The following is a 72,089-nucleotide window of genomic DNA, read 5'->3' as shown; positions in this document are numbered from 1 at the left end:
TTGTGCATTCATTGACTTGTACACATTTGGCTTCTCGACCATCATGCATTGTGATGCTTGGTTGGTGGCCCAAGAGTTGAGTACCATACTCCTTTGAGCTTGAGATATGATAAGGAGTGTGATGGTACACACATTTCCTTGCAAATACACTACCATGCCTCTATTTGTGCTCTGTTGCAGCAAAAGGAAAAATTGCAGGAAGCAGTGGCCGACCGGCCATCAAAACTGCCGACCGGTCACCAAGGCTGCCAATCGGCTATCAGAAGTGGCCGATGGCCATCATCTCTGGCCGATCATCCCTCAGCATGTTCCTGAGATAGGTCAGAATCAACCTGGAAGTTGGCACAATTTTCAGAGGTCTAAAGATGTGCAAACAGAGGCATCTTGAGGCAAGGTAGTGGATTTCCGAGAGGACGCAACCGAACATGCATGCATCCCTCGCCCTCGAGGCCTTTTAACTGATTTGCTTAGCTAATTAATTCATTGGTTCTGTACTTAATTAGTTAACGTGCTTAGCTAATAGATCTATGTAGTAATTTGTAGTAGTTAGCTTAATTAGCGTAGTTAGCTTAGCTAATTTATTCGGACCCTCCGTCGAGAGGACACAATTTTGTAATAAAGGTGCGTGTGTGTGTGCATGTCTTCCAACTCCACGTCTTTCTCCCTTTTATTTACCAGCTTTTGATGGTTAGTTTTAGGGCATGTTTCAATTAACATACTTATGCTTTGCATGCGTACATCATTTATTCGTATTGCATGCACCGGGCTTGGCGCATCATTCAAACTGCATTGTATTTCAATTCTTATTTGAATACATGTATCAAGTGTAGCATTCATATGCCATCTTAGATAGCCGAGCCTATTTTAGTTGCATTTTTGCATGCGTTGCATTAGGCATCTTATATAGTTAGGATCATGCATGATTTTTAATTAGCTTCTTTTTTGGCTCGGAGTACACTGTAAGTGTTTATACTTTAGCATCCTTGTATGTGTGTAAGTGACTGCCATGATAGCATGCTTGCCATGAGGCTAATTGCTTAATTGATTAACTGCATGAGTGTCTGTGGATGAAGGCTTCATTGCTTGAATTGGAACAATTCATCAAAATGTGCGTTTTAAGCCCACTTTACGGAGTGGCAAAATCATGTTGTTTTCTAAACCCACTTGAGGGTGGCAAATCCGTGTCTTAGCCTACTTGCGAGTAACACTTTCAAACCATTTTCGAAAAACAAACATGAGATATTTTGTTCCAATTCTTGCGATTGAGTCTATACTTGTATGCTGTGCGCATCAAATAGTAAGTTAGCCAATAAACCGGAATAAGAACGCATGTGTTTTCAAAAACAACATATCATGTTAGTAGAGGCCGATCTTTGATCAGGCGAGCGGGGGTGCTCATTTCAGGACCTTCCCCTCCCGTACCTAAGTTCCCGAGCCGAGACAACTTTGGTGATGACGGACACGTGGCCTTAGGCACGAGTCAGGGTTTCCTAAATTTTTCAAAATAAAATATTCAGGTGGTGACTCTGTAATCTGGCAAAGCAGTCCATGTTTGGCACTTTTTGATTAAAATCAATTTTTCAAAACGATTTGTTGGATTTGGACTCTTTGGTGATTTATCAATCTTACATTTCACTTTGTGAGATTAGATTCAGAACCGTAACAGGAGTCCGAACTGTAGTAGCTAGAACACAATTCGCACCCTCTCCGAAAGAGGGGCACGTAGAGCGAGTTCGGGGCGGTCTACAGGATGTAAAAGGAGACGCAGAGAAGGGGTTGATTAAAAAAAAAAAAAAACGAAGTACATGGAGTGTGCTTACTAAAAAGCACAAAATAAGAATTTTTGAAGGAGTCTGGAAAAATAAACTATCTGCAATAATCTCCTAAATTGTGTTATATTTATCTTCATTACTCTCAGGACCTCAAACTTTATTTATTTATTTATTTATTTCTTCACCTTTACCCTTACATTATAACCAAATAATAGTCCTATTCGATCTTAGGAATGGTATGGTTTGGATATGGACATGATGGATAGTTAATAATGTGTGAATTTTAATTCTCAGTATTTGGCATTCCTTCCATGAGACTATTTATTTACTCTTTCTTATGAGCATTTCTCAACTAGTTTAATTTGCGAGAAATTTTGCTTTTGGTTTACATTATTCTGCTCGCATATATTGAGAATGATATTTACACCATATTCTGAGTGATTCAATTGTTGAAAGTAAAATCCGGTGAGATTGGAGTCAAAGCATGTTTCAGATAGACAATTGAGTAACATTTTACCTTGAGGCTAAGAATGTGTTTATGTTGGCTAAGATTATTCGCACACTCTGAATTTTGGATATGTTGGGATATCTTTACTTGTTGCTAGTACTTTAAATTTTGATTGATTCTTTTGTTAGTATACTGAAATTCACGACTTTGTTCTTGAACTTGGTGCATGTGAATAAGGAGACTTTGATGTTAAATTTTTGGATGTTTGTGGGTATCATCTTTGAAAACCCTCATGAGACTATAACTCGTCCACTATGGGTAACCTAGAGGTTTAAAGGCTTATTGCATATGCTAAATGCAATCGCGTTTTCTTGCGAAAATGGTTTACATATTTTTGTTAAGAACTATATTTTTGTAATCGCCTTAATTGCTAGGGACTAGCAATAAGCTGGTTGGGGGGTGTGATGAATGGTTAAAAATGTATAATTATTTTATTATTTTCAATCATTAAGGAACCTTTATTAAATTAATTCCCCCATTTTATTTTTAATTGTGAATTAATGATATAATTTTACTTTATGTAGGATAATTCACAATAAGGATAAGAATTGGGTAAAATAAGGAAAAGAATAGGACAAATTGAAGTCAAACTCAATTCTCAACAGAAAACATGATGAGGCCAACGGAAAGGTGCTTTGTTAAATCAACACAACCAATAGAAAGATCTCACGTGAATCAAGGCTCAATTGTATGAATGAAGCAATAAAGAAATCCTATTGGATGGATAATGCTGGAACTGCTAGGAACTTGCCTCAATTTACGCCTCAGCAATCACTATAAATACATGTTAATCTGTTGAGGAGGGGGGAATTAATTTCGGGAAAAAAAACACCTTTTAATACATATTATTTTCCTTTTGCTTTGATGTTGTTCTAAATTTTCTTTGTTAAGATTAGGGGTGAAACCCTAATGTTTTCTTTATAAACATTTTATGATTCAATCATGGTTTCAATGTCATATTATTTTAATTGATTGATTTATTTATTTGGGAAAAATTTTTTATTCTGTATAATATCTTGTTCTATTGTAGACTCCGGGCACGATAGAAGCTTGATATTCCTTGCGAATCAAATAACTAGATTTTTATGGTGTAATTAATCAGTGAAAGTAATTAATTTTTTTTATTAATTTTTATATGGAATAATCGTTTTTATCTTCCAATTGAAAATACTTTTTGTGTATGTTTCTATTGAGTTATATAGATTGAATCCAAAATATTTTAAAGAAAGTATTAATGGAACATCCTTGATGCCTTAGCACTCTTTTTATAATCACCTTATTTTATCTTTCAATTAATTATTTTTCTCCAATTATTCAATTATTTCAAAAATTCAAAACCATATTTTTCTTTACTTTGTTTGAGTGATCGATAATTATTTTGAACAAACAGGTCCTTATGGATTCGGCCTCGGACTCACCGAGTTATATTATTTCGCGACATCCTGCATTTGGGATTGCAATATAAAAGTAGCAGCAATTAGTGGGATGGATGATTTTTCTCTTTTACCCTCATTTCGTAGTCACATTTTTGTCACATGATTGAATTTTGTTAAAGATTTAAAAATGAAGTAACAAAATATGGACATTGACACTTGTATAGGTATCAAAGTGGGATTTGAATAAAAGTATAGGAGTTGATTATCACGATTTCATGTGTAGTGACCAAAATGAGATTTGATTAAAAGCGTTAGGGGTTGATTGTCATGATTTTATGTGTAAGGATCATAATAAAATTTGATATAAAATGCGGAAGTGCAAAATGTAATTTACCCTTAAAATTGTAAACAGGGTGCATTTACACTGGTATTTTTTCTATTAAATAAAGTCTACACTTAAATTGTTATAAATTTGTCATTCATTTCAGTTTTTCCAAAATACTTTGATAGTTGATTAGATCAAATTTTGTAACTTCTGACCTAATGTAACTACCCAGATTAAACTCACATCAAATTTAATGTAAGGGAAATGCTACCCATTGAAAGGTGTATATCAGATGCATCATATTATATATTTTTGTGGTATATGATATATATTTTTGTGATAAATATTATATATTTTTTTGGTAAAATTATGGCAATTTACAATTTAAAAATGAAGTTAAGCATTTTATGGTCATGTTATGCATTTTTACGATAATATAATATTTTTTTTTATCTAAATATTTTTTAACAAAAAAATGTGCAACTTCATATTTCTTACGAACATTCAATTGTTATGTATATTTAAATTAAGTAGATCTATATATATATATATATATATATATTAAAAAATGCAATAAAAATATTTAAAAAAAACTAATTAAAAATCTCAAAAACTAATTTTAAAATGCTCAAAACCAAACACATGGTTGATATTATTATCTTTGTGAGATTTTTTATCAACTCGGCCCACTATTAAGGATGTAAATTTAGCTCGGCCACACTCAATCGGGTCTGAACTTGGGTTAGCCAAATGTCGAGGCGCGTAGGTTCATGTCAAAATTCAAGCCTGGTCAGCCCACATGTCAAAAAAATTAGGCATAGGCTCAGGAGGTATTCGAGCTTTCGCCAGACTAGCGGGCTGGACTGGGTTGGGCCTGACTATTTTTTTTAAAAAAATTCTTCCATTTTTTTACCAAAAATAACACTTGACTTCTATTAAGCTGATGGGCTAGGCTTTGAGCTGCGCCGAGCTTGAAAATAAATGGCCCAAACTCAAGCTCAAGCTTAAGCCTAAAATCTGAGACTGGACTGGAACTTGAACGAGCCTAGCTAACCCTGGCTGCACCGGACTGCGGGCAGATTTCAGATGGACTGCGAACCGGTGAGCTAAATTTACACACCTAAGCACTATGAGTCAAAAGCCCGTTGGGCTATTCAGATAGTGATAACCATATATTACCGCAGTCCGGATACAACCCCACTCCTGGTGCGGATATCAAAACAGTGAAACGAAACAGCTGGGTCCATCGTACGGCAACCGAATCAAAACACAACCGCTCACACACTCCACTGCCGTCACACACACACACACAGCTTGGTACAAAAATCCTCTCTTTATTCTCTGCATTCAATTCTATTCCCAATCGAAACACCAAAGTGAAAAAGAGCTTATCAGACTTTCCTTTCCTTTCTAGAGATAGAGAGTTTGGAGAGAGAAACAGATGGTGAGGATAATTCCCATGGCGTCCTCCATTCGACCTTCTCTCTCTTCCTTGAGGTTTTCTCCTTTTTGTACTATTACCTCCTCTCGCTTCGCTGTTTCTATCTCCTCCTGTAACCCCTCTCGGAGGCTCAACTTCTTTCATCTTGGCAGCGGTAATGCTTTCTTCTTCAAACCCTAGAATTTCATTGTTTTCTTTGTGCTTTTTAAATTTTTATAGGATTACTTATTTCGAGGTTTGCGCTTAGTTGCATTTGGATTTCAAAAGTAAACGATTTAGTAATAATTATTAAAGGAGAATCCTAGCTCAAATTTAGATTTTTTTTAGTTTATATTTGTTTAAATTTCAATTTTTGAATTTGAGAGATTTATCATGATGGATTTGGAATAACAAATGTAAAAATAGTTATTTGAAATCTTCATGCCAAGGATTCTATATATATATATATTTAACTTTACTCTATGTTGCCCTTTAGTTTCTCAATGTAACTATAATAGCCAACTCTCCTTCTGTAAAATTTAATCTCAAACCCCTTCTTTTGAAATCCGTATATCCAAACGGAGCCTGTGTGTGTGTGTGTATATTTACACTAGCGGTGTGTGTAAATGCAATGAGTTTGATGAATGAAGAAGATAAGTTGAATTTGAAAACTGTTAGTAGTTATTAGCAGTCGAGGGCATTCTTGGAAGAAAAAAAAAAAGTGACAAAGCTTCAAAGCTATTCTGAGCTGTGTGCTTTATATAAAACAATATATATATATATATATATGGTGTGTTTTTCAATGTTGTTGCTGATAGAGAAATTAGGGCCTTGTTTGGTTTGGCTTTGGAAAAAGATTTTGGAGAAAATTTTTGAAAATTTTGTTTGGTTTGTAATTTTTTTCAAAAAAATTTCAAAATCACTATCTCTTTCTAGAGATCAATCAATCACTATCTCTTTCTACAGATCAATCAATCAATCATTTTTTCTCTCTACTCTCTCATTTTCAATCACTTTTTCTCTTACATACATCTACTCAATTATAAAAAAATATCAAATCATCCCAAACTCCAAAATTATTTTCAAAATATACAACCAAACAAATTACAAAAATTTCTAAACTCTCTTCCCAAAATATTTTTTGAAAACTTATCTCCCAAAGTCAAACCAAACAAGGCCTAGTTGTTGCTGATTCCTTTCTTGTTTGCTTGAAAGTTGTACTTTGTCGAAGCTTGTTTGATGACTATTATATGACGGGTGGATTATTTGCTGAAGTTATTTATCATGTTTATTTGATTATGAGTCACAAAATAATTGGTCAGGATTATCTATTGTTTAAATTGTTTGAATAGTGGTAGAGGCCAATGTGTTCTGAATCTAACTATGCTATTTAATAGTGTTCTGCAACTTAAGTAATACAACAACTTAACAAATTCTCTAAAGAAAACAATTTAAGAAAGGTTGAAAAAATATAAATATATTATTGTGTAAAGAATTACAAGAGGTTTATGACTGCTGTTTGGGTGGTTTGTTGAGCATTCAGCTTTCCCGCTAAAGAAGATGAAAATGGGAAGTATTGTGGTATTGGAATCCCATTCTTTTTTTCTTTTTTATAAATCTATAGTAGTTTTATCACGCCCATTTTGTGATTTTGCAATTCAAGTGTTGGAGTTCTTGGGCCTTTTGGCCAAATCTTATTCTTAGGTAAAATGATCAAATTTAGTTTGCTTTTGATTAAAGTTGACTCCACCAAAGCTACACTAAGTAAGCTTGAAGAGGGCTTATTGAGCCTGAGCCAAGCTTGAGTTTAATCAATGAAAATTCCAGTGCTCTATGCCTGGTACCTTCTTCTTTTTTCTTTTTTTCTTTTTTTTCAATTCTAAAACAAATGGATTAAAGTTTTTAGAGTTCTTAGATTCAGACACTTAGCCATGATTCTCAAAGCATATAGAGTCTGAGCTTAGCTTTTGATTAAAGTTGACTCCACCAAAGCTACGCTAAGTAAGCTTGAAGAGGGCTTATTGAGCCTAAGCCAAGCTTGAGTTTAATCAATGAAAATTCTAGTGCTCTATGCCTGGTACCTTCTTCTTCTTCTTCTTCTTCTTTTCTTTTTTTTTTCAATTCTAAAACAAATGGATTAAAGTTTTTAGAGTTCTTAGATTCAGACACTCAGCCATGATTCTCAAAGCATATCAAAGCATATTGCTTATACTTCATGTATTTGGATGGCTTGGGGCACCTTCTTTGTGCCAAAACATTTTATATTCTGGTGGATTCATATGATGAGTTCTACTTATGATTTTATTGCACACTTACTTGTTCTGAACATTTTCCAGCGGTTCCACAGTCACAGTTTTTCAGTCTAAATGCTTCTAAGTTGTTAAGAGCAGAGGGAAACAAAATGGCAGTTCGCTCAACTGGAAATATGGCACAAGCAAGCACTTCTATTACCCAAGAAGATGCCCTAGAGTGGGTCAAAAAGGACAAGAGAAGAATGCTCCATGTCGTTTATCGTGTTGGGGATTTAGACAGGACAATAAAGTACATTTCTTCAATATAACATGACCTGCTTGGCGGTCTTGTAATTTGTTATTCTTCTCAACAGTGATGATGTTTTGGTCAAACTCTAATGGTGGCTGCAGATTCTACACTGAATGCTTGGGGATGAAGCTGTTGCGAAAACGTGACATACCTGAGGAGAGATACACAAATGCCTTTCTTGGATATGGCCCAGAAGATTCTCACTTTGTTATAGAACTCACATACAGTAAACCAGCTGAAAACTCCTTAATTTGTTTACAATTTTCTATAATATGGAACTTTTATGAACCCTCTGTAGTCAATAAGTGTTGTACTCTGTCTTGCTTGTGAGCTTAGTGTAAACATCTGCTGGTTAAAGTGACATGTGATTTGTTCTGTGTTAATGTTGCTTCCAGATTACGGAGTTGACAATTATGACATTGGAACTGGTTTTGGTCATTTTGGTATTGCAGTTGAAGATGTAAGTTTCTGTTGAAATTTTTGTGCTGGCACGTATTCTTTAACTGTAGTTTAAATACAATGCAATGCATCTTGTTTTATGTCGATACTCACAAGCTCCTTATCTCTATTTTCAGTCACATATGCTTAAACATGCCTCACAATGTCAAATATATGTATTGCTTGATGATGGAATCATTTTAAGGTCTTCTGCTTCTGAACTAACAGTGGTCATAGAGTAGAATACTGGAGTTTATCATTAATAATTTCGCCTTTGTCATTTATTTCAAGATCTCCTGTTTTTTTAATTTTCCTGGACCCAATTATCTTTTATATTTGTGCATTTCCCTTATCTACATTCACATCACATGGATTGATTTAAATACTGGAAAAATCTTTGTCTTTGCTATGTGGCTATTTCTTATTGACATTGGCATAACACTTGTGTTATATGACACTTCTGCCCTCCACTTAAAATTCATGAATGCTTGACAAGCAATGCTGCAAGAATATTGGATAGTGAATGTTCTTTTGCAAAATGTGTTCTCTACCATTATTTATGAACCCATCAGATTATGTTGAAGCACTCATAGTGATGTTGATATGAATAGGTTGCCAAAACAGTGGATCTCATAAAGGCTAAGGGTGGAAAAGTTACCAGGGAACCTGGTCCTGTCAAAGGTGGCAGCACAGTAATTGCGTTCATTGAAGATCCTGATGGTTATAAGTTTGAACTTCTTGAGAGGGGGCCTACACCTGAGCCGCTCTGCCAAGTGATGCTTCGAGTTGGTGATCTTGATCGTTCCATAAATTTTTATGAGAAGGTAGGAGTTGTTCCTTGAAATTGAGAGTGTTAAATTTTCGTTAGCAACATAGTCTTCAGTCCTTGTTTCCATAGCTTTCATAAATTGTTTGTAATAATTGCTTGTTAGTTCTTTACTTTTGGCTACACTGGTTTTAGTTCTGTATAAAGTTCTGGATTTACACTTCTCTTCTTCTGTTTAGGCGTTTGGCATGGAGCTTCTTCGGAAACGAGATAACCCTGAGCACAAGGTAATTTGAAAAATTCTCCATTGAACAATGAAATTTCATATCTATGTTACATGGACTGAGGTATTTGTGTCGAGCATGGTAAGTGGTGATAGGAGAACTGAAAATTTTGTTGAAACAAAGTTGGGCACAGTAGGAAAATAGTATTCGACTAAATTTCTTGATAGCTAGTAAGTGTTGATGCTATCATTACATGGTACTAGCTTATCGATTGGTTGCTGCTGTTGGTGGCCTCGGGCCTGGTGGGGTAAGCTTGCTTTTTTCTTCTGGCATCTTATATGTCTTTGTGAGGGTTCTGAGGGATTTCTTTATAAGAATTCAGACAGGGTTCTCGATTAGGTGAAAGAGTCCTTTTGATGAACTTCTCCCTTGTAGCCTATATAATAAAGAACAAAGTTCCCCCTGTTGACATGTGTTGAGTTGCTTAGACATTAATATGTTCACACTCAACTGTGCTAACTACTGACTGTTGCTTCCTTGAGTTGTACAGCTGTGATTCTGAAACTAAGCTGCTAGCAGCCTGCTACAGAGGAAGTCATGTTGATTCTGTCTTTTTTTTCTCTCTAAATTGCTATCAAGAGCTTGTTGAAATACATCACTTCATATGTACATATTTGTACATATATACATCACTTCATATGTACATATTTGTACATATGGATGCGTGGTAAAAAAAAAATGTCAGAATCTCAAATGGGAGATACCTTGAATTGCCTTAAATTACTATCCAGGTCTTAACCCTCTTTCTTATTTTGGGGTCCAGTTAGTTGTTGCCTGCTAGGGTTTAGTACTCATTTTAACTAGCCATTATATCCCATTTTCTTTCTTTAAGCTAACTGGGTGGGTGAGTCCGTGTGGATATTACCTATATTCAAGTTCTCTCGGGCTATTATTACATATGAAAAAAAGAAAAATAGAGAGTTCTTTTGGGATATTATTGGCTTTTCAATCAACTTCTTTTAGTTGCAGAAAGAATGAAGTTGGTATATAGGGAGTGAAGTGCTTATATTTCATGCAAATTTCTTGATGAATATTATTGTGACCAAATTTTTGAAGGTAGTGGTTGATATCAATGTGACAGATTAATAATCGATATTTTCTGCCGACAAATTTTTTACAACTATATTGTCGTTCCTGACTTGAGTTTATGGTTCGAAGTTCAATTATTTGCAAACCACCGAAGGTTGCATATTATTTTCTGATTGTTCATTGTTTTCTTCCCAAGTTCTTTATTTTTTTTCTATATTTTTATTGTTAGAATTAGTTTCATGATGAATAAGGTATATTGCGATTAAATTTCTAGTTTTGCCTGCCGTATGTATATGTGACTGTACGGTACACATGGTGTTTCTAGTATGGTGAGTTCTACATATATACATGACATTTGTTGTGTGTTTCCACGTAAGAGGTGAAACAAAACTATGAAAATTCATCAGGTGATACATAGCAGCCGTCATCGAGGTTAGTTTTGCTGATTGGACATCATACACTATGCATGTGCCTCAGAATTATCAGAAGGAGAAAACTTTATAAAAATGGAAGATAACAAGAGCATGATGGATACAAGAAACAAATGGAAATACACGATTAAATGCATTTAATAACATTGTGTAAGAAGTCAATGCATGTGCTCTACACTAGTTTACTATCATATGATTGTTGGATAACTAATATAGAATAAATGCCAAACTACATGCTTGGACATTCCAACATCACAGCTGCCTGTTTGTACATAATCAACCTCAAAAAATAAAAATTAACCGTTTTTTTTTTTTTTGTTGAAGAAAAATGGCCCAAATGTCTTGAACACTCGAAAGTTATTTTTCTAAGGTATGCTTCAATTAGTGATTTTTGTTGTCCGTTTGGTAGCACTTAATTTCAGCTTAAATCAGCTTTTGGCTTAAAATAAGCCATTTTGGAGTGTTTGGTTGAGCTTATGAGAGATAGATTATAGCTTAAATTAATTGATTTTGAGCTAAAAGTTGTAAGTTGGGTTTGAGGTGGTTTTTTTTTTTTCAGCTTATGCGCGCAGTTGGTTGTGAAAGGGCGAAAATGACTTAAATGCACCTCCAAAACTTCAAAAATTACCAAAATACTGATATATAAACCTGACAATCAAACATTGTTCACATCCGGAGAGAGAGAGAGGCGATTTCCGGTGACGATTTCCGACTACGATTTCGAGCTGTTCTCTCTCTATCTCTCTCGGTCTCTCTCTCTGTGCCTCCGTCGTTGTCTCCCATACCCCATCGCTATCGGCCGTGCGAGGCGATCACAAACCCTAGCGCCACCATGTCGCCGCTATGCCTACCGGAGCTAGGGTTTTCAGTGTTATTTTAATAAAAAATAAAAATAAAAATAAAAAAAAAATAATAATAATAATAATAATAATTAAGCATTTTAGCCATTAATGAAATAAATAGGAGGATAAATTGATACTAATTAATAATTTTAGTATTAATTAATGCTAATTAAGCCATTAATTAACACTAATTAATTTATAATGAAAAAATAAAATAATTTTATACTAATTGATACTATTAATGAAAATAATAATTTTTGTAATACTAATTATATTAACTTTTATTAATGAAATAATTTTTTTTAAATTAAAACTGAAAAAAATGACAAAATAATCATTTTTATATCATATAAGGGCAAAAAGGACAATTACACAGCAACAAATTATTTTACAGCTTATCAACCAAACACTACTCTGCTGCTTAAATCCATAATCCCACAGTTGCACCAAACAGGTTAACAACTTATGTTCACAGGTATAATATATAATTTGTTAAGCTATAATCTATAATCAATTTTCCACAACTCTACCAAACGGGGCCTTGATACCATAAAATGATTAGAGAGCTAGAGTAGCTTTTGTGTGTTATGGTGTCTTTGACAGGGAAGAGTGAGAGAATGGGTGGGGACAATAGTAGTCATTTGTCATCTGCTTTAGTGCATATTTTGAAAGCTGCTACCTATGATTCATGTGTCAGTTGTGAATTACGATACATGGCATTTGACCAAGACGACTTGCAAGTCAAGTATAGACTGCACTTCCATTAGTAAGTGTTGTGATATCATATCAGTTTGCCCCCTTAGATGACATGGTTGAGTGAACTCAGATGCAGCCAATTCTTTAAGCCTTGTTCAGTTTTTGCTTATTTGGATCATTGAAGTTTTTGTTTATATGAACAACTTTTGGTAGTTGCTTGGCATACATATGCAGCTGTTGGGGTAATGTAAACTTCTGGTCCCTTTTTCAGTATACGATAGCAATGATGGGATATGGCCCTGAGGATAAAAGTGCGGTGCTGGAGTTGACTTACAACTATGGGGTCACTGAATATGAGAAAGGCAATGGTTATGCTCAGGTAGAAATGCTTCTTCATCCCTCCCTTTTACGTTGTTGAATTGTCTCTTTACAATGCAGAACTATTAATTTATTTTGTTCTGTGATGGACCCATCTTAAGGAACCAAATAAGGTTACTGATGGTTTGGTATCTTTGCAGATAGCAATAGGCACAGATGATGTGTACAAAACTGCAGAAGTGATTAGACTCAGTGATGGGAAGGTTACCCGAGAACCTGGACCATTACCTGGTATCAGCACCAAGATTACGGCGTGCCTGGATCCTGATGGTTGGAAGACGGTATAGTGCTTTATGTCTTTTATATACCTTCATGGTTGATTTGGATAACTTCTTTTTATCATAATGCTTGTAGAATAAAAATACTTTCTTCGAATGACTTGAATTGGCTTTTAACAGACCTCAGGTATTTGATACATCTGCTTGAACTTTTGATTCTGGATTTTAATGTTTTAATCTCTGTATAAGCATGTGTCTCATAATGTTTATAAAAAGCTAAAATGGCTCTGCAAAAAAGTTTTTCACATTTCTGGGGTAACTGTGGCTTGTGGTTTAGTGTATATATCAGAGTGAAATAGATATGACTTTATACTCTGCATATTAATTATTAGTTTATTATGAAAAACTGTAGTGTTGAACTAGTGTATTGAAGTTCATTTTTTGGTTTTACAAGATATAAATAGCTGTTTATATATGTATAGGAGAGCATGTCTTGAGGTAACTATTTGCAATGGTGTGTAAGAAGACTCATAGTAGGAAATGCATGCATGAAAATTGAAAACCGGTGTTCACATTCTTTAGGACTTAAAAATCTAGAGAAATGTTTCCTCATTTTAATATACTTCAACTAATTTAGTTTAAGAATGGAAAGAGAGGGAGTTAGAAGACAGATTTTTTTTATCAGCGAAAGTGTTTGGTCAGTGAAAGTCAGCTTTTAGTAGTTAAATTAGCTCCTGGGGGAGTTGAACCCCAACCTCTCCCTTGCTATGCTGCCTCCATGCCACTAGGTTACAAGGCCATTGGCATATTGACTAACCAGAGGTAAGTATGCTTGACTGTGAAATTTATGGAAATGTCATGGATTTTATCGAGTCTTATTTAACTAGTGAAATATGTCAACTTTTAGAGGGAGGAGGTGGTTGTTAAAAGCATTTTTACACTTCATGGGATTTTGAATAAAAAAAAAAAGGGTTAAAAAAATAAAAATCCATTTTGTGAAATGGGGGCTGTGTTACATGGACTCGCCACTTTGGGGCGAAGTACCCGTGTCGACACGACACGACACGGGTGCGGGTGTGAGATCTGTGTCGGATTCGCCTGTTCTCATTCGGACACGGCTCTTCACAGACACAGACAGCAAAAGAAATGAAGGAGGAGAGAGCAAGAACCTGGTTGAAGCTCGAAGACCTCCAGTCGAAGCTCTATCCGGTCGATCCAGTTGAAGATCGAAACTCCATCAGTCGATCGAAGCTCCATCCGGTCTCTCTCTCTCGCCTTCTCTCTCTCCCTAGCGATCGCGATCGCGATCGCTTCCCTTTTTCTCCCTCTCCCTCTCTTTGTCGTTTTCCCTGGCTTTGTCTTCCTTCTCCCTTTTCCCCTTTTCTTCTTCCTTCTCCCTGACTCTGTCTAATCTATCTATTATTATAACTATAATAATAAATAATAAACTATTAATAGTTAATAACTATAATAATAAATATTATTATAACTATAATAATAAATATTATTATTATATATCATATACTAATTATTATATAACATATAATATATTTATTAGATAATATATTTATTATAATAACTATAATAATAATAATAATAATAATAATAGTTAATAACTATAATAATAACTATTATTATTATATATTAAATAATAATTGTTATATAATATATTTATAAGATAATATATACTTGTATATATTAATAAATAAAAAAAACACATGTATGTAAAATAAAATAAAAAAATTAATTAGAACACATTGTTTAAAAAATATAATAAATAAATTAAATAATTAATGTATATTAAAATAAAAATATATATATATATAATATAACTCATCTCCATAGATTTTTATTTGTTATTTATATAATATAACTCATCTTCATATAATAAATATATATTTTAAAAAAAAAATTATTTAACGTATCCCCGTACCCGTATCCAAATTTGGATACATATCCACGTACCCTTAATTTTTAATTTTGAAGTGTCTGACCCCTAGATACGCACCCGCACCCGATACCCGTACCCGAGTCCGTGTAACCTAGAATGGGGGAATTGCAAAAAAATGAGAAATAATTTTTAAAAAAATGGAGAATAAAACAAATTACAGTGGGGATGGGAAGTTAAAAAGGACTACAAAAACATGGTGGAAGTTTTACTCTTTTGCCTCTCCCACTTTTACCCTCAGCTGCTCTGTCTTCCCTTCCTCTCCTCTCTCTTCCTCTTCCCTTCCCCACCCTCTCCAGCCCCCGGCCATCCCTCCCTGACCCTTCCCAGCCCCTCCCTCAACCCCCTTCTCAGCCGCCATCACAGGCAGCCCAAGCCCCAGCCCTCCCCCAACCCCCTCCTCCACCCATCCCCAGCCCCTCCCCCACCCTTTGAAACTATCTAATAAGAAACATCAACCTTCATTGTTTATTTCTATTGCCTTTACGTCATGATCAATGTGGTTTGATATTCTTGTTTTTAAATCCTGCAGGTATTTGTTGATAATATTGATTTTCTCAAGGAATTGGAGTTACTTTGAGGAATTTCATTGTACCAAAGCTTGCAACTGTGGACCTTTGCCGAGACTGGTTACACAGTTAAATCAATTAAAGCTTCAACTCTTGTGAAACCCACGCCTTCAAGAAGTATTCCCATCAGAGAATGTATTAAAATCCCTGTTTTGTAGATAAAATTACTGTGATTCTCGCAGTAATTAGTTTACTAAAGCACAGTGTAGAAACTCTGAGATACGAAAATTGTTTTTTCCTGTTTTGTTTATTTATTTTTGGCTGCACATATTGAAAACATTTTTGAGTGAAAACAAGCAATGCGAAAGAAAAGAAAGGGTAAAAGTTGCTGTGGAATTTTCCACATTGTAACATCCTCAGTTCAACTTTTATAGACTTGGGCCTATTAAACAAAGAGCATTAGATATGCTCTACTTGGTAGTCATTTACTAGATTTAACTCTTGTTTTGCTTTTGCTTTGCTATATGAATGGAATGATAGACATTATTGCCTTGATTTGTGTTGCTTGTGGCTTTTCCTTTTCTTTTTTAAAAATTTATGTTAGAATGTTTGACACGACAAAAGTAGTTAAATCATCAGCTTTTGATTTCTGTTTTCTAACTAAATTGAATGGTTAGGGGTTGCTTTGGAAACCTTGAAGATTAATTGCATAAATTTGTTCCTTTTTTTTCTGTTTTTTTTAATTATGAATAGTTTTGTGACTTTGTTGAAGATGAGTTAGGTAATTATGCCTCTTATTTGGCTGGCAATGACATTGTTGGGTCATTTTATTTCCACATACTATTTTTGCTTAGTCCACACATTATTTTTGATTCAGATACGAACTATTGAATAAAAATTACACAATTGGCAAATCAATTTTCAAATGGAAATTTAAAATTCTGATATTAACTTCAGAACCGAAAGTATAGCCATTAGCCATATTATAATGTTTATCTCGAAGTTGATTTTTTGAGAGATCATTTGAGAATTAACTATTTTAATTGATTTTTAAATTTTTTTATAAAAGAAGTAAAAAAGTATAGAGAAGAGTTGACCTTTTAATAATGATTTTTTTAGCTATATTAATGACTCCCCAAATGGCCTCATGTAATTTTGGTTGGTAATTAATATCCAAAACCAAAAATCTGAATGAAAAAGAAATGCCATATGAAAATATAACACTATAAAATGAAGTATAAATAAAAATATAATGATTTCGACCTAATTGTATATTTTCAAGGATGATAGAGGATGCTTTTGTTTGATTATGACAGTATTTCACGTTCCTTAATTTAGAGTGAATATTTGGCGAACTTATAACAATATTCCAGTGATAAATTAAGTTGGGGCACTGTATGGTTTGCCCAAGAGTAAATAATTTCTCCTTAATTTGAGAGTTTTTTTTTTTGGGGGGGGGGGGGGAATTTCCCTCTTTGTGCCGTTTTGAACATTTTAGTCCCATTTTAGGGTGTATTTTTATCTTTATTCCCAAAATAGGGTAAAACGGATTTTGTAATGTCGTTTTTCAAAAAACGGTTTTTGAAAAACCGTATTCATCGATTAAAATAATAATAAAATTTGAAAATAGAAACCGACTTTTCTAAAGCCGTTTTTAATTAATTTTTAATTATTCTGAATTAATTAAAAACGGTTTTCGTAAAACCGTTTCCCCATTAATTTTTTTTTAATTTATATTTACAACATAAATATTTTTTGTTCAAAAATTTTTTTTAATGAAAACCGGTTTTAGAAAAGCCGTTTTTCAACATTAATTTTTTTTTTTAATTTATATTTTCAACATAAATATTTTTTGTTCAAAATTTTTTTTTAATGAAAACCGGTTTTAGGAAAGCCGTTTTTCAACATTAATTTTTTTTAAATAAATATTTTCAACATAAATTTTTTTTGTTCAAAAATTTTTTTTAATAAAAACCGGTTTTAGAAAAGCCGTTTTTACATTAATTTTTTTTAAATAAATATGTTATGACCAAAAATATTTTTTAATAAAAAACGGTTTTAGAAAAATTATTTTAGAAAAACCGGTTTTACATTAATTTTTAATTTTTAAAAATTTATATTTTCAACTTAAATATGAAAACTACCAAAAAATATTTTTAATAAAAAGTGGTTTTAAAATATAAAGTTTTTACATTAATTTTTTTAAATTTATATTTTCAACATAAATATTTTTTGACGACAACTATTTTTAATAAAAAATGGTTTTAGAATTTTTTTTTTTTTAATTATGGTTTCTCACGTGGGAAGGTTGGACTTGGGAATGAAAAGATGAGTAAGAGAGTCGCAATTTCAATGCATTCAAAGATGGGTTTCTTTAGAAAATTACAGCACAAATAAAAATAAAAATTAAAACGTAATGCTTACTTTGAGTTTTCTAAAACATTTTTTAGAAAATTCTATTTTCTTATTTTTCATATTTTTTTGTTTTTGTTGAATTTTTTAATATTTTAAGTTTTTAAACATACCTAGCCTAAATACACTAAATGCCAAAAATACAAACAAACAGAAAAAATGAATTTTTGTAGTTCAAATTTTTTGAAAAAAAAATTCCAAAATCACTTTTAAAAAATTTTCAAAATTTCAAAGTGTTTACAAAGCCCACCCTGGAGTGGGAATAAAAATTTTATGTTTTAAATATTTATTTATTTTTTTAATGTGCACTATATTTCGGGGCTTTTCCATATTAAGCCAAATTATCATCTTAATTCCCAAACTAGGCCTAGTTTGGACGGAATTTCCAAACTAGGTTAAAGCGCTATTACAAAACACGCTTTCACTGTTTGGGGCCGAAAATTTGATGAACATTGAAAGCTTAATACAAATAAAAGTGTATTTCTCCACAAATAAATTTTGTCAACATTTTTGTAATAAAACTTAATACATAATATAAGAAGTCACTAATTTATTAAATATTCATACATGCGTGAAAACAACATAACTGAAGTTGCAAATCTAACAGTTTTCAGTTACATAGGTAGTACAGACATAAGTCTCCCACAAAAATACATTCTGGACACCATGAACTGAACACACAATACATATATCCTAGACACCATGAACTGAACACACAATACATAAACATAATAGTTAGACAGACAAATATTAGGTAGACAATCTGACAACTCATTACGAAAACACTTAGTCTAACACAGACATTACATATTAATGTAAGTTGTTATATTGCCGAAGTGTAGACATTAACACCTAATTCGCGCTTAAATCGGCAGGTGGCTCAGAGTCTGAACAATCCGAAAGCTCAGCGTCAGAGACAAGTTCAGGATCCTCCATGATACCCTTGATAGCCGCAACATTTGGTTCTGTTCTGTTCTTCTGGGCATCCTTCTTAACTATGTGTAGCTGCATATCACGGGCTAACCTACGGCCCATTTAAGAAATCTCACGTTGTAGTCTTTCACATAGTCGATCAACATTATCAGGATCTTCCTTTTGGATCTCAACAGAACGTGCTTTTGGCACCTTCAGTCGATTTTCCCGACATAATCTTTCCATTTGCACTCGCTCTATAAATAGTGCGGGCTACTTCAAAAGTCTAGCGTTTGCTAAACCATATCCTGTTTGATTATCTGATGGATCCTCCACCAAACCACATGGATCTCGATAGTACTTGGGCATGACAAAATGTCGCTTCCCAAACCTATCATGATAAGCACAAGAGGCATCTAACAAAGCAAATGGTGTTTCATCTTCAGCATCGTCACTTTCCCTTCCCCCTCCTCGTCGTGAACTGTCACCCTTTTGCAAGTTCCTACCACCTCTGCGACTCCCACTCCCTCCCACGAACCATGTAGCCATGCTAATTTTTTAAAACAAATGAATGATAATTTCGTAGGGCGAAATAAGTTGTAAGGTTGTGTCTTCACCTTTAGTTGTTTATATAGTTGGTTATGAACGGCTTTAGGAAGATGCCTCTGCATGACAGTCCCACATATACGAACAATGTATGAGTTGTCACTAGAATGGAAAAACAGAGTAAAGCAAATATTGTGTGCCAAGTCATGTGACTTGACAATGCATCTGCATATACTGACAAAGTAAGGGCATGCTCACTGTAAGGTAAATCAGTGAATTCACTGTTGCCATGTGACTTTCTGAATTGAGAATTCCACATATATCAATAAGAGATGAGTTGTCACTGTAATAAAAAAATCAAGCAAAAAATCGAGAAAACCAAAACCTGTGCACCAAGTCACGTGACTTGACAATCCATCTGCATATACGGACAAAATAAGGGCACGCTCACTGTAAGGTAAATCAGTGAATTCACTGTTGCCATGTGACTTTCTGAATTCAGAATCTCACATATATCAATAAGAGATGAGTTGTCACTGTAATCAAAAAATTGAGCAAAACCAAAGCTTGTGCATCAACTCGCATGACTTGACAATCCATCTGCATATACGAACAAAATAAGGGCGTGCTCACTGTAAGGTAAATCAGTGAATTCACTGTTTCCATGTGACTTTCTGAATTGAGAATCCCACATATATCAATAAAAGATGAGTTTCCACCGTAATAAAAAAAAATCGAGGAAAAAATCGAGAAAACCAAATCCTGTGCACCAAGTCACACGACTTGACGATCCATCTGCATATACGGACAAAATAAAAGCATGGTCACTGTAAGGTAAATCAGTGAATTCACTGTTGCCATGTGACTTTCTGAATTGAGAATCCCACATATATCAATAAAAGATGAGTTGCCACTGTAATAAAAAAAATCGAGGAAAAAATCGAGAAAAACAAAGCCTGTGCACCAAGTCACATGACTTGACAATCCATCTGCATATACGGACAAAATAAGGGCATGCTCACTGTAGAGTAAATCAGTGAATTCGCTGTTGCCATGTGACTTTCTGAATTGAGAATCTCACATATATCAATAAAAGATGAGTTGTCACTGTAATCAAAAAATCGAGTAAAAAATCGAGAAAACCAAAGCCTATGCACCAAGTCACATGACTTGACAATCCATCTACATATACGGACAAAATAAGAGCATGCTCACTGTAAGGTAAATCAGTGAATTCACTGTTGCCATGTGACTTTCTGAATTGAGAATCCCACATATATCAATAAAAGATGAGTTGCCACTGTAATAAAAAAAAAAATCGAGGCAAAAATCAAGAAAACCAAATCCTGTGCACCAAGTCACATGACTTGACAATCCATCTGCATATACAGACAAAATAAAGGCATGGTCACTGTAAGGTAAATCAGTGAATTCACTGTTGCCATGTGACTTTCTGAATTGAGAATCCCACATATATCAATAAAAGATGAGTTACCACTATAATAAAAAAAATCGAGGAAAAAATTGAGAAAACCAAAGCCTGTGCACCAAGTCACATGACTTGACAATCCATCTGCATATACGGACAAAATAAGGGCATGCTCACTGTATGGTAAATCAGTGAATTCACTGTTGCCATGTGACTTTCTGAATTGAGAATCTCACATATATCAATAAAAGATGAGTTGTCACTGTAATCAAAAAATCAAGTAAAAAATTGAGAAAACCAAAGCCTATGCACCAAGTCACATGACTTGACAATCCATCTACATATATGGACAAAATAAGGGCATGCTCACTGTAAGGTAAATCAGTGAATTCACTATTGCCATGTGTAGTGAATTTCTGAATTGTCACTGTAATAGAAAATGAAGCTTATGTAGGCAATGTTGTTTTTCACTTAGCTATGCATCATTCGTTGTTACGACCAACTATTTGTATTTCATTGAAAAGTATTTGAATATTGGTGGTCATTTGGAATTATTTTAAAATCAACTTTTGAATATTGAATTTGTAATATTTTGCGAAACATTTACAATCTCAACTTTTGAAATAAATTTTAAAATAATGGTGGATCTTGTGAGTGAAACGTGGGTTACGTAGGAGTACTTGACTGGACTTCCACGAATTGGAAGGCGACTCTTTCTTCTTTCCTGATGGAGATTGAAATTCATTACGTAGAGGATCCCAATTTCACGAGCCCCAGTTAAGGGAAGCTTTTCACCGAGCTACTTGTTCTGTTTTATGTGTTTTAAGTATTCACATAATTCAACATACATTAATCCATTCATTAATCCAGAACATTCATTAACTTATTGCAATTTAATAAAGAAAGTCATGAACTAATAAATGTGCAGTTATAAATGTAGTTATTTCATAAACTTTAGGTTCATAAAACAAATACTTGAAATACATCCGTACGTTAGATGAACAACAACATTGTCTTACACTCCAGTAACGAAGATACGAGAGAACATACAAACATATATGAAAGATAAAGGTGTTTGATTTCTCATTCCTCATCTGATATGTAGTAGTCAGAGAGATATTTTTCATTGTTTAGGACATTATTTCGCTCAATCACTGTCAAATCTCTGTTGCTTGCTTCTGCCATTTCGGTGGCTAGCTGAAGCATGAAATGTCGACATCTCCGCATCAACATTCTGTTGTTCTCCTTCTTAATTCTGCAAACTGCTTTTTCATAGTCACTCACATTTCGTCTAGCCATGGTTAATGAACGACGATGAGGGACCGGTGCCCCAAAGTTACGTAGATCATTAAACAATCTTTCTTGCTCTGTTACCCTAAACGCCCATTCTGCTCGGATACTAGCATAATAATCCTTCGGACTCGAGTACTTTTCGCTCTTATAGTCATAAGTAAATGGAGGTAGCAACCACACTTTCTGATTTCTTTGTCGGCGTGAACTTCCTGCACCTCTTGAAGACATTGTTCATAAAATGAACAAACAAATAATAATAGTAATTGTAGATATATATTACTATTGTTATGACTTGAACAAACACCATACTAGGGGTATCGGTATTTATAGACATCGTAGTGGGGGTTAACTAGAGATGATCTAGTGACGATAATGCATGCTAGGGCACTATAGAAGAAGTGATACCCATGATATTATGACATGTTATTCATTTCATGCAATCCTGAGTACTCGTGACGAAGTGTACCTGTGATGTAGTCACGGACATGGTTGTCAAATAAAATCATATGCATCAAGTGACATGCATCTATGCATCACTGCACAAAGTCACATGCATCACTGTATCACTGCACAAAGTCAGATGCATCACTGCATTGCTGCACAAAGTCACATAGCATCTGAGGAAAAAATAAAGCATCCAAATTATTACGCCTGTTCAAGCCACTGCCGAGCATCACTGAGAAATGTTGGACGTATCACTGCGCCGAACTACAATTATTATCGTACCATACCTACTGTGTCCATGTGAATTATGCAATTCATAAAAATTTTAAGGGGGTGTCAGAACAAAATAACAATAAATTAATAAATATTTCAATACACCTAAAAAGTAAACAAATTTTGATCGTAAAATATTTTAAAAAATTAATAAATACATAAAAGTAAAAATATATTGTAGAAAAAGTGGTTTGAACAATGGGTAGAAAAATATATTGTAGAAACATATTGTAAAAAAACAAAAAATACACTTATTTAGATCATCCCAAACAACCTCTTAATTTTCAACTTGCCTTTGAAAGAAGGTAAAGTTACATTTTTACACCAGCCAGGCTGACACCATCTGCGGCATAACAGCCGATGCTACAGGCCTTAGATTCGTTCATGACTTGACAACAGTGGAGTCTTGGCAGCCGAATGCACTGTATAAGGCCAGTGGCATGCATGTAATCGAACAGGAAATGCTTTATTAATTTTTCGCACTCGCTCTATTAATTTTTTGAAATATTTTTTCGCAAATTTTTTACTTTTTGTTTTGAAATAACAATAAATTATGCAATTCATAAAAGTCGAAGTGACAACTCCTATCAAGTTGATGCATAGTTCTTTAGGTCATAAAAGTTGACGTGACAACTCTGATGCATAGTTGTTTACAATAATTTCATACATTCAGCTACCATGTATATATATATGGTATAAATATCGCATCATACCACAACAAAAGTTTTACAGCTATTTCGAGCGATATCATCATGAGATATACGGTGGTTGATCTATATTCAGCAATGGGTCGCTATTGGGTTGCAGATGGAGATGAATTTCAATACCCATTAAATCCAAATTTGCATTACTCACGTGCCACCATCAATACCATGAGAGCTGAGTGGGAATTTCGCATAACTCGAGCAAACGTTCTCGTTGAGTTATGTCGTGAAGCTAATATTAAATTTCCTCGCCGGTTAGCTATGCGTATGCCAACTGATACTCCACAGTTGTTGCAAAGGGCATTGCATCGTATCCGTGACGAAGTTAATCGCATGACCCAATGTTTGCAAAGGTCCTCACTAATGAAGACCGCAAATGAGCGTGCCGAAGATGGGTTAATGGATGATGCACACCAGTATTTCGCCTGGAGCATGGATGTTATGTATGAATCTGATGTTGAGATGTCAGATGATGATGATAATGAATGAAATTGTTTGGATGAATGACCAAACCATTTATCTTGTAATGGATTTGTAATGCTTATTCTCTATGTTATCAATGAAGGGAGATATTTCAATTGTTTTTGAATAGTTCTTGTAATTCTACAAATAGTTCAATGAATGGATTTGTGTACTTATAAATGTAGTGATTTCATAAACTTCAGGTTCATATAACAAATAGTTGAAATACATCCGTACGCTAGATGAACAACAACATTGTCTTACACTCCAGTAACGAAGATATGACACAACATACAACATTGTTTATGACATTATTTCACTCAAGCACTATCAATTCTTTGTTGCTTGCTTCTGGTTAGAAGATTTAAGAAAAGAAATTCCCTGCCATTGGCAGAACGATGATTTAAGAAAAGAAAAAAAAATATGCATTGCTGCAACATTTTTTTTGGATATAATAGAAAATACATAAAAAGAGAAAGTGAATGCAATCATACAGAAAAGTGAAAGAAAAGGGAAAAAAAATTATGTGTTTGTTTAGATAGATAGAGTCCTATAAAATAATAGAACTAGCTTGTTAGATAGGCTAACAATTTTTTACAAAATATATATGAAATTTTATTTTTTCTCACAATTGGAAGGTGACTCTTTCTTCTTTCCTGATGGAGATTGAAATTCTTTACGTAGAGGTCACTATTTGAGGACCCCCAGTTAAGGTAAGCTTTTTGACTGAGCTATCAAAACAGTTTTGCCAATGCCGTTTTAATGAAAACGGTTTTGGTAAACCTGTTTCACCCTATATTGGGAATAAAATAGAAAATACAACCTAGAAGTCGGACTAAAATATTCAAAATGCCCCAAACAGGGAAATTGGCAAATCAATCCCAACAGCCGCACCATTATCAATCAATCTTCCATCATAAACCCTAACCCTAATTTTCTCTATTCAACCTAACAAAACTTTTTCAATCCAACACACTTAACCCTACTAGTTCAATAAAATATAAACTACCCTTAACAACAACTACTCAAAACAAAAACCCTATTAAATCAGACTTCAAATTACATGTGCTATATATAGCAATGTTTTCTCAAGGCTGATTTCCTCTTCCTCTTGTAATTCCTGGTATGATCTGAGAATTCAAAAAAAGTTTGAATTTGGAATTGGAAATGAGAGATCGGATTGGATTGGATTGGTCTTACAAAGATTGGATTGGATTGGTCTTACAAAGGATTTGAAAGTCACTGCTCAACATAAAAACCAGAATAAAAGAGCTCAAGATAAATAAGAGGTGCAACCATAAAGAAAGGAACAAGTCTTTATCATTATACACAAAATTGTTAATAGACAATTCTACTTCAGCAATTTATGCTGCACAACCAATAAATTCCTCTGCTTGTTCTTTAAAGGGTTGAGAATCAACAAACAGAGCATCTAGAGCACAAAAAATGAAATAGGCCTCTAGGATCGTAGACTCACGATCATGAAAATCCTTGGACTTCAAAACATTGAGAAGATCATCCTGAAGGCGCACTGCAGCCTGCTTGAATACCTCAACAATTGAATTTCTCATGGTGTTTCCTTGTAAAATTTTGGGGAGAGGGCTGAGACCTGATGGCCCCGAAAGAGAAGAACCTAAAGGCTGACCAAGAGAAGTAAGGAAAGATTATTTGTTAGATTGAGCAGGTGACAGACTCGGCATTGCAATGTTTGGTGCTTCAACATCAAATGTGTCGACATCCTAAGGGACAAAAATGGGATGAAATGCAGGGACAACACCTGAGAAGAAATGCAAAATAAATTTGAAACTTGGTTGCCAGACGTGAAGAAAAAGCTAACTGAAGTGTATATTCATACTTACAAAAAAAGAAAGGCTTAGGAGCAGGAAATATCAGGCATTGAGATGGTGAAAACACAAGCCGTCCACACCAGCCCTTAACATTAAACCCTAAAATTTGACATATGGCCGTTCCTTTCAAACAATTATCTGTCAGGGCCAATGTGGTCGTAGGCAAGGTAGAATCATTGTGGTAGTAAGTAGAACCTACACAAGGTGAATTCATATAAGAACCACATTAACAAAATTATTTCTCCACAACCATTCATTCATTCAATTATTCATCCAAAATTATTTCTCACCTGTAACCTGTGCATATACAAAATTATTTCATTCAATTATTCATTCAAAATTATTTCATTCAATTATTTGTCACATGTAACTTGTGCATATACAAAATTATTCATCCATCCATTCATTCATTCAATTCTCAACCATTCAATAAAAATATTTCTCCACAACTTGTATCAATTTTCAATCATATACACAACTTAACTATTAACCGTACATATCAAAGAAAATAAGAATTCATAAATATAGTATAATCTAACAAATACATATACTATCCGAACTAACAATTACAATTCAAACTAAAAAAAAAAACTTAATAACAAAACATATCAGCTGTACATGTTTTCCATAAACAAAAAATATAATGTAAATTGCGCCCATGCAAACATCATCAATCTGGCCCAAAAACATCACTGTATCCATGCCAACATTATCAATCTGCAACAAAAACCAGTGAGGTAAGTAATAAAAAATGCAGAGCTTGATTTTCTTTTAAACAGAATATGGTTCAATTTATTTAACAAGTCGAGTTAGCTTATGGAGAAGGAAAAAATTAGATAACTAACTTAGATGAATTTAGATGAATAACACAACGAATATACCAATTGATATACCAAGACTATATTAATAAAAATCAGTCAATGATTCCTTTTACCTTAACATATTGTTATTTCAACTAAAATAGGCAAATAATGATTTATGAGGATATAACACACAATATCAATTATACAGCAACAAAGTGAGTTTATCAATTAGCTTTTTCGCACTCTTAACGCCCTTTTTGCTTTTTCGCACCCTTAACGCCATTTTTCGATTAAGTTTAATGCATTTTCAGCTCTAACTCCCAACCTACTCGTACTAATTACATTTCGTCTATTGTCACAGGTCCTATTTGTCACAGGCAATGTAGCCGTGACATCCGTAACGTGGTTCGGGGCTGTTTCGCTGTTTCGCCCCTTTAACGCCAATTTTTGGTTAAGTTTAAGGCGTTTTCGGCTCTAACTCCCAACCTACACGTGCTAATTATAGTCCGTCTATTGTCACAGGTCCTATTTATCATGGGGAAGGTGGCCGTGACATCTGAACGGTGGTTCAGGGGCTGTTTCGTATTGTCGCTCTCTTAACGCCCTTTTTCGGTTAAGTTTAACGCGTTTTCGGCTCTAACTCCCAACCTACACGGGCTAATTAAATTCCGTCTATTGTCACAGCTCCTATTTATGATGGGGAAGATGACCGTGACATCCATACGGTAGTTCGGGGCTGTTTCGTATTTTCGCCTCTTTAACGCCCTTTTTCGGTTAAGTTTAACGCGTTTTCGGCTCTAACTCCCAACCTACACGGCCTTATTAAATTCCGTCTATTGTCACAGCTCGTATTTATGATGGGAAAGGTGACCGTGACATCCATACGGTAGTTCCTTCTGTTGTAAAGTTTTGCAAATCAGAAAGAGCATATATGAGTAAAAGCAGTTCCGAGTACAAAAATATCAAAGGATAGGTTAAGTAGATAAATGATTCCCATCTTTGGTTGGGAAGTTAAATTTTGTTCTTTTGTTCTATTGTTGATATTTACCTAAGTTGAGGGTACGATGGTCATATTGCTATGTTAGGGTTTTGTATATATACTTGACTGATGTAAAGTTGAGGTTAATGCTTATTTCAATATATAAAACTTCTTCTTCTTCTTCCTCCTAAATCTCAACCCTAAATTCCTTCATTTTACATTATGACTGATGACATCTAAGGAATTTAGGTAAAATTCCCAAAAATTTCTTTTCCACAAGAAACAACTGAATTATTTTTCATATGTGACTGCTAACACCCTCCAAACAGTTGACATTTCATCTCCAAAACCTCACTCTACGAAATCATCAACCTAACCTTGTACCCAAGGAATGAATATGAAACAGTGCACCATAATTAAAACACAACATATGGGATAAAAGCATGGAACTACCTGCATGTTACTGGAAGTGCCAGTAGTAACAAAAAATAACCCAAGCAGCAAGCCTCTAAATGGCCTTATATCAGCTTCAATCTGTGTTCGGAAATTTGTTTCTGCTAATAATGCCCCAGCCAAAAATGTTCCAAGCTGCACAGTGAACGCAAAAATCACAAATTACATAAACTAATAAATTTGAACAGCATCAATATCAGGTATTCTCCATCTTTGAGAAATATATATCACACCGTGTCACTGAAACCCAACTTCTAGGTTAGGAGTGAAGTCCCAGCAACTGTCAGTAGGTAGAGAGCAACAAAAGCTTCTGAGCTCCTCGCTTCTGCAACCACCTGGGATTCATATATTTGATTTAGTATGTGCATATCATATGACGACATGACTTTGGAGATTTTCTAGTTTAGATAACTTAATGCAAACCTCAAAAACTCTCCGAAGAAGGTATTTTCCTCCCAGAGAAAGCAAACCAAGTCCACGTAAAGCCTTCAAACTTTCTTTAGCAAGCATTGGCCAAATACTTTCCTCCACCAAATTCTGCAGAGAATGACAAGCCAAAAATTTAAAGAAAGAAGGGAAATATTAAACAATACTTGAGCAGTAAAACAGGAAGCACCAAGAAGCTAAATTGCTTTTTTACTGATTACAAAAAAGAGTTCAATTAACTTAATGATAGAAATCTAATTATTGCATAAGCCATGCTGCAAATTCACAAGGCCAATGCTGGCAAACTCTAACCAAATTATTTAATCGACAGAGCAACCTTCAGATACCTACAACAAAATTACCTGCAGGACAAAAGCTGAAGAAGACAATGAAAGAGCAGCACCGATCACTATTGCCTCATCAACACTCCTGATGTTCACCTACAAATTTTAGAAATCAAGACATCAAACAAATACATGAAATTTCAATGTTCAAACATGGATCACCACATGGTAAATACAATTTCTATAAGTTTATCCAAGTGTCAACAAAAAGTTTTGTAGACAATTTGAAATATAGATGAACATAATAAATGATTCAGCAATAACTAACTCACATACTGATATGGGGATTGACACCTTAAAGTCTATGCTCAGAAAAGGAGAAAGAAAACATCCATATGGGCCCTACCAACGGACCATTGTCTCACCATTGGTATCACATTATAGGGGGACTATTTTCAAGGGGTTTGGTTGAATCCAAACAATTTTAGCTACTTCAGATTTGAGAAAACTCAGACAAATCAGGTGCATTTCAATAAATTGCCTATCAGGGAGTACTTCTGTAATTTGCCCCATCTAAACTAAGCTTGCAAGTAGAATAGGACAAAAAAGTTCAAAGTAGTTGGCAAAATCACAACATGAGAACTCCACAACAATAGTTTTTCAATTGCCAAATTTCCCACCAAAAACAAGGCAGGACACAACAATGGTAGTGCATTTCAAGATTAGATTTACTGACATTAAGGAAAATAAATAAATAAAATTCTCACCAAATCAGGCCTTGAGTGAAAAAGGAACTCCAATATTCTTGTTCCAATAGCCCCATTAGGGGGAAGCTCAAATGCTGTGAAAGCAAGAGTGGACAACACAACCTGCAACAAGCCATAACACATAAAAGTTAACACAAGAAATATAACATGGACCCAGAATTAATAGGATCATTATTATTTTTCTTGCAGAAGAGCGTTTAGTATAGTTATCATTTTTTTCTTAGAAGACCTAAATTTGCATCCTTCTCCTGTCTGATATCTCAAACATATTCTACAATTTGCATTGGTCAAATCTGGTATATCACTAATTTTAAGAATAGTTGGTTTGCTCTAAAACACAAACTTTCTACAATTTCTATATTATACATATCTCAAAAACTTAATAAAGCCTTATCCCATCGAGTTGATATCAGTTGTATGTAGTCATGTTTAAGACAAGGCATGTTTGGAACACAGGTGCTAAAATAATCCAAAGGTAGTGTGGAAGAGGCAGTATTTTGTCAAAATAGGTAGTAGACTCACATTGATCAAAAGTACCTTACCAAGTTTGCCAACTTCATCATGCCTTTGTCAATTCCATGCCAAAGGCAAATTTTGCAAGAGCTTTCAAGCGTGCAAGTGAAAGCTCCAAACCCATCTCAAACAGCTGCAAAGAAATGTTAATTAGTGAAAAATAAGTATGCTACAGTTCTTACAAACCACACAGCACAGCAACTAAATGAAATAAGAGAATCATACCCAATTATCAGCTCAATGATCCAAGCCAGCAGTAGCAACACACAGTCGGTGGCAACCAGAATGAAGAAGCAGCAAGCAACCAGCAACCAGCAACACAGCAAGCAGCTACCCCTTCCTTCAAAACAGTAACAAAAATAGCAGCAGCAGCAACATTAGCATCTAGAATCTTATAAAATAAGCCACAATTACAAGATAAGATAAGCCAAAAGCCAGAACTATATAATAAGCCACAACTTAAACAATGTAGACTAATCCAAGTGAAAACACCACCTGAACATAATGTTTGAATATACTTACCAATGCTAGTTGTTCTTAATGTCCTAATTTTCCCCCTGTTCCACAACCCCTTTCATGGGTTTGTCTCCTGGGTCTCTTACTATATACTCTCAGTATATCTTGCGCTGCCACACGTACGACTCCCTCGCCCGCTTCTGTAGAAGCTGGCTGCGCATCACCAATGGCTGCAGTACAATCATTTGATACCACCTATGGCACACCTTCACATACAACACTAAGCTGTGAAACACCATCATCCGCTGCATTATTGTCATGGTCTATTGTTTGGCGTTGCCCTCGCCCTCGCCCTCGACCTCGACCTCGACCTCTACCCCTACCTATCCCTCTAGTAGATGCATGGACCTGGCCCTCCCCCTCCCTATCAATGTGGAAGTCATGGGTAATAAGTGGATCAACATGGTAGGTGAAGGTTATATGTGGTATAGGAGATGATGGTGGGGTAGGAGATGATGGTACTGTGAAAGGGTCGGGTGCGGTGAATGTCGACGCAGAGGAAATCATAGTAGACAGACATGTAGTAGACAGTGGTGCTAAGGGAGTCACTGGGGTACCAACCGCTGTCCTATATGGGGGTGGTGACTAGGAGGGGTCCAATATATGGCCATGGTGTGTGGAAGTATGTTCAGACATTAGAGGATCTACCTCAGGGGCAAACTGGGATGTGTAATTGGTACATTCAGGTGGGGAAGTTTGCGGTGTATGCATTGCTGTAGATGGACCATGAGGGGACAGGCCCATGGAAGGCCCCTCACCAAAGTATTCCATATCGAAATAGTCCGATTGATGTGCATGACGTGCGGTACGACGCGGTGGAGGCATTGATGTCGATGGCATTGATGTTGATGGCTTAGTGGATGGCATATTTGGGTGCGGCATTGATGTCACTGTAATATCTACCCCCATATAAGGATCCTCGCCAAAGTGGCCGAAATCTAGTCGGTCACGTCGGTGTGCCTGTTGTAAACAATCATACAATAACTCCCGTATCTCGGCAATGGCATCCGATTTTTCTCTAGCATCGCGTGTAATATGGGCAGCGTCTGCCATGTGATATGCCCTCGCAACTCTACGAACCTGTAATGTAATGGTAGTTGTGTTACATAACCATCAATGCCAAATAACAAACATAGACAAACTTAAGCAAATGTTGTTTTGGAGAATATAAAGAACTTACCAATCTCTCTAAAATACCCCCGACGCCTTGGTATCCGAAGGCAGCAATGTCACTCGGATTACTAAGTACTAGACGTGTATGACGGCGAAACCATAACATGTATGGGTCCGAAGATATAAGCACTTCATTGCTCCTCTCAGCATGGACAATGGTGTTGCGTCGGTTGTTCCACTCACCAATAAATGTCTGATATTCCTTTGCCCAATCAATGGCCATTTTGCCACGCCTATCTCTACAATGCATAGCCAAATGGGCGTCAAAGCGATCAGGCACACTCTGAACTCGTCCAAATTGTCTAAGCACCCGGTCGGGAAGATGCCAGTCAATGATATCGAAGCATAGAAGTGGCACTCGCGCCATCCATAGGTCTCGACCAACGGTACAATACGATGGGAAGCTGGTCATGACGTCATCCTCCGTCCCGTAAGGCTCCCATATGAACTGTAATAGCAATGCAATAATTTAGAGATCTATTCGTACAACGGAGGTTGACAAACAAAAAAATAGGTAAATTCACATGAACAAATTACAAACCTCCCCCTCCACCATGCGGTCGAACTGGTCCCGGAAGATAACACTGACATTAGTCGATATCATCTCATGGCTGAAGGGAACCCTCCACCTGCAAGCTCGCGGCCCAGGTGGTAACAGCTGGTCGCCCTCCCCTATGGCATGCTCGCCAGCAACAATGTTCGACTTCCGACTAGAGGCGATCCTGCTCAATCTCTCCCACGCCCAAACCTACAATGAATGATGCCATTATTAATTTATTACAGTAGGCACTTTAGAAAACATGGCAATTGAGAATATGAGATAAAACTACAAGTCATTGCAACTCACTTGTAACAACACTAGTGGGCCAGCTATCTCCTTCGTATCAGCTTTAGTTTCCCGACACAGCATCCTGTACAAACATGCCAATGTGGCACCACCCCAGCTGTACTCCTAGATACGGTCAAAGTCTCTAAGTAGTGGCAAAAACATCATATTGACTATATTTTGTGACTTATCGGGGACGAGTACCCCCCCAATAAGCCACAAAATATAGGCTCGAGCATAATGATAAACCGTCTCATCGGATGCATCATGTGGAAGGTGATGGAAATGCTCTGATATCCATTTCAACTTAAGCGATGAGCCTATGAAGTCTTCTACTGTAGGTGCTGCTCCTAACAACTCCACACATAGCGCTATCAAATCATCCAACTTCTTTCCTGGGTCTTTTCCAGTGACTACATGTCCGTTAACCGGTAGGCCAAATAGAATAGCCACATCTTGTAATGTAACTGTGGACTCTCCAACAGGAAAATGAAATGTGCGCGTCTCTATGCGCCACCTCTCTACGAGAGTTGTAACGAGATGGTGGTCCAATCGAATAGGCCCAATCCGATACACCCCATAGAACCCCGCACGGAGTAGGCAACGTAGGACTCTATGGTCCAAGGCGGTGTCCCATATGCCAGAATCAGATCGTCGGCATTTCAGTTTCGGCTGATCTTTCGCCTGCACAAGACAACGTTGTGTGTAAGAGACATAATGCTTGTACAAATGACTATTGAAATTTCATAATGAACCCATCTTCTATTAACTGAAACAGTGGGTGAGATAACCAACATTTTAGTGGTGCATAGTGCGTAAGTGGTGTAAATGTACAAAGATAAATACATACAGACACAGATTTGCAGTGTCATGACATAGAAATAAAAGGCTCCATCAAAACTAATACAAGTTTTAGAATGTTTGGTACACTTGTTAACGAAGTTGGGTTGTACCCTTCACTGTAGACTGCAATGGGGGTTTATGTGATTTTCAGTTAAATTAGAAGGGCGTAAAATATAACTAAGCTGTCATTTCATCATTGAGATAAGAATTAAATAAGTTGGGGATCAAATGAATACAACGAAATATTACAGACTAATATAACATATAATGAATATATTTGGAAGAGTTTAAAGTCCTTTATTTTGAAATGAAAAATGTCGCTTGAACTATATTAATGCAAGTTGTTGTAGTATGAAATAAGTTAAAAGTTATTTAAGTAAACGAACAATCTAAAATACTCACGTTGTCAATAATTGATTTTGTTTGTGTTCTAAACTCTAAACTCTAATCGATGATTATCAACTTTCTTCGATACTGTAGTCATTAATATCATAAGCGTGAACTTGGGGTAATTGTTAAACTTAATGATTATTAACTTTTTAACCTTTTTTTTTTTGGTTAAGCTAGCGGTCCATTTAATATAATATTCTTCGTTCTCTCTCTATGGACTAACGTTTACAGTTGGGGAAATTTGTCTAAACCATTGAAATGTCCAAATAGGATGATCCATGGACTAACATTTACAGTTTCACATTATATTATGTAACAACTACAGTGTTTGTGTAGTATTCAAATATCGATTACAAGTAAATAATTCATACTGACTGACGCCATATCGTATCAGCTCGATGCTGATGAGTCAATAATGGGATCTCCTCTGCTAAATGAGTCATAGACCTGCACAAGTTTTCATATATGAAATCGATGTCCGATAACAAGATGTTTGACAATAGTACATACATATGCTGACAAAATTAGAATACGACCTGACAGTATATCACAGGCATACAAATTGTAACAAGTTAGGGAAAACAAAAAGAAAGGGTTGCCTGGAAAAATTTCTTGATAACTAAAAAACAATTCACCACCTAACAAAATGTGGCTACGCATTGAATATTAGATGCATTTATATTGGTAATTAGTAATTCATTTCACATTATTGTGATAGGAGATAAGGTACACATGGTGCCTGTGAGTTTAAAGATATTGTTAGCGCGTTGTGACGCCAAAATTATGACATGAGAACCCATGCTTTAAGTAGATTTCAAATCCATTACTCAAACTTTTTAGAACAACTAAGCATTTACCAATATGTACTAAATTTAAAACACATGATTGAACTGATAAAATGGTCTTCCCTTACGTAATGAATGTTTGGAAACTGAAAAAATAATTCACAACGTAACAAAATGTGGCAACGCATTAAATATGACATGCATTTATATTGGTGATTAGTAATTCATTTGACATTATTGTCATAGGAGATAAGGTTCACACGGTACCTATGTGATTAAAGTTATTGTCAGTGTGTTGTCACGTCAACCTATATGACATGAAAAAACGTGCTTTCACTTTAAAGGAGTTGCCATTTGGACAGGAAAGAAGTACAAAGGTTTGAAGAGAGTTTTATGTAGATTTGAAACACATTAGTCAAACTTTTTACAAGAACTAAGCATATACGAATACGTAGTAAATGTCTGAGAAATGATTGAATTCATAAAATGGGCCTTCACCCACGTAATGGATTTTGGGAAAAATATTTTAAAAAAATTAGTTTCCCACATAACAAAATGTGGCAAAACACACATTGAATATAAACTGCATTTATATTGGTGATTATCAATTCATCCTGTGAATATTTGCATTTTTCTAACATTAGATAAACTGGTGTCCATTGAGGTCAGGACACAATCGACCATCAACGCACTAAAGTCTGCACAATCCAATGCACAAAGGACACTTGCAACAACTAAAGCAATTGAAGAGATTTGTTACTAATGACCAAATCTATGTCATTAGTAATTGAAGTCGTAAATACATTATGAATTTACTGAATACTGATTCATTGAATATTACATTGACTCCAATTCAAAGAAAGTAGCGTGGAACTAATATGTAAAGAAGACAAACAACTACTGTCGAATCGATCGGATTCTCCCTGGACATTTTCTCTTATCATGCCCTCTCTGCAAACACAAACTACAATGGTGCAATCCACTTTGTCTGGAAGTATCCATTTCGTTGTGTATGCGGCTATGTTGAGGACGACCCGTTTTAACTTCACGTTGTCGAGCTGGAATCGCAAGCAAAGTTGGGTAATCATTGTCAGGCCAATAGTGCTCGTGCGGCATGGGCCTAAACTTTTGCGCGAAGATACGCTTGTGGACTTCCAACCTATACTCTGGTGCAACGAAAGGAAAAGGGTCCTCGCCCAAATCTGCTGTCACAGCAAGCATGTGGGAACATGGCAAGTGAGATAATGTGTACTTCCCACATGAACAACTCGGTGGTCGGAGACTAACTATTTGACGAGCACCACCCCCCATCCCATGCGGTGCTGTCCTCACCTCATATTCCCCTATTCCCCTGCAGGAAAAATGTATGTACGTGGATTAATATGCATATATGTTTAAATATTGACTAACATCTATGATCGATGAGTGCAAAATGTTAATGTGTAGTGAATTCGGTGCATCCAATAAAAATTACCTATTAATCGGTACCAACATATGCACATTCGCTTTAGCTTGGTGCTTGTCAATCCATCGTTGAACATTAGCTGTGTACAAGTGACCCCGATGGCTCGCATTTTCAGCAATGGTCCTACCCTCGTCAAAATATTTCACGAGCCGATAAAATGTTATCTCAACTGATGCTACAATGGGAACACTGCGTGCGCCTTTCAGTACACCATTGAAGCCCTCTATATGGTTTGTCGTCAATATGCCCCAACAACAACCACCATCATGGCACAATGTCCAATGAATAGGGTCCATCCGTCTAAACCACCGTTCAGCATTCTTCTCGAGCTTGTATCTATCGTCCATAATCTTGTTAAACTTCCGCACTTGCCATGCAGAACCAGCTCTCCACACAAGATCCTTCACTACTGTATTGCCGAATCTTTCATTGAAATTGCTACATACGTGTCGCAAGCAATACCTATGGTATCCTCTTGGTTGAACTGCTGGATTGTCCCAAATTCTTGACATAACACTAAGCAAAGCTGTGTGTCAATCAGATATCAATGTGACCCCCTCTCGGTCACGGCACACATGTCGCCTTAGCAGAATACTGAACCAACCCCAACTCTCGATCATCTCCTTGTCAACAACGGCAAAGGCAAGAGGTACAATCTTGTCCGCAGCAGTCACTGCAATGGCCGCGATAATCTTCCCTTCGTATTTCCCGTACAAGTGTGTGCTGTCAATGCATATCACTGGACGACAATACTTGAAGCCTTCTATTGCAGGTTTAAATGCCCAGAACACATAGTTCATGTACATTTCAGCTCCAATTGAGGTAGAGTGCAAATTCGGAATCATGTCCCACATGACAACTGTGCCTGGATTGAATGCCTGCAATGCAGCCATATATCTAGGCAACCTTCGGTACGACTCGTCCCAGTCACCAAACACCATTGCAACTGCCTTCGTCCTTGCAAGCCACGCTTTCTTATATGATATAGTGAACTGAAACTTCTCCTTCACGACCTCAATTATGGTAGCAAGAGGCAATTCTGGTGATATCTGCAAATATACATTATATTTGAATACATTACAGTCATAATGAAATCCTAAAAACAATAATGTATCTAGCATGGCACTTACCGCAATATGTGCCTTGATGAAATGAGCAATGACCTCGGACTTGAGGTTGCAATTGTCCCTATTCATTCTAGGGTATACACATTGATACGGCGCTTCAAACCTTCTAATTTGAAAGAAATCTTTGTCTTTCAACTTTGTTGCCCGAACCCTCCAGTTGCAGCCGTGCTTGCACTAGGCCACCCAACTGTTTCCTTTGGATTCTACGACCTTGCATTCTCGATTGCGCTTCAGGTTATACAACTGAACAGCGTGCACTAGTCTTTTCTTATCAGTAAATATCATTCCTTTCTCCAAATTAGCAGTTTCGAAGTCCCACAATGGCCAACGTTCGACAACATCACGGCTAGTGATGGAACCATCATTGTCGAAATGCAAATTATGGTAGAAAGGGATATGGACATTTGTGTATACCTCCTGCATATCATGATGCCCTCCAACTTCCTCATCGCCGGAGCCATTGTCCGCACCTTCCCATGCGCCATCCAAATCTTCCACGGAATCTTCATCACTTACTCCAACCTCGTCAAACAATGGCACTGTATCATCGGAGTATGCATAATTTTGTACAGCCGTCTCCGGTGTACGTTGAACATTACAAACCGGTGGACATTCTTCATTCCAGTGGGGATATGGGGTTGTAAGAACCATCGGATTATACGTTGTCGGAGCACTTGGACCTGCTCCAGCACTGTAATAACCATCTAGGTTCTGTGATGCATTTAATTGATTATAACTCTGAGAATGATTGAATGGAGGGTAATCTTCAGGGAACATGTGTGCAGACTGTATAAGTGTATTGTCAGGGGATTGCGATTGTGTCAACATTTGAGTGAATGTCCTACCCACCGGAATTGGCATCTCTGTGCCACCAAAATTGCTCTCCTTCTCCACATAGATTTCCAAAAAATAATCAGGGCCTAATTTACATGGGAGCTCTAACACATTACTTAAGGTCTCATTATCTTTGATTGGCAGCAACCTATACTTCCTCCGACATGGGAGTCTACATTTAAACTCTAATCGCATTATTTCCCCATGCGTACCAACCTTCGGCACCATCATAGCCTGCAACTCGGCCAATGTTATCCCCTTATGCACATTATACAACCCCTGAGGTTCGATGTCGTACGACACACCTTCATCGCGATTGCGCAAAATCTTTCCACCCCAATAGAACATAATGCTCACAATTTCCATATCTACACTTTGCATTCAAAGTAACTCAATTATTTCTAAATAATAAAGTAAGAACATTTGAGAGCCAACACCACATATATTACACAGTAGTGCCTTTAGGCATGGGTCTTTTGAGAATTTATGTTCAAGTAATTAACTATTGAGAATTTATTAACATCAATAAAAGTTTTTTTTTTTTCCTAAATATTTTCATACACTTTCAAATCTTTTTGTTATTTCTCATGTTTTCGAAAAGTTTGAAAAGTTTCCAATTCTATTTTCATTTCCAACCTAACTGAAAGAATGTACGGAAACGAAATTTTGATCCTATTAGAGAAGACGGGAAAATTAGCACATTTTAATAACAACATTTGATTTCTTTAATATCAATTTATAACCCAGGTTTGACATCACATATGCACACCCATACAGTACCACCGAACAAAGTACTAGCCAAAATTAACAACAAACAAAGAAAAAAAGAAAAAAAAAAAAGCTTACTAAAAATAAAAATAAAAATAAGAAAAAATAAGCAGTTTTTCATATTTTTTATTTTTTAGTGAAATTTTTTTCAGACTTCTCATAAATATTAAAATTTTAAGTATATTTATATTAGGTGCATCAAAATAAATAGATTTTTAATTAAAATCTTAAAAAAATAAAAAATAGATGAAGACAAAAATAAAAGCTCATTTTTTAAAAAAAAAAAATTCTAAACTCTATTACAATGTGTGTATTTCTTAAATTTAAATTTATCACAATAGTACCTCTAACCCCGTGCAAGGCATGGGCATTTTACCCTAGTATCTATATATCTGGCCCTAAAGGGTTGCACTCTATCACAAAAATATGGTTTTACCATAAAATTGTGTAACATCAGTAACAAAATGTATAATCTCGTTACAAATTAGCATAATAAAATGTCCAAAATGTATAATCTCCATTCTTAAAGAATATAATGCATTAATCAACAAGAACAAGAGGAAATCAAACTCCATAAAGGATCAAAGCCGCCACCTCATGCAAAACGCAGCAAGAGACAATAACTCAATGTTCCTCAAGACATATAATACTATGATATGCAAAATCAATATGCTCTGGTACGAATTGGGGAAAAAATTTATTCGTTGATATGGATTGCTTTGGTGGTGTTTGGTTAATTAATTTAATCATTCAATCTAAATTGCAAGCATAAAAATAAATCAATCACACAAACAGAGACTCATGAATTTTAACATGGAAAACCCATCTGGAAAAGACCATAGGACCTAGTCTAATCAACCAATCCACTATAAAGAACAAAATATAAATTACAACTTACAAAACAACTCTAATTGAATCCACAAACTTGTTGGTGTGCTTGTACCGATCAAATCCATGATCTCCATCAATAGTTGGTTGAGAATTGAGTATTGATTCGTTATTTGGTCCTCAATAAATCATTTTAAGTTCTCCAATCCATTAAAATCATAATCATTATTAATAAATATAAAGGTCAAAATTAGTGAACCTAATATCTATCAACTTGAGGTTAGAAGAAATAGCATGGAAAACTAGTAACGGTAACCAAGTTCACTATCATTATGTTGGAACATAAAAGAAAAAGAAAATCTCATTAATTAGTAGATAGAGCTTAGCAATTGAGCACAACAAATTAAGATTTCCTATAGAAGATTGTTCCTCACACATTAACATCTCAGGACTATACATGCAGACTGCAGTACATGCAATAAAGTCAATAACACCTAGCTCTTTAATATCAACCACTTGAACAATCTAGGTAACTTTTCAGACATCAACGAATTCAGTAGACAAGAGGCATTAATATCAACAGAAGAATAGCAATTCCTATAAAATTTTGGAGATCATAGTATTTGTAAAAGAAAAATAAAACACTATGATGTTTTGTGAAAACTCAGCAAACAATAAGTTGCATATAACCAAAACCTCACCATTGATACAAAAAATTAGCACATTTCAAGGGATGCGTCAAATCATGGGATAACAAGACTCTCTACACACACACAGACACAAACAAACAAAGCAATTTTGGGAATATTATTACATGCCAAAGGCATACTCAAAAAAAGAAAGCAATCAAAACTTATCTATCACCCCAAAATTAACTCAAAATTCATAGACAGAAGAAACCATATAAGCTCATCAAACAAAATTAAAAACCAAAAAGCTATTAAAAAATGGTGATGGTTCCCTTTTCTAGAAATGCTTCATTGGAGCAGCCATGTGACAATTGGGGAAAAAAGAAAATACAAATTCAAAAAAGAAAGTAGCAACTTTAAATAGAAATTATGGGAAATTTCAGGTTTTCCTTGAGAAGTTAAGTAGACATTATTAACAAGTTTAATTAATGATAGTCCAGACAGAGTAATGACACATGAAATTGGTCAATCCTCTAACTAAACAGCTAAAAAATACAGATATGCTGTGTTAGATTGCAGAGAAAATATGAGAAAATAAGAAAAAAAATTCAAGTATAGTATACAAAAAATTAACATAAAAAAGAACAAGAAGAACAGAAAAATAAATAAAGCTCACTCAAGTAAACATATTAGCAAGCAAAAGAATGGAAATCTTGATCTTTTCCTTTTCTTTCTCTTGGGTTTTCCAAGAAGCCAAACGGAGGGTGAATGAAAATAATGGTTCTACCCACAACTAATGAAGCAATTGACGAGAGAAAGGGGTTTGCAAACAACGCAGAATTTATACAAAAAATTCCTGCGTTGTTGAATGAAAAGTTTACAAACCCTCATTTCGAATTATAAAATCCGAAATCTGAATCCCTAATTTCGAAATTTAAAATCCCAAATCTAAAATGAAAACCCTAATTTATACGATACAAACCTGAATATGGGTGTTTGATGCAGGTGTTCCTCGTTTTGCCAATGGTTACTCTTGGCCGTTGTTCGTCGTCGGTCTTCCTGCGTTGTTCGTCGTCGGTCTTCCTTCGGAGTTCGGCTGAGTGAGGGAGAAGAAGATGGGTCAAATACGGCTTTCGTAAGTGCAAGGGAGAAGGGGAGGTTTTGTGTATAATGAAACGGCTTTTCTTGCTTCGTTTTTAATTAAAATAAAAATTTGTCAAAAAACGGCTTTCCTAAAACCGGTTTTTATTAAAAAAAATTTCTAAACAAAAAATATTTATGTTGAAAATATAAATTACAAAAAAAATTAATGTGAATTAATTCAGAATTAATTAAAAATTTAATTAAAAACGGCTTTAGAAAAGCCGGTTTCTATTTTCAAATTTTATTATTATTTTAATCGATAAATACGGTTTTTCAAAAACTATTTTCTGAAAAACGGCATTACAAAAACCGTTTTACCCTATTTTGAGAATAAAGATAAAAACACATCCTAAAGTAAGACTAAAATTTTGAAAACGCCCCAAACAGGGAAATTGGCCCCCCGGGGGGCGCATATTTTCTGTTTTTGGAAACAAAAAAACAGTTTCTGAAAGCAGTAGCATCACCAAGACCGCTCAAAGCAAAGCATATATACAAAGAGTAATGCTAGAGATCACCGCTCAAAGCAAAGCATATATACAAAGAGTAATGTTAGAGATCCCAAATATTCTACTAAAAATTTTACCAAATGTCTCACATGAGTGTGAGACCCACACAATGTGGGTCCCATGTGAGTCCCACACCCATATAAAATATTTGATAAAATTTTTAGAGTCTCTAGCATTACTCTTTCTATATATGCTTTCGTCTCTATATTTTGCTAGTAATGATAAACCCTACTAGTCTCTAATCCTGCAAACCCTTTCGGCTCTATTTCTCTCTTCAAATCAAACCAAATCAACTATCGTCTCTCTCTCTCTCTCAAACCAAATCAAACCAAATAGTCTCTAATCCTGCAAACCCTTTCGGCTCTATTTCTCTCTTCAAATCAAACCAAATCAACTATCGTCTCTCTCTCTCTCTCTCTCTCTCAACTTTGAGCACCAAAAACCCCCCAAAAATATGGGCCATAACGAGAACAACCACGGCGACAACAAGGAAGAGGTTGAAAGGAGAGGTCAACAATCGAATAAGAAGAGAAAACGCAAAGAAGTCGCCATCTTTGGCAATTACAGAAACTACTACGGCTATCGCGTAATCTTCCCCTTTCACATTTAAATTGACTGCTTCTCAGAGATTTTAAATGCTTGCTTCCTTGTTGATTTTGACGCAATTTGAAATTGTTCAAGGAATTTCAGTATTTCATACAGTTTTCATTTTTTTTTTTTTTTTTTTTTGAATGTATGGATGTTATTAGGTTGGTTGATTTTGAGGCAATTTCAAATTATTCAAGTCTTTGAGTATTTGATAGAGTTTTTATTTGTTTTTTCCTTCCAAAACATTGATTTTTTTTGTATGTATGGATGTTATCACGTTGGTTGATTTTAAGGTAATTTGAAATTGTTAAAAGTCTTTTGAGCATTTGATAAAGTTTTCATTTTTTATCCTCGAAAACACTGATTTTTTTGGATGTACGGAAAACACTGTTTTCAGGTTGGTCAGGACTTGGAGGAAGATCCTAGGTTGAAGGTTTTGAAGAAGGAATGGTTTGAGGGCAAGGATTGTCTTGACATTGGTTGCAATAATGGGACGATAACCATAACAATTGGTACTTAATTCTTCTGTGGAATCTTAATTTTCAGTATTGGTTTCCCATAGGTTTTGTGTCATGCCATGCCATTATGCTTTACTGTCTCTAGTTTTTTTCTGGACATTGGTTGCAATAATGGGACGATAATGATCACAATTTCTACTTAATTATTGGGTTGAATCTTAATTTTCGGTATTGGTTTTCCAAATGTTTTGTGCCTTCTATGTAGTGATTATCTCTAGTATTCAATTTTTTATTTTGAATTCTTAATGAACCCACCTCATTTGCTGACTTTATGCGATTTAATATTTTTATCAAGTATAAGTTCTACTACAAGGTATCAAATCTTTTTTGTTGTTGTTGTTTTTTTTTTTTTTTTTTTTTTTTTTTTTGTGATGCTCGTCTCTTATTTTATGTTATTTTTTTTGAGGGTGCCTCTGTTGTTGCAATCATTTATTTATTTTCTATTTTATGTTTTTGTTTTGTCTTTTGGAATCAGAAAGGAGAACTAAAAAATAAAAACTTGTGTATGTGATATGATTAGTAATGTGACTTTTGATTTGATTTGATTCATGATATGATTAGTAATATTCGACAAAGTTTTTTATTGGTTTTTTGGAACGACAAGAAGATATAATTTGTTAATATTGGTAAATTCTTTTTTTTCCTTCTTTGTTCCTTTTTCTTTTTTCTTTTGTTTTTTCCAATGAAGATAAGATCTAACATAAATAGCAAATCTGGGTATAGAATAATAATCAATGTGGATTGATAAAATTTAATGTATATCGGTGCATCTAGAGTTTGAAAGCTCAAAAAATTCACATTTTTGTCTGTAACTCAATTCTTACCTAGATGTGTTGAATGAAATCTGTGGCTCCCTCCTACATCAATTGTTTCACAATGAATTTAACTTTTATATTTTTTCCATACACAGCGAAAAATTTTGGCTGCCGAAGCATCCTTGGAGTCGACATCGACGGAGGTAAGATTTTGAAGTATAATCTTAATTTCTTTTGTAACTAAAATTAAAATTGCTGCACCTGGGTCTATTCTTGATATAACATGATCACATGTTCAAAAAATTGTGAAATCATTTATGTTCATATGCGTATATATATAGTAGCGGGCCGCACACGCAATGCATGTGCAACTATAAAAAAAAAAAAAAAAACCGTAATATAATAATAATGATAAAAAAAATGAACATATAGTATGTGTTGCTCAAGTGATAATTGTTGGAGCATGTGTGAAGGTAGAGTCTCACATTGGATAAAGAATAAAAGGAGATAGGGGTTAACATACATTAGATGGGCTCTCCACTTATAGGCTTAAGATTTTAAGTGGGTATGAGTTCCAAATAATGTAAGTTAGGCTTTGATATAATGTTTGTGGACTCTAGAGTTTCTTCCTGTTGGATTGGGCCGATATTGTTGTGCCCTATGTTATATGGACTCGAGTGTAGGTATTGAGTGCGGGTGCGTAACTGGGGGTCGAACACTTCAAAACTAAAAAATGAGGATATGTGGACGTGGATCCAAATGTAGGTATGGGTACAGGGATACATTAAATAGTTATTTTTTAAATATAGTTATTATATAAAGATGAGTTAAATAGTTATTTTTTAAATATATTTTTTATTTTTTATCTTATGTATTATTTTTAATTGACACATATATATTATAAATAAAATTATAATAAATAAGGAATAATAAATTATGTTAAAATAAATAAAAAATAAATATTTTATTTTATAGATTTTTTTATTATATATAATTTAATTAGATTTCTTTTAAACAATTAGATGATTTATTTTATTTATTATATGTTAAAAAGTTAAGAAATAATAAATTCTGTAAAAAAAATAAAAAGAAATAACAAATAAAAATTATATTAGGCACAAAAGAAATTATATTATATATGATAAAATAAATAATTTTTTATTTTAGGCATAAAAATTATATTTTATAAAACAAATTCTATTAATTTAAAATGGAGAGAGAGAGAGAGAGAGAGAGAAAACCGAGACGAAGAGAGAGAGAGAAGCAAATAGAGATGAAAAGGAGATCGAGAGTGAGGAAAGGGAGAGAGACGAAGACAATTGAGATCGACAATGAGAGAAGAGAGTGACGAAGACGATCAAAACCCTAATCGCAGGTATGACACTGTATCCACTTTCTCCATGTCATATCCTGGCCGGATTCCGTGCCCATATTTGTGTCGTGTCGACATGGGTACTTCGCCAAAATTGGCGAATCCGTGTAACATAGGTTGTACCCTTGTGGGCTCCTTGATTCCCTAACAACTGGGATCAGAGCCAATGGCAGACTGACCTATAGGCGGACTCTCCTCAAGCATTGATGTTGGTGGGCTTGGGTTTGCACAAAAAACTCTTGATGGAGCAAGAAAAATCCATGATAACTCTTGATGGAGCAAAGAAAATTCTTGGTGCATGTGGCAAGGTTGGACTACGACAAGGTGGCTCTCAATGGAGTATGGTGGCTCATGATGGAGTATGTGTGGGTGGCCTGAGTTGGACTCGATATTGGAGAGTTATAAATCAAGATTAAAGGGGAGTGTGTAATAATCTACGATGAAGTATGTTTGCTTACAAGATTGGATGGATATTTATTTTGTTAGAATAGATCGTTGGACATTTTGGCTGTTTCACTAGTGACTTTGAATGAGCAAAATGTAGGAGTTTGTGAAGCAACTTTCAGCAAGGAAAATCTGAGGGAAATGGATTAGGTAGGTTTTTGTTGAAAGATGATGGGTAGATAGGGGTGGCAGAGAACATTACTTGGGAAGTAGAAAATAAGACGTTGAAGTATTTCTCTGCCTTTTATGGAAGGAAGCAATAGGTTTTAGATTGTATATTAAGTATTAAGAATTTTAATTTAACCAAGCATATAGCCTTGATAAAGAAGAATGGAAGAGATGGATTCATGTAGCCGATCTCACTTGATTGAGACACAAGGCTTAGTTTGGTTTGGTTTGATTTTTTAAGTATTAATGATGTCATAACCTTTCGAAATTGAAGATTGTACTTAGAATCGTAAATCAGTGTTTTTCTTTTCATTTTCTTGCAGATCGAGTCCAGGATGCATATTGGAATCTCAGAAGAACTGTGAAGACGAACACTCGTAAGATACCTCCCAAGACCTCCAAGTTGGAAGATGCAGGGGGAGTAAATGGTGTGCAAAACAGTGTCACCAATCTAGAGACTGAAGAGACTAGGGAGAGTTTAATGAATTGTTCCTCTTTGCAAGGAAAAGATCTTTTAAATATAGTTACTTTCCGAAAGGAAAATTTTGTTCAGAATTGGTGGCCACCAGAGGATAAGTGCTACCATACAATTCTTTGGTAAGTTATTTCTTGCTTTTCTTCAGCTCTACCAAATATGTGTTTTACTTTTAAGGAAGACATGCCTTTAAAATTAAGAAAATCGAAATAATTGGAAATCTCGGGTTCTTAAGTAAAATCTTGACCCTAAAACTTCTGAACATGGGTCCATTTCAAAGCAAAATGGAAAAACTTAGGGTGGTAACTAATCCACCAACTACTGATTTTGCCACTGTTTTTCATTTAAGACATAGTAAGTGCAATTCCTAATATAGCGCCCACACTAGTTTTATGTAAGATTTATGAAAAAGCAAATTACTTGTCTCTGGGATTTTCTTGTGACTTAACAGAATACTTTGAATCACATTATTTTTGTTTAATTATAAAATGTACTTTCTTATGGAACCTTGTTTGGTCAAAGAAGGAATGAATTATAACTAGCTGTTTATCTTTATAGTATTCCTTCTCTTTTTCAATTGCATTTTGATGTAGTCTATGAAAACATTGATTCACATAGCATTGATTATATTATACAATATTGTGAGAATCACTTTTGCTTTACATATTGTTCTTCTTTATTTGTTTCTTTTTTGGGGTTTAACAGCATTTTACTGTTTTTTAATTAAAATGCTGAGTCTTACGATACTGCAGTATATTCTAGAATCACAGTATAAATGTTTCATTTACTAGTTTACCTTGGTCTTATCTGTGGCTAATTTTATGGTGAAAGGGATTTGTTTCCTACTTTTTGCAGTTTAAGTGTAACAAAGTGGATCCATTTGAACTGGGGTGATGATGGATTGATTCTTTTATTTGCAAAGATCTGGAAGCTTCTTCAACCGGTACATTTTGTTGTCTAACCTTTTGTCTTGACTCTTTTCTTGCACATATTTGATTTTTCCGAGCAATTTGTTAAAATATTATATTTATCTTGAGCAGGGTGGCATTCTTATTTTGGAACCCCAGCCGTGGCAATCATATTACAAAAACCGTCAAGTGTCAGAGGTATGACATTTTCCCTTTGATTTCCGTGTTGTTTGTTTCTTTTGTTTTTGGTATGGCTCTATTCTGGCCCCAGGGAGATCATCCAATTGTCTAGTAAACACAATAATAAAGTTATTAAAACCCACTTATCAGATCTGCAGATGTAGCATTCTCACCCATATGCTTAAATTGCTTGGGTATCCATCTAAACCAAAACATCTAGATTGCCAACTTCTTTTCTATCAAACTGATTTTTCAAAACTCCATAGTTTTGTAAATCTCTAATTTCATTTTCTAAGTACAAAACAATTTTTGTGAGTTTAGTCATAGATGAAATAAAGTTAGCCTCTGATCTTTACAATGGTCAGAGAGAGAGAAACTAGCACACTTTCATTTGTAGCACACAGTAGTTAGAACTAGGTTTTTTTATTATGTTGGTTGGAACTTATTTGACTGAAACAATGATTTTTAACTTGTTCTGCAGATGGCACAAACTAATTATCACAATATTAAGATTTATCCCGATGGTTTTCAAGAAATTCTTCTGGACAAGGTACATGTCATGTTTTGTTCTGATTTGGCAATGACGTTTAAATTAACCAAAAGAAACCCCAGACAATCATCTGGGGCCTGGATTTTCTCATTGAAAGTGATTTGCTAATGTTTGATCATTGATTTTTGGTACGGTTGCAGATTGGATTTAGAATGGTAGAAAACATCACTTCCCGCTTATCAGGCAGCAAATCTGGATTTGACAGGCCAATTCTGGCTTTCTGGAAATGATTCTTTTGGTGCTGTCATTTATAACATGGAATGTGGAATCCTGAAAGGAAGCTTTTTTATGCCTGTTTATTGCACGAGGCTGGTGTGTTGCATTAGAATATCGGTGAAATGAGTTGAAAGAGCTGATATATGCTCTTAATACCCTAAATATGAAAATTAAGTCATTCTTTTTGTGAATTTTGAAGAGGTGTAGAATTGTTCTCTCCCTTTCTTTGAAATGCAGGGTGGTTGCTGAGAGAGAGAGAGAGAGAGAGAGAGAGAGAGAGAGAAAAAAAAACTGTTTTGTTTGTCTGACACCAAATACAACCTCTGTAGAACAGGCAAACTCAAGTAACAACTGTTTGACTCGGTATTTTTGGTACAAAATTTTTCACTAATATATTAGAGTGCTGCTATTAGCACAATATCAATTATTTTAGACTCCTCATTTCTTTGGATCTCTATTTATAAATTATAACTTTTAAAATTTCTTCTCTCCCTAAATAATACTAAAATTATATTTGTAAAAACATTCAACCAATTCAATTGTACATCTCCTTACACTCCAAAAAGCCTCTCTTTCAAAATCCTAATAATATTCACGACGATGAAACCTTTTAAAACTAGTGAAAAAAATTTGTAGTGATTTAAGTAGTTTTTTCTCTATTTCATTATGAGGTTTATCAATCTGTTTGATTTTTTTTTCCTATTACCTTTTTTAACACGTAATACAATTTACTTTTATAGTTTTTTTGTCATTTATCTATAGCTTCATTGTACTTATATGTTCTCTGTGCGAGCAAAACTAAGCAAGATTTCACTCATCAGTTGACTTCCCGGTTGAACACCCGAGGGTAGTCTGACCTCCTTTGTTTGTTTGCTTCTGTTGCTATTTCGATTATTTGTTCTCGAACAAATAAAAAATGATCGATTACATGTTCCTGAACAAATAAATAATGTTCGGGTTTATATTCTCGAATTTTAGTCATAAGTTTGGGAGTTCAGTCTCGAAAAAATGAAAAATAATTTTTTATTATTTTTATTATTTTTTTTAAGAAACTTACCCTTACAAGGTTAATCTCCTCTCAGCTAAGAACACTGAACATTTTCTTAATTTTTATTGTTGTACTTTTCTCGTCTCATGAAATTGTGGTTGCCGAAAAAATTTTCACTCATTATCATTGCCGGAGAGTGTATATAATCAAATAGTTACCACCGTTATTGTCGGAATATTGTCGCCAAAAGATTTTCAAGGTTTGGAGAGTGGATAGATTTTGAAGGTGAGATTTGGGGAAGATGGATGGGGGATTTGGAGAAATGAATGGGTGGTGATAAAAGTGGATACTCTCATAAATCCTAATTCGTGATGTAGTGGGTATGTGAGTTTAATTGTGAGATGAAATGTTTGTCATTTTTAATAATTTCATTTGAGGTTAATTTTGTAATAAAAAAAAATTAAAAATAAAGAGTCTAAAATAATTAATGGGTGCTAATATAAGCACTTATATATAAATTTATTTGTAATCATTTTCTATTCTTCTTTGGGAATTGAGAGTTTAATTATTGGTTTTTGGTGGTTCTGCTTTGCATGAAGTTAAATTTAGTTATACAACCGAGCGGCAAATGATTCCCAGATCCTTTTTTTTATTTGAAACAGATTTCCCAGCCTCTTTGGCACCCGCTTTTAAGCTTCAGCCGGAATTTTTTTTTTTTTTTTTTGGGGGGTCAAATAAAATACATTTTGTTACTTTTAATGGACTATTATTCTAAAAATCTTGAAAATAAAAATTAAAGGATTCTTGTTGGAGGATTGGATGGTTGGAGCACAAGAGTTTTCAAGGATTTAGAGAGCGAAGAAGAAGCATGTTCATTTGCCTTGTAATGATTGTAAAATAAAATTTTATAGAAGTTAGACATGAGCAGTGGGATTTAATTTACCAACGATGTATGTATCAACATATAATATGAAAATATGATCAACTCAAGTATTATTTGATATTTTTTTTTTACCACTATCAATGGTCAACATTAAGATAAGTCAAAAAATTTAAAATTATAATAAACATTTTATATATTTTAATACAATTTCATATATTTGTTTTTTATTTACAAATTTTAATACACTTTTTTTATAATTTTATCAAAATTAACATTTCCCAATAAATAAATGATTAATTACACTTTTAACCTTTATACTTTGACTTAAATTTTTGTTTTGATTTCTATAGTTTCAAATTGAACAATTTAACCCATGTACCTTAAATCCAATTTTAATTTGATCATTATGTCCAAATTTTCATTAATTTTTTTTCTATATGTACATTTTAAGAAATTGATAAATATCTTAAAATCGTTAATTTTACCCTCAAACTTAAAAATCAAGCCGAAATTAGATTTAAAGTGAGAATGAAATTGTTTAACCCTAAATAAATGAACAGTAAAGTGCACGCTCAGAACTCGTGTTCCACGATAACAGCCTGTCCAATGCTTCTTTCCACCATAGAAATAATCAATTAATCCCATAAATTTATTTTTTTATTTTTTATGTATTTAATTGAAATTTGGGTCAACATTGGAAATTACATTAATTAATCCAATGCTTCCTAAAAGTGGATTGTTTTTATATTTAACCCCCAAAAAAAATTTAAGAAAATAGTTTTCCAAAACAATTGGCTAAACAAATTTTCTACATTTTATAAGAAAAAAAAAAAAAAAACGTAACAAAGCATGAAAATTTTGAACAATAAAACCTGCATTAAGATTATAATTCTACTTTGGGGGAGGGAACATCAATCATTTCCTTTCCCATACACCCAACTGAATCACAAAATCGAAACAATTCTAAGTGCACATAATCACATAATCAAACGCAACTCTCATATAAAGCAAGACCCCATTAAATGTATCGGTCTCACTTCATATAAAAGAGTGACGTTTGGTTTTGTGATCGGATTTTGTGCAAGTAGAAGAACTGGTGGAGCTAGAAAGCATACATTGAACTTCCAAATTGGGAAGCATTAGCATTACTCATGTACCAACTTCCAAAACCAAAATACATCTGCAAGACAACCGGCAATCTGAAGACCGCTTCAAAGAGCTCTATCCATTTGACACATTACTAAAATGGTTAATGACCAAAGCACACAAATCTTTACCTACTCTGTCAGCTTGTTAATCCGGAAAGCCTCTCCAGTGAACGATCGCATTGCCACCGTAAAATACGAAGCATGATGGAAATCTGCGGCTCCTATTGACAAGTTGGTCAGCAACACATTCAACCAATTAAGCCAAGTAAGCAACAGGCTGGGCATGGCTTCACAGGCTGCCCCTTCCAGATGGAAAAACCTAGATCCACGTAGTAGTTGTTTCCATGTGACACTATATCAAACTGCTGATTTAAATCACTCCACAAAAGATAAATATTCCAGTTTCACCTGTGCGATAGTAAGACGGACTTCCTTCTGGGCAAAGTGTGAGCAAGGTAGACGCTTTGGTACTATCTTCATGGCAATGGTGTACTACCCTGATTCATTCCACCAGCAAAGAAGAAATCCTGAAAGTTACAGAAGTATATCAACCCACAATTGTGTGAGACTATTCAGAATAACTTCACAATATGAGAACTGATAAATTACATATACTTCACAGGTTTTGTGAGAGAACAAACTGGCTAGGTAAAATCTACCTCGGATAAAAACAGAAACATGCAATCTTGCTTAGGAGTCGTCAAGCATTATTACTAGGAAAATTGCAAAAATATTCATTTTCTTGTATGCATACGACAACTTAGGAAATAATGACTAAAAAACTCGACTCAATACGTTTAAATTGCTTGGAGGAATCTAAAACTATATCTAGGATTCTCTATAAACATATAGTTGCAAAGGTATCAAATTTTCAAGTACAATGCCTGCAAAAAAGGCAAACCTTTTAAAACAGAAAGAACCAAACACAGCTTGGTACCTGCTAGATGAGGAGGTAATAAATTTCACCGCATTTTCCCGTACAGAAAACGAGCATGGTACAAAAATAATGATAATGAATGCCCTGAAATGCTTAAAACAAATATTGCAAAAGATGCAAAAGAATAGAAAACACCCATTACAACTACCTTGAATATCTCTAGATCTTAAGGTTTTAAGCTCTTGTGATCCACAAGTTTTGTAGATATGACATGGCTGGTTCCCACAAAAATATGTTCATTTGACCTGAATAGGTACCATGCATATCCATTTGGCAGTACCAATCATCAGGCAAAAAGAGAGAAAAATGCAGCAACTATAAACATTCTCAATATAAAGCTTACATTACAAAATAAAGTCATTTTTAGCACAAGTCATTTTCTTCTGCCTCAGGAATGCTCCACGCAAGTAGGCACAATAAATTGGCAACAGAAACATAAAAATTCTGTGCTTCATTAATGTAAGTCTGTTTCCAAGATATATCAGGGACTCTGATCCAAAAGGTATAAGCAATAAGGTTACAATACAAATGGGCCAATAAACAAGCAAGCAAAACACTGTCAACAACCACTGTAACCAAAAAAGGAATTCTATGATCTGTTAACAGAAGAATTCAGGCAGAAAAGAAAAAAATAAAAAAAAAACAGTTCACACGTCATTCATGTTACACAAAACCATATAACACAGTTTCTTTGTAGTTTTGACATCTATGTACAGCACAGGAACCAAGCTCTGAGTGGTCTGTGTTCAAGGATCAACCAATGATTTAGTCACCTTAGGAACGTGTTGGTCACATCAGACAACTTTGTTGCTCTATAGATCCATCACTAAATCTTGTCAACAGAGCTATGGGTGGTCAGTATCAAGAGTCAACCCACGAGTTTGTTGTTATCTTGAGACTTTTCAAAATGAACTTGCATCCATAGAGAAATGATGGGAAATCCATATCCATGCTACATTCAAACCTCCCTAGATGCATCATGAAGATCATTACCAAATCCACAGGACAACAGCTGCAACATAAAAATGAGGAATATATAATTACCATAACCAAATAAAAATAACCATATTACCACCCTGAATGCATTAAAATGTATAACAAAAACAAAGTTACCATATATGATCACTTGGAAGAAGAAACACGGTGCAGGGAAGAAATCCAGCTGCTTGAAGGACCAATTTTATCAACATTCCCACGACTAAAGTTTGTGCTTTCAGCAGGCAACACAGCTTTAGAGGCCTTTTGTTTTGATGCGCCAGCAGGAGAATATGAAGTCGATGGCAATTCTGTATTGCTCGCAATCTACCCAAAAAACAAAAACCATAAACTTGTAGTGATCCAGCTAAACTGAATGATAAAAGTAACAAAGGTCTAGGTAAATGAAAATTATGCTATGCAACTAATGAGTTGCATTATACAAGTAAAACTAAGCAATTTTACATCACCATCCAACTAGCAATATTACGGGGAAGGTTTCATGTTCATAAAACAGAAAATTAGATGACTTACATTTCTTTCAAGGGGATTTTCTGAATTCAAATTCCTCCCCTTCGGGGATTTAAACTGCATGCGAATGGCAGGACTACCAGGATTGCCCAATCTCATGCGTTCCGTTACCTCAGCTGAAGAAGCATGATTGCCTGTCACCATTTGATAATGCACAAATCATGTTTCTGATTCCATAGAAGTAATTAATATACATCTGCAGGTTAATATATCACCAAACATCACTGCTTATATGCCACAAAACCACAATTTCAATTGAATTATACTATCCAAATGGGGACAATGAGTTCTCTCTACACCAATTGTCTCAAAAAGCAAGTTGAACAACTACAGAGAATACTTGAGACATTAATGAAGATATGCTAAATCTCCTTCAGGGTATGGAAATGACTTCTGATTGTTTGACAGCAATTATCTCACCAGATGCAAAAAGTGGACCAACGAGATCTAACCTTGATATTTGTCCACATCCATTGGTGTTGCTCTACTGTTGCCCTCTCCAGGGACTGGCTGTAAATTTTGGATATTGAAACTTGTCAGAAGCATAAAAAGATCCCATTTCAAATTAAGCAACTACAGTATTATGCAAATGAAGCTTATACAACAAACGTTGAAGTGACAAAGCTTTAAAGCCAAAAACCACTACTTGTAGATATTATATTGAATCAAACACATGCAAATCCTATCAGGCACTAAGAGAGGAGACTAGAACTAAGTAGTGAGATACTAACAGATAAGTGCGGCTGAGTTTTACTCTTTTGTGCTTGCTGGTACTTTAGGATAGTCCAATCAAATATGTAATCAAATTCATATCCTGTCAGAAACAAAAATAAATAAATAAATAAAAACAAAAACAAGAAAAATGAAAACGAAAAACAAAAATCAAGAAAACGAACACAGCCAAACAGGCTCTTATGTTTTATGAGCAATGAAATGTCCACAGTGTAAAAGCAACAAACATCCATAAGCCACTACCTTCACGGCTGAACAACTCACGGAATAGACGCTTTAAGAATCCGTAATCAGGCCGTTGATCAAATGTCAATGAATGGCAATAATGGAAATATGAAGCAAACTCCACAGGATGAGACTTGCATAAAACCTTCAAGAAACAACAGTCAAGTCAGTTCAAATTGATTTAACACTTGACAGTACAAACTTTGCATGTAACTTAGCAATAAAATGCAAGAGGGGAAAGGGGTTGACTCTGACAGCATAAATAGATGGCAGACACGTACCTCAATAGGAGTTGATAATTTCTTCTCACATATCTTGTCATACTTTTGCTTCTTTGTTGCAGCTTTTAAACCTTGCCATGGTAGGCTATGCACAAACATTGCAAATGGGAACACAATAAGCAGGCAACATAAACATGAGCACGTAAATATGCACACGTGTGTCATGTATGCATTCAACCACAGACCAACATGATTTAGATTTTGAATACATTGCTCACATGATCCACAACTACCATATGCAACAAGTCACTCCATGACAAAATTACCAAAAAAAAATAAAGAAAGAAAGAAAAGAGGAACTCATTTAGAAAAAAATACCTTCCTCTCAAGAAATATAGAAGTACATATCCAAGAGACTCTAAATCATCCCGCCGGCTTTGCTCTATAGTAAAGGCACAAAAAGATGCATATCAAACGCCTGCTTTCAAACAAGGAAAGCTAAAGAAAGCATTCTATGCTTACCAATGCCAAGATGAGTATTGCAACTTGCATAACGTGCAGTCCCTGTCAAGTTTTTGTTCTCCCTGCATAAAATTTTTAAAGGACAAAAAAAGGCTTTCTGTCATCATAGCATACGAAAGTCACAGTAAACTGTAAACATATTACTTATTCACAAAGGAATCAATTTCAGAAACTGAATAGAATATTACTATATAGAAAAGCTAATAGACAACAGGTGGTTACAGAAAAGAGCAGATGTCAAAGTGCTTCCACATATATACACAATTAGTAAGGATCAGAAAAAACAGAAGTATTTGCAAATGAAATCAGATTGATAACATGAGTGAAGAAACACAAAACAAACAAGGGTCCAGGCTCAAATTCGACAGAAAGGATACCTGTAAGGAATGTGGCGATTGGTCGTAGAATCCCGATATCTTTTTGCAAGCCCAAAGTCAATAATGTAAACCTGATGAGCAATTATTACAGTGAATGCATGAGAACTCACAAGCTAGAGAAAAAATAAGTAAAATGGCCATCCGTGTCAAAGGGTCAAGTGTAAAGGAATTAGCGATTACCTGATTTGCTTTTCGACCAAGGCCCATGAGAAAGTTATCAGGTTTAATGTCCCTATGCAAGAACCCTTTAGAGTGTACGTACTCTATTCTTGTTACCTGGAAAAGGAAAAAAATGAGATAAAGATGATTTTTACATCAGAATGCAATTTCTAAAAACAACTTCTTCGAACAGGCATCTATAAATATAAACAATAACAGCACAAAGTCAACAACAATAAATAATTAAAACAATAATTGAGCATGAATGAGATGAATAAGATTTTAAGTGTCAGTGACCAATGAATAAAAAGGAGTCTTTCTTTGGTTGGTCTTTTGGTGGCTGCTGACACCGTAACTTGTAGAAAAAACATGTGGAATCAGCTTAAAGAGTATACAATTTCGAGTTACTTTAAAAATATGCTAACGCAACTGAAATATCCATTTTCTCTTGCGGAATAGTAACAATAACCATTAAAGATGTTTAATGGCTAACTACATGCAACATTTTCGCACATCAAACTGTTGATATATTAACAAGTTAACTCTTCTGCATCTATGGTCCACTATGATGTGAAATAATACTCACCATTTGATCAGCTAACATCAAGACTGTCTTCAATGAAAACTTTCTACCACAATAGACAAACAGATCTTCAAGACTTGGTCCCAGCAAATCCATGACAAGTATATTATCTTCCCCATCTATGCCAGACCATTTGATGCTAGGAATACCACCTAGACGAACACCAAATCAAAACCACAAATCAATAATAATAAGGGATTGTTATAATTAAGGCAACAAAATGACAAACTCATCACAGTTAAAACTTAAATCTACCAATTAAAAAACAACTCTTATAAAGTCTATGTATAGCCAATTATTTACATTACAGATGAGGCAAGAATACAGTCAAAATGTCATATTTATCCATATACTCATCCCTTCCCCACTACCATTGCCTCCCTACTCTCCTCTGTCACAGCCCTCTCTTCCTCCATCCACTGCAACCCGCATGGAAGAATAAAAAATAAGGAATTACAATTTGTGAAGTCTGTGTATACTTTACTTCAACAACACAATATAATTTCTATGCCAATGACTCTCTTAAGGATGTTGTACTATCCATGTTTGAAATTTGTGGGAAGTAGGCCCTATGCTTCTTGCACGGCAACTATAAACAGCTGTGTACCAACAATTGGTATGAACTGAGGTTCATGACTTCTTATTCTCATATCATGATCTATTACAAACCCATTTCCGCTCAGATATATATATATATATATTTCATTTCCTTATTTACATCAGTGGGCTGTAACTTAGTCAGAGATTGTGAGGGATGGAGGGGCGGCGCCAGGCAGTGATTGTAAGAGATGGAGGGGTGATGTCGATTGTGATGGATGGAAGGACTAAGCATGGTCAAAAATGACTTTTTATCCATATTTTTTTCACTGATCTGAAATAAGATACTCTACATAAACTTTAGAAGAAATTTTTTTTATTTAAGGAACTTAATTATAATAAGTTTTTTATTTATTGCCTCCCCCATAATAAAGAGATAAAACGGAACAATTCACTAAGATGAATCTAATTTCACTCATGTAGAAACTTTTGAAAATGGGAACACGTATGGAAAAAAATTACTATTGAACGATTTTACATACTTCCCCCTTGTAGGATATTATATAGCTTGGCTTCGTAAAACAGTTGCGGATGTTTTGTCTTATTGTTTTCCTGAAAAAATGGAAAATGGAAAATGTAAATACAATTATCCTTAAGAAGAAGGCATACAAGACAAAAGGCAGTAAGCTCCAGTCAAATACGACTAAAATTATAATATGATGTGTTTGAGCTAATACAACATTATTTCACAACCTAATTCACCATCTCAGACACAATTAACAAATTGATTGTATAAAAATCGTTGAGAAATTAAAGACATCAAGTCTAAAAGATGCATTTTTCACTGCATGAACCGACCCTACCACTATTCATTATTACAGCTGCTGCCTTTTCTCTTTTACATATTGAACTTAAATCTGAGTTAATGTTTTACAGTAAATCTATGTTATCAAACATGTCTAACCTACTGAAAAATCCTAATTACAAATCAATTAAGAAAAATATAAATCAACTATATATATTTCAATGTACAGGTATATATATATATACACAGAGATAAATTGAACAGTTAAAGTTTGAAAATTTATATGGCCAAAAGACGAAATTTTGACTAAAATTCCTTTAATTTGAATAAAAAAGCATGCAAAAACAAGAACATGATCTACTCACGTAAAATCAACGAATCAACTGTAACAACAACTGAAGGTTAACAATCAAGAAATTCAACAGCAATGAAAAAAAAATTAAAAAAAAAAATTGAAACAATTCTGAGAGAAATCGATTGAGACTCACGATCTTGACAGCAAGGATCTCAAACGTATCAACATGAGTAGCTGCAAATATACACAACCACCGGCGTCAGATACACAAAACGAAAATGAATTCTGCGTGTGTGTAATATATATATATATATGAGAACTCACCGAGAAAGATTTCTCCGAATGATCCACTTCCGATCTTGCGGCCGAGCTTGTATTTACCTCCGACGATCCTCTCCATGCTTGGAATCAGATCGGCCGATCGAACCTTTGAGGGGATGAAAGAAAGCTAGGGTTTCGATGTTCGATTCAATTAACTAGTCAATTGATCGGAAAAGATTGATTGGAGAGCTGGAAAAAATTTAAATAATTTTTTTTCCCGAGAAACTGAAACCACAGAGGGCGAGGAACCGGGGAAGAAAAGACAAGGGTTGATTGAAAGGAGGGGTTTCGGGGGTGAGACTTTTTGGACTGTGGTTGGGAAACTTGCGAGCGATGAGAGAAGAGGATAAAATTGCCACGTAGGGTATAGGGACTGGAGGGTAGTTTCGGAATCTTGTTTTTGTTACAAAATTAAACTTGTTTTATTTTTTATTTTTGAAAAAAAATAATTCAAATTATTAGAAATCATCTTTTCAGTATTTGTATCCCAATTAATTCATTTTATATTCTTGTATTCAAATAAATCTCATTGTGGACATTTGATTCACCAAATCTTATTTTTCATATTTAATGTATTTTATGGACAATTTTACTCTTTAAAAATATTTTTTAAACTCTTAACAATTTGGTAATGTGAACATTCACATTAAATAAATTTAATATTCACGTTCACAATGTGAATGTTCACATTAATAGTATGAATGTTTACATCATGGAATATTCACTATCAATGTGAATATTATTGCGCACTTCACCATATTATTAGAAAAATGATTGAGGGCCCGAATTGGCTTGGCTCGAATGTGGCTCGAATTTTTTTTTTTTTTTTTTTTCTGCCATTTTCGACGCAGAGGAAGCGGAGGAAGAGAGAGAGGGAGAGGGAGAGGGAGAGAAAGAGGGAGAGGGAGAGGGAGAGGGGTCGCCGCCGTCTCCGATCCGTCGCCGATCGCCGCGCCTCCGCCTCCGTCGCCTCCGCCATGCCTCTGCTCGCCATGCCTCTGCTCGTCGCCTCAGCCATCGCCGATCGCCGCCTCTGCCATCGCCGATCGCCGCGCCCCCCGCCTCCGCCTCCAGCCCATTTTTTAGGCCCCCTCCAGTCCCCCTCCTCCCCCTCCCCCTCCCCCTCCTCCGTCTTCGTCTCCCCCTCCCCCTCTCCGTCTTCGTCTCCTTCTTCTGCTGGAAAAAAAAAAAAAAAAAAATTAAAACCACGAAACGACGTCGTTTCGTGGTTTAGGGGCATTCGGGGCGGAGGAATTCGGGCCCTGTAGCATTGTTGATATTATTATTAGGAGTATTTTAATATGTATATCACCTATAAGACTTATTGAATTATTAAAAAAATAAAATAAACTAAGTACAATAAGTAAAGAAATATTTGACATGGGTAAGCCCATAAAGATTATAGCCTACCATTTAAGGCCTAATACATAACTCAAACGCTAAAGCCCAGTACTGCTGAAGCCCCATGTAGCAATAAAAACCAATGACACCAAGACACATGGCGAGAGAAGGGCAAGTCACATCAGCAGACAAAGATCTGCAAAGTTATTGACACGGCACATCGCCATTAATGAGGCCCCTTACAGCATTTATTGCGATAACCATTCTCCGTCGAAACAGAACGCCTTCACCATGAACAAGGTAAGCTAGAACATAGACTTTCGGCCAAAGTGACAGGTCGCAAGGGACAACGAAATAATTACCAGACGATATAAGCAAAGGTCGAAGACAAAAAGAAGGTTAAGCTTTCTATCTTTAATCCATCACTACACTCCACTTCTCTTTCTAACTTGCTCGTCGGAGGGTTCGCTGGGGGACTTCCCGTTCCCCATTGAACTTGTGTGCAGGTCTTCCGGTGGGCTTGGTCATTCGGACGTAGGATTGAGGAGCGTGGATCAATCTGACCCGTTCCGCCTGGAACGAACTGTATCATCAGTTGGCGCCGTCTGTGGGAAATCTCTTACTCCGCGCACCAGTTATGCTCATTGTCGCCGGAGGCCCTTTTCCAATAACCCCTTCCTACCACCTGCAAAGGTGAATGGTCACAACTAGATCCATGGCTTCCCATCCCAATGTTCCTGACCACCAAGCCGACCCTCCCAATACAAACAACCCACCATCGTATTTCACCGAGCTCACTGACAGCATTAACTGCCTGGCCGAGTAAAACCAAGTCCTGATTAATGCTCTACTCCAAAGAAACTTTCTTATGCCTCCTTCACCACCTCCAGATATCCCACCCAATCAAGAGCGAGCCCCAAGCCATACTATCCAACAGCCTAATCCGCCCAACATGGAAGGCTTCCGACCCCCTCCCCCAGATGTAAATCCACTACCCCGAGCCCCACATCCATCAGTCCTGGCACCAACCCCTGAAGGAGAGGCCAGCAACGTCTAGCCCCCGCTGCCCTCCGGTAGTGATAACATTCCTCTCTGGGATGCAGAACTCCGAGCCATGAAGCTCCAACTCTAAGGCGTCATGCAGAACATACAGCATAAACCCTCCACCACAGCCAACTCACCATTCGTCGCCTCCATCCGGGACAAACCTCTACCCCCAAGTTCAAAATGCCCACTATCGACTTCTTTCATGGTTCGACGGATCCAGTCGACCGCTTGGAGACCTACAAAACCCTCACGATCCTCCATGCATTCCTTGACGAAATCATGTGTCGGGCTTTCCCTGTGACACTCAAGGGGTCAGCTCGACTTTGGTTTAGTCAATTGCCAGCAGACTCTGTCTCTACTTTCCAGTACCTCAGTGACTCCTTCCTTAGCCATTTCATTGGAGCCTAGCACCAGCAGCGTCCGGCAACCCAGCTCCTCAACATCTGTCAGACCGAGGGAGAGTCGCTGCGCAATTTCGTTACCCGTTTCAACACCAAAGCCTTGCAGGTAGCAAAAAACGATGACAAGGTCATCTTTACAGCTTTCATGGCCAGTCTACGGTCATCTGACTTCCTTTTCTCCCTCTCTAAAAACCCCCCAACCTCCATGGCAACCCTACTCTCCAAAGCTCAAAAATACATGAACACCGAAGATTCCCTAGCCGCTGGCCAAGACCCTACAGCCAAAAATCCCACCCCCAGGGAGAAGAGAGAAACCAGACATACCCAGTACAATAACCCAACACCGCATTAAACCGATCAACCCCTCCGAGCCGATCGATCGGCACCAGCCCGACCGCCGGGCCGGTTCAAGCGGTACACACCCCTCAATTCCCCCATGGAACAAGTCCTCAATTAGATCCAGCGGGATTACCCCCTAAAATGGCCCCAGCCATCACGAACTCCTTCCAATCGGAGAGACCAGTCCAAATATTGTCGTTTTCACCAAGACCACGGCCATAATACCGAAGAGTGTGTTAACCTCAAAGATTAGGTCGAGAGCTTGATTCGCCAAGGACGTCTGAGTCGATTCATGGAAACTCGCCCTCAGCAGAGACAACGGACTGAACCCATCAGAAACAACCGCCGGCGCACCTCTCCCCGACAACTAGCACAACCTAACCAAGGTCATGATCGCCCTCCATAGCAACCTCGGGCGCAAAGTCACCCCGTCCCACCTATTGGAGAAATCAGAGTTATTTCCGGCAGGCTTGCTTGTAAGGGACCATCCTGCTCAGCTCAGCGGGCAGAACTCAGAAAAATAAGGCAGGGCTCAGACAAAGAAGTTGCCACATTGGACTGACCCTCCAAACAGCCCAGGCAGTGGACCGAGCCTATCACCTTTACGGACACCGACTGCACAGGCATCCATTACTCCCATGACGACCCTCTCGTTATTTTGGCCCTCCTCTCCAACTACAAATTCAGACGGGTTCTCGTCGACAATGGCAGTTATTCAGATATCATCTTCCTCAATTGCTTCTGCCAGCTCAAGGTCAGGGAAGAAAGTATGTCTCCTCTCCAAACCCCTTTAGTCGGTTTCACTAGCGACCGGGTGACCTCTATCAGCTCCATCGATCTCTCCATCATAATCGGCGAGTACCCGCGATAGACCACAAAGTTGCTCACCTTCCTTGTTGTCGACTGCCCATCTGCCTACAACATCATCCTTGGCCGCACCGCCCTAAATGCTTTCCAAGCTATCACATCCACTTTTCACCTTGCCATCAAGTTCCCCACCGATCTTGGGGTCGGCACAGTGAAGGGGGAGCAGATCGTGGCCAAAGAATGTTATGTCGCCTCACTTAAGGAAGTTAAGCTCAAGGAGGCTATGATCATTGAAGGACTTGACGTCAGAGATGAGGACGAGCTGGTTAGAGGGGAACCAGTGGAGGAACTCGTTGAGGTTCCTATCGACCCCACCGACCCGATGAAAACTGCCAAAGTCGGCAGCCAATTATCCCCCTAAGCAAAGGCCGACCTTACTACCCTCCTGATCGAACACAACGATGTATTTGCCTGGACCCACTCAAACATGCCAAGTATTGACCCCTCCTTCATAACTCATCGCCTCAGCATTGAGCCTCACTTCCGACCCTTCCGCCAGAAGTAGCACATCTTTTATCCGGAGCGCAATACTCTCATTGCTGCAAAGGTAGATAAGCTCCTTGAGGCACAATTCATCAAGAACGTGGACTACCCTAGATGGTTGTCAAACGTGGTCCTGGTCTGTAAGAACAATGGTAAATGGCGGCTCTGTGTCAACTACTCCGACCTCAACCGAGCCTGCCCCAAAGACAGCTACCATCTTCCTCGCATAGATCTGCTGGTTGACGCCACGGCCGGTCATCAAATGCTCAGTGTAGACGTCCCCGAACGCCCAGGAAGGGTGAGTCCCGTTCTGTTCATATTGGGTTCACTACAATTCTGGACTCAAATTGTCACGGTTCTTAATCTGAACCAAAGAGTCCAAATCCGGCAAATCGTTTTGAGAAAAAATAGATTTTTAGAAAAGAAGTGCCAAACATGGACTACTTTGCCAGATACAGAGTCGCCACCTAAATATTTTATTTTAGGAAATCTAGGAAACCCTGACTCAGTGCCAAAGGCCACGTGTCCATTATCACCAAAGTTGCCTCGGCTTGAGAAATTGGGTACGATTGGGGAAGGTCAGCTATGAGCACCCCCGCTTGCCCGATCAAAGATCGGCCTCTACTAACCATGATATCTTGTTTTGAAAGCATTATGTGTTCTTATTCCGATTATTAGCCTAGAATTACTATGTTATGTGCACAACAAACAAGTATAGACCAAATCGCCTAAATTGGAACAAAACATTGCATGTTTGTTTTGAAAATGGTTTGCTACTCGTAAGTAGGCTAAAATGCAGGTTTTGCCACCCTCAAGTGGGCTTTAGAAAAGATGATTTTGCCACTATCTAGTGGGCTTAAAACTCACAGTTTTAGTGCATTATTCCAATTTAGGTAATTCAACCTCTATCCACAAGCACTCAGGCAGTTATATCACATAAGCAGCTAGCCTCATGGTAAGTATGCTGTCATGTTTAACATTCACACTCATGCGAGATGCTAAAGCACAAAACACTTACAGTGTACTCCAAGCCAAAACAAAGAACTCGTTAGTAATCAATGTATGATCAAAGTCCATGTTAAGTGCCTAATGCGACGCACACAGAATGCAATTAGGATAGGCTCGGCTAATCCTAGAATGGCATGTGAAATATAACCATTTGATACATGTATTCAAGTTAGATTTGAAATAATTATGCAGTTAGCATGATGCGCCGAGCCCGATGCATGCAATACTGATGAATGATGCACGCATGCATAGCATGAGGTATGCTAAATTAAATATGCCCTAATACTAACCATCAAAGCAAGTAAGTAAAAGGGAGAAAGAAGTGGGGGTTGGAAGACATGCACACACGCACCCACACTTATTACAAATTTGCCCTCGCTCGGAGGGACCGAAAGAAAAATACAATTAACTAACCTACAAGCTAATTAACTATTACAGACCAATTAAACTAGTTATCAAATTAATTAAGCTAATTTAAGCAGCAAACAGCCTCAGGAAGAGGGCCTAATGCATGCGCGCTCGGCTCCGCTCGGAAGTCCACTGCCATGCACAAGTTTGCCTCTGTTTTCCCTGCTCTGCTCCTCTGAAAATTGCACAATTCTCAAGAAACACTCTATGAACCCTGTGGAGCACCACCGACTAAGTAGAAACACCACCGACTATGTCCGGATGGTCATCGACCATTGGTTGAGCTCTCGCCCAAATATGTTTGGTTGATCGGCACTCTATTCAGTTGACCGGCCAAATCTTCCTGCAGAACCTGTTTTGACAGCAGCAGAGGGCAAAACAAGGCATGGCAAGAATGGGGTAAAAAAGCAAGAATGTTACCCTTGAAGACCCTCTTCACAAATGGTGGACCAGCTGCGTCTTTGAGCTCAAAACCACCCAAGAACACCAAGAACAGACCTCTGGCCCCTCAGTAACCAAGAAAATGTGTAAGACTAGGTGTTTGTATGCAATAGTAAGACTAAAACACACACAAGGCAAAGAAAGAGAGAGATATAGACATAGAATGGATACAAACCCTAACCCTAATATCAGAGGTCTCTCCGGAAATATTTTCTAACCTAAAAGAGGGAGAAGAGGCCTCCTCTTATAGAAGATTCAACCCTGTAAAGCTTCCAAGGCAAGCTAACAAGGTTGAAATCCCTTCATACACGTGTATGGAGGGGAGCAAAGATGGGTGCCAACTATCACAGCTGGCACAAAAATATCTGCAGAAGCAGGTGAACAGTGGTCGGCCAGCCAAAAATGCAATTTGGCCAAAATAGATGGCTGGTCGACCATCTATAGTGCCGGCCAGCCAAACATTTGGCCGGTGGAAACAAAACACAGCCGTTAGCCTCAAGCCACGGCCGGTGGAGTGTGGGGATGGCTAATAAGCCATTCCCTGCCCTCCAAAGCAAAAACACAAGTGTTTGGTGCAAAACCAAACACAAAACAGTCGAGTCGAGAGGTCCTGAGACAAGGTGCGTAGCCGAGACCTTCGGGAACTCAAGACAAACACAAACAAGGATGATCACCGAGTGTTCAAATGGTGACGCCCAAGTCTTGAGGACGGTCAAAAATGGGGTGTCTACAGTTGCCCCTTTTTGACAGAACTCGAAAGTCTTAAGAATGACGAGAGTGAATGTCAAAGCTTAGAGACGACCCATTTTTGACAAGGCCGAAGACTTAGACAAAGCATGCAAGATAATAAAGATATGCGCCCGAGGGTAAGGGCAAAATGCAACTGATAATGCAAGAAGCCGAACATAACTTATGATCATGCAAAGAAAGCTGTAACGAAGCATAACATGCAACAGTTTTAAGCTAGCATTCAACAATCCAACTACACTACAATGCAGAAAGGATGAAAGAGAATTATGCAATTCTCGATACGTCTCACTCGGGGAATACAATACCTGTGCGGCTCGTCTGGTTGCACCAGCTTTAAATGAACCGTACATACAATATCATACCTGAAAGAGAAAGAAAACTCAATAGGTACAATATCGTTAGCAACATGCATGACAATGCAAAATGAATGCTGCGCGATAACGCGAATATAGGATTTAAAGTCTCCTTAGACCAAGGGGTGCACAAATAGTGCGATGATATGCAATTGAGTCTAATGTAATGCAAATAATATGTAAAATTACAAAACAATGCCAATAATATGCAAAATATGTAAAACTATGTATAAACAATGCAAACGATATGCAATGCAATTGAATCATGATCTAATCATGAGCGGTTCAAAACCACACAAATGTCAAATAGATTGATGGAGATGCAAAGTCCGTCTACCATAGAAAAGGTGCCGCAACCCTCAAACTACAATACCAGCAGTGGAATAGGCGCGTACACATGCAGAACTATGAGTAATGTAGACAGACATAGGAACAAGTAATTGGGTGGAATGACATAAGTGGGGAAACGACCCGCTGAAGAAAGACCAATGATCCTAATGCTGGATGCAAAAATTACACTACAGTGTAATATATACAATGGATATGGCGCACGGGCCAAACCAAATCTTGTCTAGGAAAGGCATGTACACAAACAAACCGCATCTAACACAGAAACGGTGCCGCAACCCTCAAACCACAATATTAGCAGTGGAGTAGGCGCGTACACATGCAGAACTGTGCTTTAACGCGAAAAGTATGGGCACATACCAGACCAAGCTCAACATGGAAAGGCACAAGCCGTAGATGAATGTGATGCAGTGGATGCATGCAAGCTACAATGCAATATATACAATATGCAATGGATGGGTAGGATACAATGGATAAGGCGAATAAGGCACGCGGGCCAAACCATATCTTGCCTAGGAAAGGCATGTACACAAACAAACCGCGTCTAACACAGAAAAGGTGCCACAACCCTCAAACCACAATATCAGCAGTGGAATAGACGCGTACACATACAGAACTGTGCTTTAACGCGAAAAGTACGGGCCCATACCAGACCAAGCTCAACATGGAAAGGCGCAAATCGTAAATGGATGTGATGCAGTGGATGCATGCAAGCTACAATGCAATATATACAAATATGCAATGGATGGATGTAAATGTGGTATTTACAGTGATGCATGACATATACACTATATATAATGAAATGCATGACATATGCACTATTTACAATGAATGCATGACATATGCACTACTTACGATGCAATGCATGACATATGCACTATTTATAGTGAAATGCATGACGTATGCACTATTTACAATGAAATGCATAACGTATGCACTATTTACAGTGAATGCATGACATATGCACTACTTACGATGCAATGCATGACATATGCACTATCTGCAATGAATGCATGACATATGCACTACTTACAGTGAAATGCATGACATATGCACTATTTATTTTTTTGTTTTGTTTTTTGAATGCATGACAATGCATAATGAAGGGAAAATGCATGATAATGCATGTTTTTTTTTTGTGTTTTTGCTTTTGATATGTAAATGATGCATGTTGTTTTTGTTGTTTTCTTTTTCTTTTGAAATGCAAATGCATGATAATGCATGATTTTGAAACGCGCAACAACGCGCGGCTTTTGAGATGCATGACAATGCAAATGATCTTGGAATGCGTGACAACGCGCAGCTTTTGAAATGCATGTGAACTTGAATATGCGACGACGCGCGTCGTTTGAAATGCATGGTAATGCATGTGGACTCGAATGTGCGACAACGCGTATTGCTTGAGATGCATGATAATGCATGTGGACTTGAATGCGCGACAACGCATGTCGCTTGAGATGCATGATAATGCATGTGAGCAGTGCACATCAATGCAAGTTGTGCTTGTTACGACGTGTGTATGCACGCAAAAACCAAAGATCTTGCATCTTTAGAGGATTTAAGGTCTCCTAGACCGAGCGTGTTTAAGGTCTCGCCAGACCGAGCGTATTTAAGGTGCAAAACAATGCAAGTAAGGTATGCAAATGCAAGACAATGCATGTGGGGGCGACTTTCGAATCTTGAAAGATATAAAAGGATACAAAAAGGATACACCGCATCCGTATTCAGGTGCCAAGCACAGAAGACATGGTCTGAGGTCGAAACGGAGATCGGCTGAGCTTCAAAAATGCCTGTTCTTGCATTGTCTTGAGAAATGAGGGCCCCAAACCACTTATCTGACCAAAATAAGAGTGTAGGAGGCTCACCGGCCATCATAGGAGGTCACCGGCTGTCTACCGGCCATCAGAAAAGTCTACCGGCCAACAGCAAAACAACTCAAACAAACCACTGCCCATTTTGAATACTCTGCTCGTACTCTGCTGGGGATTAATCTGCATACAGCGAATCCTGAACAAACAGTCCAATCTGAAAAGACAGAATATAAAGGTGGGATCGGCTGAAGTTAAAGCACACTCAGATATAATCTGAAACCCAAAAGCTTCAGAGAGGCACAGGTTTTTCTGTTCACATTTATCGGGGGTGGACCCTGCAATTGTATGAAAAAACCAAATCATTTTTTTGCACAAATGTGGAGAATGGCACAGCACTCTGAGCACAAAACGATTAATTTTTGAAATTGAAGAAGGGTTTTTCAAACTGGGTTAGTGAGCCTACAACTGGACATAGCGAGAACGACTCAACAGCGGAAACAAAAAAAGGTAAACAACATAAACACAACGAGACACACTCGGAAAAGACTCAAAACAAAGGTTGAGGTAAACAGAACAAAAGACACGACATACAGACGTGTTAACGAAGACGGGGGACCTTAGATCACGAGGAGCCAGTTTCTCTGGGTATCGTTTCACACCCTTTCTTATTTGTGGTTCTCACATCATTCGGCCCTCAGGCTCGATTTTTCTCTCAAGACCCTTTGGCTCGCTTTTTCTCTCAACTTACACCTCTCTATTCTTTATTCTCTCATTTTTATCCCTCCCCGGGGTGTTTAATGGATGAATAGGAAGTTGTGGGTTCACGCCCGACATGGTTAGCTCAAGGTTATTTCTTCCAGTGGCGTTTGGTCGATGCCCCAGACAAGGGAAAGGAGTATCTTGACCCACCCCAATTCGTGCTTCGCACTTGGTTTGATACCTCGTTGCTCGGAGGTTGGGAGAGCTTTCAGCCCTTTAATGACAGCTTCAGTTGTGCCTTCTTCTGGCGAATAGAGTGCCCTTCTGGCAAGTATGTTGACTACGGGGGAAAGACCGAACACCTGACTCAACTGTGCCCCTAGTTCATCATTTTGACCATTTTTTTCTGGTTTTCTACTAAAACAGTCTTGACCAAGATGAGAGTTAGATCAACATACTTGTTCGATTTTTGATTTAAAAATCATGCAAGTCAGGCTATGAGCACTAAAAAATTTCTTTTTTGGGTCCAAGAAAATGGTCCAGTTTTGGAAAATGAAATAGTTTTTGAGAAAATAGTCAACCTCAGTAAAAATTTTCAAAAACTATTTTTGCAAATGGTCAATGCTCAACGAGCATGGAACTTGCTTTCGAGATGCGCAACCTCGGATCGGAGGCAATGAAAAATTGCCCCTTGTTTGAAGGACGCTGCACGGCAACAGAAAGTTGCCCTTGGTTTGAACAGCGACTCATGGCAACGGAAAGTTTCCCCTTGTCTGGATAACGCCGCAGCATTTTGTAAACAGTCCTCATTAGTGACGATAACGACCAAACTCTCGGACACGGAGAAGACGAAGACAGTCAAAACCAATATATGGACATAGTCACTTTGGAAGTGCGTGGGGCTGGACTTCAGGACGAAGCTGCCTACATATTCCAAACATGGGAATCAAGGATGATTAAAAACCATTGCATGGACTTAGTCGCTATGAAAGCGTTGGGGGCTGGACTTCAGGATGAAGTTGCCTATGTATCCCAAACATGGGAATCAAGCCTTACGTAGTTCCGGTTAAGGTACACTCGGGTATTAACCTTCACTTTTTAGGCTCTAACTTTTGCCAAGGCGTCCGTTGCGGGTTTTCGACTTTGTGAGCTTTATTCTTCTTTCATTTTTCAATTCTTTTATTTTTTTTCTTTTTCTTTTTCATCTTTTATTTTCATTTTTTTCCTTTTCTTTCTCTCTTTTTTTTTGCATCTTTTTTTGTATTTTTCTCTTGCTCTAACTTTTTCCTGGGTCGCCCTTCCGGGTTTTCGGCCCAGCGAGCCTCTCAAAGGGTAAAAATGTAACAAGCTCATGTCAAATGGTTTTGAGGGTTTCGAAGCTATCCGTGTCCAGGAGAGTGGCTGTTGTATCGATTTGCTGAAGGACCCCTCTTCGGCTCTTCAAGCACATCGGACATTTTTGCCCCTAGTTGGAGGGGTGCTTTTGTTCTAGCTTCACAAGCTCTTCTGATGAGATCTGATTTTCTTGATCTGACTTTGGTGCCTCTTGTTCGAGGGCTGCTTCCAATCTAGCCACACAGGCCTCCCTTGATGGTCAATCGTTGAACATTCCGAATTGCGGTTCAAGGTTTTAAAGCAAGGGCTCAAGTCTTGAGGCTGAGAGCGATCCTAAGCTGCACAATCTCAAGAGCGATTCCACACAGGTTTTTGCAAGACCGGGCAAAACATTTTGTTTTTGAAAGTTTTTAAAGAAGCGACAGATTGCTCGCGCCGAAGATAGTGTGGAACCAGTCTGGATCAATCTAGGGTCCTTCTCAGTACTCACGCTGACAAGCATGGTTTCAATCATTAAGGGCTTAGCATGCCTTTCCTTCTCTCAATTTGATCAAATTTTTGCAAATCATAGGGAATTCCTTCCCCTTTGTTTTCACCGCAGTGTCCAAAAAGGTTTTGAAGAACTTAGGTCAATGCAATGATTTTCAGGGCACAAGAGAGCAGGCGAAATGTACTGCTGTTCCATTCAAATCCCCTGGCACAACTAGCTCAAAATAGCAGTAAGCACGGAAACATGATAACCACAGCTGTTTCATTCAGATTCCTTGGTTGCAACTGGCTCCACGACAAAGACAGACATAAAAGAAAGCAAAAGGGTAATTACAAAACAAAAGGGTGTTCAAGATAACAACCCCGAAATCACCCGACATTCTATACAATGGGACTGACTCGATGCGATAAGGCAGACCCTTAAGTAAAAAGACTGACTCAAAACAAAAAGACAGACTCAAAACAAGACCACCGAACTGACCCCACACCTAAGTCAGAAACCACAAAAATTGGCATTCGTAGATACTCAAAAGTGCGTGCCAGATACCACATCCAAAATGCACCGAGCGCCGCCTGCAAGTGGTCTAAACCCTGATCACATACTTGCAGTATCCTCGAAGTCTAACAACTCAGTGGTAACAGACTTTGCTGAGGTAGGTGGGAGGATGACCTCATTGTCGATCAAATCTTGCACTTCATGACGAAAGCAGAAACAACCATCGGTACTGTGACCGGACTGTTGGTGGTACGCGCAGTACAAGGTAGCATCATGCGAGAGAGGGAGATTCTTCGAGAGGGGCCGAGGCTCGAGGGGTTTAAGATGCCCCTTTTTAGCAAATATTTGAAATGCCCTAGACAAAGGCATGTAGAGGGCATGAAAGACTCTGCGCAATCGAGGCAGGTACTTTAAAGTCTGAGGGTTCTTGCTAGACGCACTAGCGAAAGGGTCGGCAGGCACTGCTTTGGCTTTTTGATCTTTTCCTGGTACAGGGTTAGGAATGATAGGAACTGTCTTGGCATGACGGGGCCCATCCCGATTTTCCGCCCGGCTTGAACTGCCTTCGGTTGGAGTGGGGAAAGCATCATCCACAGCTTCAGTCATGACTGCGAACACTTGCTGCTTATTTATCCCCCAGCTTTCAAAGCCTCGACTGCCCACAGCAGCTATCCAACGGGATCAGCATTTGTTCCCACTTTGTTCTTACCTCTAGCCTCAGCCTGATCGGGGTTTTGGATTACTACATCAGAGCGAAGCCCGGTTGTTGCTGACACGTCGTTGCTGTAGCTGGAGGCAACCTCTGGTTGGCTGAGCTCGATCACAATCCGCCCCAGTAGCCGGGGCTCCTGTGGTATGAAATTCCCGGCATACGGTGCAGCTGGTGACGAAACTGACATTCCATAGGCCAGATCGGCCACAGATCTCTGGAGGTCGCCGATCATTCCCATTAACTCAAATGTGGTAGGTTCACGAACTTGAAACATCTGAGGTTCCCAGATCGGGCGTGCAGCAGGCGACCTGGGCAGATGCGGTACATCAACATCGATCTCATCTTGCAAGATGATCCCTTGGTCTAATGCGGCTGCCATAACCATAATTTCCTCTGAACTCTGCGTCATCATAAGTCCGCTGAATTGAATGGTGACTGACGGATCAGATATCTGTCTTGCCTCAGCAATGGAGAACACTGGCTATTC

The 72,089-nt window shown here is 36.8% G+C and overlaps 5 protein-coding genes across 9 annotated transcripts; 2 read left to right on the top strand and 3 right to left on the bottom strand.

Annotated features, from left to right (window-relative positions):
* The first annotated feature begins 5,018 nt into the window (after window positions 1-5,018).
* Window positions 5,019-16,036, top strand: LOC114258838 (putative lactoylglutathione lyase, chloroplastic). Its single transcript, XM_028198840.2, has 9 exons — window positions 5,019-5,576; window positions 7,738-7,942; window positions 8,044-8,168; window positions 8,338-8,402; window positions 8,992-9,204; window positions 9,386-9,433; window positions 12,700-12,807; window positions 12,947-13,087; window positions 15,505-16,036. Exons 1-9 carry the CDS (start codon window positions 5,423-5,425, stop codon window positions 15,550-15,552), a joined length of 1,107 nt encoding a protein of 368 aa, XP_028054641.2. The 5' UTR covers window positions 5,019-5,422; the 3' UTR covers window positions 15,553-16,036.
* Window positions 16,037-32,569: 16,533 nt separating this feature from the next.
* Window positions 32,570-41,375, bottom strand: LOC145790979 (serine/threonine-protein phosphatase 7 long form homolog). Its single transcript, XM_082870387.1, has 3 exons — window positions 41,195-41,375; window positions 34,148-34,223; window positions 32,570-33,227 (listed from the first exon to the last, which is right to left on the bottom strand). Exons 2-3 carry the CDS (start codon window positions 34,217-34,219, stop codon window positions 32,670-32,672), a joined length of 630 nt encoding a protein of 209 aa, XP_082726513.1. The 5' UTR covers window positions 34,220-34,223; window positions 41,195-41,375; the 3' UTR covers window positions 32,570-32,669.
* LOC114309342 (uncharacterized) lies at window positions 35,314-38,825 on the bottom strand. The gene is made up of 2 exons (XM_082870386.1): window positions 36,036-38,825; window positions 35,314-35,912 (listed from the first exon to the last, which is right to left on the bottom strand). The coding sequence occupies exon 1, from the start codon at window positions 38,366-38,368 to the stop codon at window positions 37,328-37,330; it is 1,041 nt and encodes a 346-aa protein (XP_082726512.1). The 5' UTR covers window positions 38,369-38,825; the 3' UTR covers window positions 35,314-35,912; window positions 36,036-37,327.
* A 690-nt stretch (window positions 41,376-42,065) lies between the features above and the next one.
* On the top strand, window positions 42,066-48,467 carry LOC114258844 (S-adenosyl-L-methionine-dependent methyltransferases superfamily protein). 2 transcript variants are annotated; one of them, XM_028198860.2, is made up of 8 exons: window positions 42,066-42,447; window positions 42,847-42,961; window positions 43,878-43,925; window positions 46,030-46,303; window positions 47,037-47,124; window positions 47,222-47,287; window positions 47,751-47,819; window positions 47,960-48,467. In XM_028198860.2, exons 1-8 carry the CDS (start codon window positions 42,316-42,318, stop codon window positions 48,047-48,049), a joined length of 882 nt encoding a protein of 293 aa, XP_028054661.1. In that variant the 5' UTR covers window positions 42,066-42,315; the 3' UTR covers window positions 48,050-48,467. The 2 variants fall into 2 exon arrangements, with proteins under 2 accessions (XP_028054661.1, XP_028054654.1); XM_028198853.2 differs by having other exon boundaries at window positions 42,071-42,447; window positions 47,013-47,124.
* Window positions 48,468-50,762: 2,295 nt separating this feature from the next.
* LOC114258861 (casein kinase 1-like protein 3) lies at window positions 50,763-58,611 on the bottom strand. 4 transcript variants are annotated; one of them, XR_003628095.2, is made up of 17 exons: window positions 58,278-58,611; window positions 58,147-58,187; window positions 57,396-57,465; window positions 56,320-56,468; window positions 55,755-55,850; window positions 55,575-55,645; window positions 55,198-55,259; window positions 55,054-55,117; window positions 54,736-54,820; window positions 54,473-54,599; window positions 54,229-54,311; window positions 53,950-54,007; window positions 53,501-53,631; window positions 53,105-53,293; window positions 52,765-53,003; window positions 51,463-51,581; window positions 50,763-51,373 (listed from the first exon to the last, which is right to left on the bottom strand). XR_003628095.2 is itself a non-coding variant. In XM_028198869.2 (15 exons), exons 1-14 carry the CDS (start codon window positions 58,351-58,353, stop codon window positions 53,114-53,116), a joined length of 1,293 nt encoding a protein of 430 aa, XP_028054670.1. In that variant the 5' UTR covers window positions 58,354-58,611; the 3' UTR covers window positions 52,413-53,003; window positions 53,105-53,113. The 4 variants fall into 4 exon arrangements, 1 of the variants encoding a protein (XP_028054670.1); XR_003628097.2 differs by having other exon boundaries at window positions 50,763-51,275; XR_003628096.2 differs by having other exon boundaries at window positions 50,763-51,581.
* Between the last annotated feature and the right edge of the window lie 13,478 nt (window positions 58,612-72,089).

Source organism: Camellia sinensis, chromosome 5 (genome assembly GCF_055761805.1).
Source record: "Camellia sinensis isolate YWXY chromosome 5, ASM5576180v1, whole genome shotgun sequence".
NCBI classification, from domain to species: Eukaryota; Viridiplantae; Streptophyta; class Magnoliopsida; order Ericales; family Theaceae; genus Camellia; species Camellia sinensis.
Note: the sequence above shows the minus strand (reverse complement) of the source record. Positions and strands in the feature narration are given on the sequence as shown.

What these genes read in the sequence shown, in the direction of transcription:
- LOC145790979 (XM_082870387.1), bottom strand. Translation starts at nt 34,219, where the DNA reads ATGACTCATTTAGCAGAGGAGATCCCATTATTGACTCATCAGCATCGA. An exon ending in ATACGATATGGCGTCAGTCA is followed by an intron (nt 33,228 to 34,147) that starts GTATGAATTATT and finishes TGTCTTGTGCAG; the next exon opens with GCGAAAGATCAGCCGAAACT.
- LOC114258861 (XM_028198869.2), bottom strand. Translation starts at nt 58,353, where the DNA reads ATGGAGAGGATCGTCGGAGGTAAATACAAGCTCGGCCGCAAGATCGGA. An exon ending in TAATATCCTACAAGGGGGAA is followed by an intron (nt 56,469 to 57,395) that starts GTATGTAAAATC and finishes GTGTTCGTCTAG; the next exon opens with GTGGTATTCCTAGCATCAAA. An exon ending in AATTATCAACTCCTATTGAG is followed by an intron (nt 54,600 to 54,735) that starts GTACGTGTCTGC and finishes TGTTTCTTGAAG; the next exon opens with GTTTTATGCAAGTCTCATCC.
- LOC114258844 (XM_028198853.2), top strand. Translation starts at nt 42,316, where the DNA reads ATGGGCCATAACGAGAACAACCACGGCGACAACAAGGAAGAGGTTGAA. An exon ending in GAAACTACTACGGCTATCGC is followed by an intron (nt 42,448 to 42,846) that starts GTAATCTTCCCC and finishes CACTGTTTTCAG; the next exon opens with GTTGGTCAGGACTTGGAGGA. An exon ending in AAGAAATTCTTCTGGACAAG is followed by an intron (nt 47,820 to 47,959) that starts GTACATGTCATG and finishes GTACGGTTGCAG; the next exon opens with ATTGGATTTAGAATGGTAGA.
- LOC114258838 (XM_028198840.2), top strand. Translation starts at nt 5,423, where the DNA reads ATGGTGAGGATAATTCCCATGGCGTCCTCCATTCGACCTTCTCTCTCT. An exon ending in TGTTATAGAACTCACATACA is followed by an intron (nt 8,169 to 8,337) that starts GTAAACCAGCTG and finishes TGTTGCTTCCAG; the next exon opens with ATTACGGAGTTGACAATTAT. An exon ending in ATCCTGATGGTTGGAAGACG is followed by an intron (nt 13,088 to 15,504) that starts GTATAGTGCTTT and finishes TAAATCCTGCAG; the next exon opens with GTATTTGTTGATAATATTGA.
- LOC114309342 (XM_082870386.1), bottom strand. Translation starts at nt 38,368, where the DNA reads ATGCAAAGTGTAGATATGGAAATTGTGAGCATTATGTTCTATTGGGGT.